The sequence below is a fragment of the Malus domestica genome, chromosome 11, assembly GCF_042453785.1.
Source record: "Malus domestica chromosome 11, GDT2T_hap1".
Lineage (NCBI taxonomy): Eukaryota > Viridiplantae > Streptophyta > Magnoliopsida > Rosales > Rosaceae > Malus > Malus domestica.
Window position 1 is genome coordinate 38,381,301 of NC_091671.1, and position 68,731 is coordinate 38,450,031.

At 39.4% G+C, this 68,731-nt stretch overlaps 9 protein-coding genes across 12 annotated transcripts; 5 read left to right on the plus strand and 4 right to left on the minus strand.

Annotated features, from left to right (window-relative positions):
* Positions 1–4,232: 4,232 nt before the first annotated feature.
* On the minus strand, positions 4,233–6,106 carry LOC103448986 (small ribosomal subunit protein uS13z/uS13y/uS13x-like). The gene is made up of 4 exons (XM_008388259.4): positions 5,944–6,106; positions 5,654–5,814; positions 4,760–4,948; positions 4,233–4,570 (listed from the first exon to the last, which is right to left on the minus strand). Exons 1-4 carry the CDS (start codon positions 5,944–5,946, stop codon positions 4,465–4,467), a joined length of 459 nt encoding a protein of 152 aa, XP_008386481.1. The 5' UTR covers positions 5,947–6,106; the 3' UTR covers positions 4,233–4,464.
* A 1,005-nt stretch (positions 6,107–7,111) lies between these two features.
* On the minus strand, positions 7,112–15,139 carry LOC103449050 (uncharacterized). Its single transcript, XM_008388325.4, has 9 exons — positions 14,862–15,139; positions 12,276–14,746; positions 11,859–12,012; positions 11,641–11,723; positions 10,970–11,226; positions 10,432–10,518; positions 9,301–9,400; positions 8,932–9,142; positions 7,112–8,832 (listed from the first exon to the last, which is right to left on the minus strand). The coding sequence occupies exons 2-9, from the start codon at positions 14,643–14,645 to the stop codon at positions 7,643–7,645; spliced, it is 4,452 nt and encodes a 1,483-aa protein (XP_008386547.2). The 5' UTR covers positions 14,646–14,746; positions 14,862–15,139; the 3' UTR covers positions 7,112–7,642.
* Positions 15,140–17,959: 2,820 nt separating this feature from the next.
* LOC103448988 (small ribosomal subunit protein eS24z-like) lies at positions 17,960–20,283 on the minus strand. Its single transcript, XM_008388260.4, has 5 exons — positions 20,069–20,283; positions 19,899–19,940; positions 19,337–19,507; positions 18,397–18,483; positions 17,960–18,196 (listed from the first exon to the last, which is right to left on the minus strand). Exons 1-5 carry the CDS (start codon positions 20,141–20,143, stop codon positions 18,158–18,160), a joined length of 414 nt encoding a protein of 137 aa, XP_008386482.1. The 5' UTR covers positions 20,144–20,283; the 3' UTR covers positions 17,960–18,157.
* A 1,051-nt stretch (positions 20,284–21,334) lies between these two features.
* Positions 21,335–26,144, plus strand: LOC103448989 (uncharacterized). 2 transcript variants are annotated; one of them, XM_029089180.2, is made up of 2 exons: positions 21,335–22,990; positions 25,630–26,144. In XM_029089180.2, the coding sequence occupies exon 1, from the start codon at positions 21,389–21,391 to the stop codon at positions 22,982–22,984; it is 1,596 nt and encodes a 531-aa protein (XP_028945013.1). In that variant the 5' UTR covers positions 21,335–21,388; the 3' UTR covers positions 22,985–22,990; positions 25,630–26,144. The 2 variants fall into 2 exon arrangements, with proteins under 2 accessions (XP_028945013.1, XP_008386484.3); XM_008388262.4 differs by lacking the exon at positions 25,630–26,144 and adding an exon at positions 23,151–23,563.
* A 2,968-nt stretch (positions 26,145–29,112) lies between these two features.
* On the plus strand, positions 29,113–31,202 carry LOC103448992 (uncharacterized). 2 transcript variants are annotated; one of them, XM_008388265.4, is made up of 3 exons: positions 29,113–29,402; positions 29,692–30,460; positions 30,634–31,202. In XM_008388265.4, exons 2-3 carry the CDS (start codon positions 29,786–29,788, stop codon positions 30,928–30,930), a joined length of 972 nt encoding a protein of 323 aa, XP_008386487.1. In that variant the 5' UTR covers positions 29,113–29,402; positions 29,692–29,785; the 3' UTR covers positions 30,931–31,202. The 2 variants fall into 2 exon arrangements, with proteins under 2 accessions (XP_008386487.1, XP_017191011.1); XM_017335522.3 differs by having other exon boundaries at positions 29,174–29,374.
* Positions 31,203–35,481: 4,279 nt separating this feature from the next.
* Positions 35,482–39,694, plus strand: LOC103448991 (F-box protein SKIP17-like). 2 transcript variants are annotated; one of them, XM_008388264.4, is made up of 13 exons: positions 35,482–35,861; positions 36,520–36,695; positions 36,906–37,100; positions 37,183–37,293; positions 37,371–37,456; positions 37,532–37,653; positions 37,800–37,864; positions 37,941–38,013; positions 38,115–38,177; positions 38,276–38,340; positions 38,465–38,539; positions 38,683–38,948; positions 39,315–39,694. In XM_008388264.4, the coding sequence occupies exons 1-12, from the start codon at positions 35,565–35,567 to the stop codon at positions 38,894–38,896; spliced, it is 1,542 nt and encodes a 513-aa protein (XP_008386486.1). In that variant the 5' UTR covers positions 35,482–35,564; the 3' UTR covers positions 38,897–38,948; positions 39,315–39,694. The 2 variants fall into 2 exon arrangements, with proteins under 2 accessions (XP_008386486.1, XP_070663994.1); XM_070807893.1 differs by having other exon boundaries at positions 39,338–39,694.
* Positions 39,695–41,193: 1,499 nt separating this feature from the next.
* LOC103448990 (uncharacterized) lies at positions 41,194–42,423 on the plus strand. The gene is made up of 3 exons (XM_008388263.4): positions 41,194–41,568; positions 41,942–42,083; positions 42,214–42,423. The coding sequence occupies exons 1-3, from the start codon at positions 41,279–41,281 to the stop codon at positions 42,295–42,297; spliced, it is 516 nt and encodes a 171-aa protein (XP_008386485.1). The 5' UTR covers positions 41,194–41,278; the 3' UTR covers positions 42,298–42,423.
* LOC103448994 (uncharacterized) lies at positions 42,397–44,508 on the minus strand. Its single transcript, XM_008388266.4, has 2 exons — positions 43,542–44,508; positions 42,397–42,916 (listed from the first exon to the last, which is right to left on the minus strand). The coding sequence occupies exons 1-2, from the start codon at positions 44,379–44,381 to the stop codon at positions 42,506–42,508; spliced, it is 1,251 nt and encodes a 416-aa protein (XP_008386488.2). The 5' UTR covers positions 44,382–44,508; the 3' UTR covers positions 42,397–42,505.
* A 20,508-nt stretch (positions 44,509–65,016) lies between these two features.
* On the plus strand, positions 65,017–67,408 carry LOC103448996 (N-terminal acetyltransferase B complex catalytic subunit NAA20-like). Its single transcript, XM_008388268.4, has 6 exons — positions 65,017–65,212; positions 65,295–65,385; positions 66,056–66,188; positions 66,586–66,655; positions 66,997–67,057; positions 67,152–67,408. The coding sequence occupies exons 1-6, from the start codon at positions 65,135–65,137 to the stop codon at positions 67,241–67,243; spliced, it is 525 nt and encodes a 174-aa protein (XP_008386490.1). The 5' UTR covers positions 65,017–65,134; the 3' UTR covers positions 67,244–67,408.
* The last annotated feature ends 1,323 nt before the right edge of the window (positions 67,409–68,731 follow it).

The following is a 68,731-nucleotide window of genomic DNA, read 5'->3' on the forward strand; positions in this document are numbered from 1 at the left end:
TTCATCGAGTTTGTAAGGGTCATCTAACCCCCTTGCATCTAAGTCAGTCCGCCCCTAGAGCTGTGACTCTAATTACAATAAGCTATATATCAATAATTTACTATCGCTTGTTCACAATAAGTGGCTCAGTGGAAAAGTGCAAACAACATCTTTCTAAAGAAAAAATAGAAGGTTTTGGGTTTGATACTTTGTAAGTTGTTAATGTGTTTGATCATAGCTATGGATAGGGTGCAATTTCCAATTACTCTCTTCCAGGCCCGAAAAAAGGTGATGGCCGTAGTTCACCGTTAATTGTCTCCCTTTTGAGAAAAAAAAAATAATAACAATTTACTATCCTCTAAAGTGTGTAGTAATTAAGTTATTGTGGTTAGCACATTGGTGAAGGCTCCTGTAGTTACAACTTATAATAAATTGTTCAACTTTTAATTGTATCAATGTTTTTTTTTTTAATAAAACTTCATGGATATTAAATTTTACATATTCAGTTGGGATAGTTGGTGTGATGTAACAAAAAAATTTGTATATTTCCATTTAAAGTTTGAAACTAGTTTGTTGCATCTGTATACTTTCCTAGTTGGGAAAGTGAGTTTTGATCATTGCCTAACTTTCTCACCAAAAATACAAACGAAAGACCAGCAGCTGATTACTATATAGTATATAGGTACCTCCTCTTGCTTAGTTAGAAGTGTACAAATATACTGGGAAATTATTCGACGACATACATTTTCGTAACACTTAATGTTACATACTATTGAAAATTTGCATTCCATACGCTAATGGTTATTTACTCTTTTTTTTTTTTTTTTTTTTTTTTTTTGCGAAAATCACATTTCATATGTGTGGTTTAATTATACTAGTACAACCGTATTATTACTACATCCAATTATTGTTCATGATAAAGTTCAACTTCTTGGGAAATGTGGATCATGGTCTAACTTAAACATGTGAACTTGGGTACTTTTACTCCTGTATACAGAATTACAGTGGTACTCTCTACTCACCAAATTAAACATCTTACACACTTCGGGTAATTGATAACGAGAGTTCAAGTGTTCAACCTAAAAAGCCTGCTAGCCTACTTTACCTCTTGGCTAGCTATGGCTATTAGGTTAAAATTTCTCTCTGTGTATGTAGGAGCAAGTTAATAGAAAATAGCAATGCACTTAACTTGGATAGATAGAAAAGCATGTGCTGAGGGGGCCGACTGCTCTTTTCACCTTTTGTGATATGCATAGCTACAACCATGCATGTTCACGTTCAACTACTTGTTACTCCATGCTACATCCTTGTCATTGGATTTTTGTTTATTGAATCCTTAACCGCTCGTCTAACTATGTGTTGTCCTGGTGTAATGTCATACATTGAAGTATATTACTTTCGTACTAATGTCCTTAAGCGTGAGTTGTACTACAAAACATTGTATGCGCTCACTTGTACTTAAAGTTTGATAAAAAACAGTTCTAGACAAAGCAGTTTCGGAATTGTCTATCAATCCAAAGCATAACTTGTATTATTCATACGCTTCAAGTTCGCCTACAGTTCGCTCCAAAAAATAGAGTCATCCCTACCCTCACATCCCTTTCTTGACTTGGCCTGCATGCATTATACCTACACCCCTTAGAAAGAATTTCATTTCAATTTCAACAAAGCAAAGAAACGAAAACATAACTCTTTGCTTATTGTCCTCTTACTCTTTTAGCCTGCCTTGTGGGGATAGCTGGGTGTCTACGGCGGATTAGATCGGTTAGTGGTGAAGAGAAATCTTTTCCGATCTTCCACTAAGAAATAAGAAAGGTATCGTCACAACAACTACATTTGCTCACGAAACTACTCTGTGGATCCCCGTGGAAGGAGGGGAGATTTTATCTTCATTGGGGGGTCATTTCGAAACATTTTGTGAAAAGACAAACAAACATGTTAATGCTATAATATATGCCTGTTTGGGACAAGCATGTGGTAGTTAATTACTTAATTTTGAAGGAAAAGCAACTGTATTATAAAATGTATAAACATTTGTCGACTGGTTGAAGGTTCCCGAGTAGAGAGTAGAGACAAGTGTGATCCAAGTTTTAGTCCCCATCACCTTATGTAACTGCTGGGTAACATTTCTTGATCATGATATGCTTTGATGTCGACTCACACACTTCAGTTTTAAGCAACATGAGGATGATCCTTTTCTTCTTTTTTTTGTTCTCATGAATTCATTAATTAATTCCACAAAATAAAATAACAAGAGATGATTTCCGCATTCTTCTTTTCATAGACACTTTTCCTTATACACTAATGTTTTTAATGTTTGAATTGAACAAATAATGAAAAATCAGGAGACAAAAGCAAGAGAAAAAGTGTGAGAAGAGAAAACAAATTTAAAAAACACTACTTAATTCAATGATAGAAACTGACAAGTGATTTAGCAAATGAGAAATGCTAAGAGGACTTTTTTGAAAGTGGAACTCTCTGACACCTCACAGTTTAATGTCAATTTTAGCGCCAACATTATAAAACATTTTCCAAAAACATAAGGTGATAAAAGTTCATAAAGAGTCTCAATTTTAAAAGTCTTCTTAGCATTTCTCTTAACCAATTCATCCAACACTTCCCTTTTAGCTTCCTTAATTAAGAATCCAACACAAACCACAAAAGGAGGTCCGTTCTTGAACTTATAAACTTACAACGAGCAAATCCTCTGTGCGCCCTTTGTTTCACACTCAATCACAAGGAACATTATAGAACTCTAATTACGAAGTCTAGCTAATTGGCAGTAAATGATGCTAGTTTTTTTTTTTTTTTTTTTTTTGGGGGGGGGATAAATTCATTAATTAAACAATGCATCTCGAGACAAATTATGAACTCGTTTAGATATGCTTTTAAAATGATCAAAAGCGTTTTTAGTGAAATTGGTTTTGGGTTCCAAAAACATTTACAGGAAACACTTCCAAGTGCATTTTTAGGATTCACTTGCATTGTGCTTATTGCAGAAAGCACTTCAAGTTTTTTTTTTTTTTTTTAATTCAGGATTCACTTGCATTTTGTTAAGAATTGTTTTCAAAAACATATTCATAAAAAATATTTTCAATCATTTTAAAAACACTTACCAACAAATTAAAAAAAAAATTAAAAACATATTCATAAAGAATAGATAGGGTGCAGACTCAGAGGTGGGTCTGGATGATTGGCAAAGTCTTTGCATTAAAAAAAAAAAACAAATTATATAGGTAAAAATCAGTACCTCTAACTCTAAGCACAGAAAAAAAAAATAGGGAATCTTGTTTTCGTCTCTGCCTTTATTTATTTATTTTACCTCAATGTTTCTGCCCAATATGTTTGTCTATGCTTCAACTTGAACCTGATGAAGGGCAGACTGGAGGTCCAATGTATTTTATTATACTTGTATAAACATGGAATCTTGTTCTCTTGGTTACCAGGCAATAACGATTTTATGATAATTTATCGTTGGGTTTGATCTTAAGGGTTGAGATTAAGGGAGTATGGTTATCTTTCATCCTATTACCATCACATTCTCTCTCTTCCTCTCACACTTTTCTTTTTGTATTTATAAAAAAATCAATATAAGATTTTAACATGGCATAATCGTAATCGTTCAAATAGGAGGAGAGAGAAGATATAAGTGATTAGGAGGCAATAGAATCTCCCCCATGATTAAGACATTACATCCATTTACTCTTCACCTTTGATATCTAATCAAAAGGTGAGTGACCAGCATTCCCCAATCATATCGTCTTCCACCGTTGCACTTACCACCCCCTTCCTAAAATATAATTGTTCTTAACCCACGGAGTTTGTAGCTCAGTTGGTCAGGAGCAATTAATCTCCTATAACCGATGTCTCGAGTTTTCCATCACCAATATTGCTCGTGTAAGAAAAAAAAAATATCTACCGACCAACCATCGAACAAAACGCAGCTTACAGGTCCCAATTCTGTATGGGAGGGAACTCTATAGGATTGGATTGGAGAATACTCCATTCTGGACGGGAGGCTACTCTATCGGATTCGCCTGGATAACCCACTCTCAATTCCGTCTAGAAGAAAAGGGTGGAGCACTTTTCAAATACGTGACAAACATCTATTGAGCAGGTAACGACATTAGAACTACATCTTAGTTTACGCGACCAGCAAGGGAGACACATGACTAGTCACGTGATCAAAGAGCCATCAGAGAATGAAAGGCAGATAAGAAAAGGTTATACTTTAAAGACAAGAAACAGAGCACTTAGCAATACTGAAATATGCTGGAACACCTTCACTTTGGAAAATTAGTGCACTTACAATTAACGAAAATATGCCTCGGGTTAAAAAACAAGAAACTAAATCCCTGAAACAATCTAAAAACGTGTATTTCAGCATTCAAAAACATTCTCAGATATACTAAAGAAGCAAAATTTCTCAAGCTAACATGTAAACATCCAGCAACGAGCTCAAGAAACGGAAAATGCGAAAGCAGACTATCGCTTCTTGGAGACACCAACAGTCTTTCCTCTGCGACCGGTGGTCTTGGTGTGCTGCCCACGCACCCGGAGACCCCAGTAGTGACGGAGACCACGGTGGTTCCTGTCGCATTACACACACTTATCAACTCAATCATACATAATAAATGGCTAAAGAAAGCTAACGGTATCACAAAAACAAGAAAACCCAATCACACTGGATTGTGAAATCCATGTTAAGAAGGCATTGTCAAATGCAGCACACAAATGACACGTATCTCAAAGGAACAATTACTAATAGTAGATAGCAAACCTGATCTTCTTCAAGCGTTCGAGGTCGTCCCTCAGCTTCATGTCCAATGCATTGGAAACAACTTGAGAGTACCTCCCGTCCTTGTAATCTTTCTTCCTGTTTAAAAACCAGTCTGGAATTTTGAACTGGCGAGGATTCGCAACAATTGTCATGAGGGTATCAAGCTCCGCGGCAGACAGTTCACCAGCCCTACAATGAATCATCCACATCAAACCCAAAATTTCCGACAACAAACAGGTTTCTCTTTATGCAATATCACTACTACAATTAACTCAGCCAGCACAACATATACAATGTATTCAAAATGAATCATTAAAAGAGAATATTTAAGCATAGACTGTGCCAGAAGATAACAATCAAGCAAAAATGAAACAAACCCGAACGAGTATGGTGATATGATCACAATTCAACCGCAAACATATGCATAATCAAACTTTCTCTTCATCTAAAAGTCTGTTTTAAGAGGACTAACATGGAACGGGTTCACAGTCATGTGGCCTCCCTTGTCCAATAATGAATTGCCATGTGCAAGTTTTTCTTCACATGGCAATGTATTATTGGGTTGGGACACCACAAGGCAGTGATCCCGTTCCATGAAAGTTGCTCTCCTGTTTGCAACTTCTGTCCAAAAAGTGGTTTCTGACAGAAAAGGAGATTCTACCTATGTTCTTCAAGAATCACTTCTCGTGCTTCTCGAGGAAGCACTTCTATGTGCTTCCTATTTTTAATAAAAATTCATGTGTGTTACAATAAAATCACTTCTAACAGAAGTGCTCAAGACTTTACAAACAGAAGTGCTTCCTACAGATGCAGTCCTAAGCAAAAGCAATTGGATTTCAAATATTCATACAAAATCAGATAAATTGGAAAGGTGGAGTCGAAGAGAAAGGGCACCTCTTGTTCATGTCGACGTCAGCCTTCTTGCAGACAATGTTGGCGAAACGACGTCCGATACCTTTGATGGAGGTTAGGGCAAACATAATCTTCTGCTTCCCGTCCACATTGGTGTTCAGCACACGCAGAATGTGCTGAAACTCTTCGTTCGCTACCAGAGACTGCAGCAGATTCCAATTCACACACACATAAATTAACTTCATATATTAACAGAGATTTGACATATATATTAGTACGCAAGGAGATAGAAAGTATAGAGAGAGAGAGAGAGAGAGAGAGAGAGAGATGACCATGGCTTGCTAGGGTTTTGGATCTTGAAGCTTTTGGAGCAGTTCTGCGCCTGTGTGTGCCGTGAAGACGTAAGTGAAGCAAAGAGAAACCCTAGAAATGGCAGCCGCGGCCTTTGTGAATGATTTTATACACCCACCCAATGGGGTATGGCCTAATATAACTGTAATAGCCCAACATTTATTTTCTTTTCAAGCCCGGTTGATAAAATGACCAACAACATCAACTATGGCTCGGGCTCGAAGCGGACGTGAGTTACGTTAGTTAGTTAGTTAAGGTGTTGTGTCTATCATTTTGATTATGAGAGAAACTTAGATAGATTCATAGATTGGGTACACAGTCACGGTGCTTCCCAGCCTATTAACACAAAGTCACATGTTAATCTCACTTTACATGGCTTTGTGTTAATAGACAAAAATGACATCGTGATGGTGATCGTTCGATTAAGTCTTTCTCCTTGATCACAAGTCCAAATTTCATTTCCAAGTTAAAGTAGTTTAAAATACTGCTTTGTTTAAAATATAGCTTGTTCTATAAGGCATTTTACAATAGTTTAAGTGACTATGATATATATATATATATATATATATATATATATATATATATATAAGAATCAGGCAACTTGAATTTGATACTTATAACACTACTACTACACTAGCATGGGTTTAATATTGGCATCACATTCAAATTTTCGGCCTACTGTAGGAGTGTTATTCCTGTACGAGTTCAATATATTGGTATCACACTTACTTTTTCCGAGCTACTATGGAAGGCCTAAGGGGTTTTATTAATGAAGTTTTTTTTTCTTCTTCAGTATATTTCATAAACTAACCTTGATTATAAGAGCAGAGATTCAAACTCAGATGTATGAGAGACATCAACTTTGGCTATTCTACTCCACGTGATTTTTAGTTAATATGAGGTTTTAGAATGCCAATAAAACCTTCTTAAATAAAAAGGTAAATGATGAAACGTATTACGAAGAAAATTTTACCTTATCACATATTGAACACAATCATGTGTCTCATTGCATGAACAGTCTATATACAAAAAATAGCCGCATTCTACCGGTGATGCTTAAGAATCTCTCTTCACTACGAGTTTTTAGTGATACCTCTGTCACAGTGAACAAAAAAAAAAAACTTTCAAAAACGAATAGCAAGAGATCTATACAAAAATGATAGGCTTTTTTTTTCATGGTTGAAGCAAATGAATCGTTTGATAATACAATGAACACCAGGAGGCCAAAACTTATACGAACCCACCAAAGCCATAAAATCCTAAAAAGTCCGGTAATTCTAACTTCTGTACTTTGCGACCCCGAAAATGGGAGTGATTTACGCACACCCTTTTCAGCTTCTGCACACTCCTCTTAAATTGGGCCATTTGATTTTCCATTGATTTGTTCAATCCGGCGGCTAGAAAAATAGAGGCGTGCGGAAGGCGAAAAAAATAGCATGCACGAAATCATTCCCCGGAAAATAAAACTATATATTTACTCCCCAGTTTCCAACAATGGGAGAAGCATGGCTTGAAGCTCTAAGTCTTAAGGAACCAAAAACTGTATTGCTTTCTAACAAGCGATAAGATCGGTTTTCAACCCTTTGCCAAAATACTTCTACTACTCTTTCGCCGTTGGAGACTCTGCTGTTACGGAAAAGCCTCCTGCTTTTACTTCTGTCAGTATATCGAAATACGACATCACCTAGCCTGGTTTGATAGAATAACCACCTCTGAAGTACCCCCAACGGATGCGCAGTGAAGAGCCACAGCAGGGGTATTGCTCGAGTTGCACTGTGTGGGACTTGTATTATCAACCTGAGAATTGAGTTCTGATTGCTTTACGGATATTGTGTTCTGAGACTCCTCCGGGGTTAAGTTCAAATCAGTAACCTCCAGGGAGTCGGCACGTCCACATGTAAGATGAGAATCTCTGTCAGCTGGAGCGGATTCAACTTTATAAGTGTTGCTCCGGTTGCCTTCAAACCCATGTGCAACTTTATGAGTGTCGAGCCTATTGCCTTCAAACTCATCTGCTTTCTGGTGAGACAACAGGGGAGTCGGGTTTAGTACATCTCTGGCAACCTTGCTAGGTTCGGTCACAATTTCAGAGCCATAACACTTGATAGATTCTGGATGCACGTCAACAATCACTGCAGGTGTATGCTGAGCACCAGGATGGTTATATTCCGGTGCACAAGTTTCAGGCATCTTTCCATCTGGGCAGGAAATAGATCCTGAAACCTGCAAATTTTGAGAATCCTGATGCTTAAGGTCGCTTGCCTCTTGAGATGCCTGAGTTGTAGTCTCTGAATCATGGCAGACAGTAGTTTCATCAGGAACTTTTGCTTCATGGACCATGCTCTGCAACTTAGTGGCATTTTCAGTAGAGCAGCAAATAGATCCTTCGTCATGAGCAACGTGATTCTCAAACGCGTCATCTTCTATTCTGACCTCGCAATCAATTTTTTCAGTGACCTCCCTGGAAGCAGAAAGAATCTTTACACGAGAGTCAGCGGCATCAGAATCACTATGAAGTGATGTCAAAGATTTGCTTTCGACTTCAGGCATGATATGCTGGCCTTGTTGGGTGTCCTCTTCCACTGTGGCTACATCAGGAACTGAAGCAGAACTCTGATATTCTTTGACCTCCTCAGTCTGTTCATGAACGTCACAAGTTGATTGAGGAGGAATGCTTTTCTCCTCCAGATTATCCTGAGAAACACCACAGATATGCTGTGTATTGGATTCAAAATCAGCAAGTTCATCAGTTGCCTCGTTTCCACGGGGTGCTGATGCTTCACTTCCAGACGCAGCCAAACGTTTGTCATTAGTATCACATAAAACGTCTTGCTCGAGTTGCTGATCCTCAAGTTTGGTGGACCTCACACCTACAAGAGCAAATACAGCGTAAGTCAGCAGGAAGATACAATTGACAGAAACAGTGTGCCAAACCCACACATGCTCATTTCTGCTGATTTCCTAAATACCTTCAGCGAGAATCATATTTGCTTCTGGTAAGTGCTTCGACACTGGCTTCTCTAATATATCTACACCAGGGAAAACCAATACATTCATGTTCTTCATCCTCTGCTTGCTTGAACCTTCAAGGGGCTTAAAACCAAAAACAGAAGTCCATATTTCTCTGAGTTCCAAGATTGCTGGTATAACCAATCTTTCAACATTCAACGAGCCGAGAGCCTAATCGTGGATCAGAAAAACGGCACAAAAGAAATAGAAAGTTAGGGATCAGTACACAGTGAGGACACAAAAAGATTCTTCTTAAAGTTATGAAAGTGTAAGGATAAGAAGAAGAAAAAAAAAAGCAAAGGCGTCTTTGAACTGAACAATGAACATACAGATTCGATTCCAGTTAGAAGCCGACGGCACATTCCTTGACGCCTATACATATAGCGCGTCCCAATAAATGGCATCTCTGCTAAATAGTTCCCATGGATCCTGATCGACCAAGCAGTAACGTAGTGTCAGAACATAATTGCATAAAACACAAACTCATAAAAGTCATTCTACTTGCTTAGAATTACAACTACGTATAACCCAATCCAAGAGAGGATTTACGAATCTCTACTAATTAATAAAACACTCATTGTCAACCAAAATCCTTTGAAATTATCAGTTTAACCCTCTAATTAAAACAGAACATGAAAAAGAAATATGGAGCATAAATGTAATTTCACACAACCAAATTTTGCTGTTTTTTTTTTCAAAACCTCACCTACATGTAATCCTAACATATCTCTAATTTTTTAAAAAAAAAAATTTTTAAAAATCCTACTCCCATATTATCTATCACTCTCTTCCTCTCTCCTATTTCAAAAACAAAAAAAAAAGGTCGTACCCAGTGCACAAGGCTCCCGCTTTACGCAGGGTCTGGGAGAGATGAATGTCGGCTAGCCTTACCCCCATTTATGGAGAGGCTGCTCCCAAGTCTCGAACCTGAGACCTACCGCTCATGGGCGAAGGCACTTGCCATCGTACCAAGTGCGACCTCTACTCCTATTTCAAAAACAAAAATAAAAAATTTTCTCACACACTTTGTGTGTGCCAATATGCTAGTAAATAATAAAGAAAGCAAGGGGAGCGGGTTTTAAAGAATGATCACAACCATTATTTTAACAGTAAATCTTCTAGCCATGAGAAGATGAAAGGAAAGTTTGACTTCTTCTGATTTTTTGCTTCCAAGTTAATTGGGTAGGGAGAGATGGAGCAGCAGAAAATAAATTCCAATCAAACTCCAATGGTCCCAGAATTTCCTTTATTCAACAATAGAAGTCCCTATCAGCATTGAGCAAATAGAATTCTGAACCGGGCTAAACTGCTACTTGCTAAAGTTATGGTTGGAAAGAAAGACTCGAAGAGACATCCCAAGTTTTGGCATCAATTACAAGAAATATAGCTACAAAATCGATACATGGCAATTCAGAAACTGATACTTGCATTGATTAACTGTGATGTAGGCAGTAACATACCGGATGGATGCTGCTGATATGATCTCATCACCTCTCTCTAGAATTGCAGTTAAGAAACCACTATAATTCAGTCTGCTAAAATTTGACCTGGATAATTGAAAATTATAAAATCATTAATAAAAGTATATATTTCTACACGTTAAAAGTGGTGAAGAGACAATTTGCAATATATGGAATGAAAGATTCTTTCAAACTTGTTTGAATGCAAAATATACCCACATAGAAGATAAAAGGACGAAGTAAATTATGTAGAGCTCTCTACATAAAATTAGAAAAACATGATTAGAAACACAAATTGATTTTCATATGGTCAAGCACCAAAACTTTACCTAGGTACATAATTCTAACATCCACCACCTTGAACTCGAAACATATTTATATTATTATGACCATCAAACATGTTTGCAGTGAGATACTGCACACCGTCGTACTTATTCCAAGACAAAGACATTATACTAAGTCCAAACCAATTAAAAGTAGTTTGGTATCCACATAGACATACACACACACACAAAACTGCAGATTAAAGTATGCTTACCCACGATTATACAGAATATTATGAATTAAATTGACTCCACTTCTGTGGTCAACCATAGGCAAAAAACACTCATCCATTATTAAAAATGCAACAGCCAGCTTGGAGTTGCATTCAATTAGCTTTGAATCACAACCATCCGTCTGTGGTGTGTCACAAATAGAAATTGAGCTGATATCAGATCGGCGAATCAGAGTCAATGAAAATCCTTCTTCAATTTCTTGCCTCACTCCAAGAAGCATCTGAAGACTCGCAAATAACTGCCATGACAAAAACATTATGAATTACATACAAATGGCGACAATAGAAAATGGATAGAGAAATTGATCAAAAGAATTTCTCTGGGATCTACTTAGAATTAAAACTGAAAAGAGAAAACAACTCAAATTCATAAAACATTAAATCTGCATGCATTGTTAATAATTCCTATACATGTAGATGACGCTTTGTAAGCATCTCTTTAAAACTAGTGTAAGCAATCTTCCTACAACTGAAGCATTAAGAAAAACTGTCAAATCTTTTAGCCCCTGTTGCATGCAGATCCCGAATGCATGCAGCACAATATCATTTTACTACTATAAATAGTTCATGAAACTACAGATGCATGCACCAAAGCCCACACAAATATTGCAATCCCAAGCTAATGTTACAACAATAGATCACAAATGTAGTACCTCTTGACAATTCTTCCCACAGAAGGATGGACCATTGAAATCATCATTTACAGCATCCTTTGCCTGAATACAGGATTGGTGAACTAAAAAGAAAAGTTTTTTTATCAGATTTTGCCAAATGTACTGAATTTGGGTAACACAGATCAAATACTAATAACATTAAGGGAAAACCAAATCTAGCATGGAAAACGAAAAAGGATAGAATGTAGAGTTAATACATTTTTCCTCACACACATGGCAGGTAACTAATGCTGACGCTGCTAAATTGTCAGTGTCAGTGTCAATGCCATTGCTTTCGCATATATTACCGCCAAACATCCCACAAAATTTGCATGAACAATATACACAATGCCAATCACCTGAGGGGAACTTCTGCAAAATATAAGAATAGAGTTCTCATCTGCTTCAAAACAAACCAGAGGTATAAACGATCTCCAGTTTCTAGGCATATCAAAATGCTTCCAGTTAATTCTCAGGACATCCCAGATTCCCACTATGCAATTAGTTAATGTGATACCCCAAGGGCACTGTATATTTACAACAGTCTTAGAAGGCAGAATGGGCAATGATAAAATGGCGATATAAATGTTTATTCATGTAGTTAGAACAATTTATAATTGGCTCTACAAACGTACCTTTATCTCTAAACAATTTTGGTGGAATGTTGATGGACAGCCATCACAACAAATCAAGTCCCCACCATCTCCACAGATTCCACACGTATCATCGTTTGGGTCTTCCCTGTTAACACCCACAAAATGAAATCCCCGACGTTCATATTCATCCTGTTTATTCCATGAGTCAAGCAGGCATTGCAAAAGTGTAGACCCTGAGTCTACATATATATGTTTAAACGGCTCAGAGTAATCACTTTTGGCGTGGGTTACAAACTTCGAAATTGAGATTGTTTCTCCACAGCAACCACAATGAATTCCATCTCTTGTAATGTTACCCTCAAGAAGCACCTGTGTCTTTCTCTTGTTCATGTACTTCACCTTTGAATTAAGTGATAGTGTTCCCAAATCAATCATCCAGGCAAGTACTGTTCTTTTCCCATCATATGGTACATGGCCATCATTATCTGAATCCGCATTATCAGAGTTCCGAACCAACAGACCACATCGCTTTCTATATTTTGTCTTATGTAAACTTCGCCTTCCCTTGCACGCTGCACGTGCTGAATCATCCTTCTCAATAAGTAAACGTTTCCACTTGAATGGCCTACCCAATTTCTTTTTCTTTTTCTCTCCAATAACTCCATCCACTGCATACCCGCCCTTTTTCTTCTTTTTCTTTTCACTAATCCCGCCCTCCATTCCATTTTTTCCCTTCTTCCCTTTCTTTTTCCCCACCCTTTTCACAATTTGTATCCTTGCTAGCATGTCAATTTCCTCCGGTGGAATCGGAGTAAATTTGAAGCTAGGCTTACAAAATTCGGAATTATTTTCACCATTTTCACAACGCATTTTTAGGGTTGTGTAAGCCTTGGTGACTGACCAGTGAGTCTGTCCTGCTGGAGTTACATACACTGCATCCTTGTAATCTCTGCCATTCCTAGGCCTATATTGAATGGTCCAACCTGCACGCATAATTAGATCCACTATTTTATCTCTCACCAACTGTTTTTGCTTACTTCTGGCGCAATCTCGATCCTGACCCTTGTGCTTTATTTTCCGTTCTTTATTTCCCTTCTGTTTCTGTTTCCGTTCATTATTTCCTTCTCCATCCTCACTGTCCTCATTCTCCAAATCATTTCCTTTTTTATCCCTTTTAGCTGGAGAAAAGGCCTTCACATCAAACTCTTTCCCAATATTCCTCCTTACCAGATATGAACTGTTAGTTGTCATATTCACTTTAATTCTTTCTCGTGATCTCAAAACCATATTGCCTTCATTAGCAAGCTTTCCTTTCAAACCCACATTAGTCTTTTGCACATTAAATGGTCTCTTGTGCTCCAATTTTGACTTCTTTCTCAACGGACCCACCGACAGATCACTCTCTTCCGTTTGTACCTTCTTAGGTCTCCCACGCTTACGTTTCAGTAGCACGGCACCTGAACCATCACTTTCATTCTTTTCCACCTTGAGTAGGCCCCCTCTCTTTCCTTCCAACTTCTTTGCAAACCGTTCAACCAACTGATCACCCCCTTCGTTTTTAACCTTGGAAGATTTCTTGCAAGACCCATCACTCCCTGCCTTATCACACACCCCATTCACCACAACTCGTGACCGCAGAACCCTAACTGTAGTTAGCACTTTACTATCCACCTCATCTTCCTTGACCCTTTTCTTCTCAAGAGCATCATTATCAATTTCTTCGCCATTATCAACCCGCCTCCTTTTCTTCCCAGTCTCACCTACTCCCACATTTTCACTCTGGCCCAACAGAACAACCCCTTCATCTTTTACCTCACTACATTGCTTGTCAGACCCATCACTTTCTCTACTTTCGGCATCCAGAACACTATCACTCACAACCTTACCACACCCTCCATTCACCGCTGACTGTGACCACAGAACTCGACCAACAACTTGCACTTTACCATCCACCTCCATTTCCTTCCTCCTTTCATTGTTTCCCTCACTACATTGTTTCTGAGACCCGTCATTTTCTCTACTTTCCGCAACCAGTTCCCCATTGCTCACCTCCTTATCGCCCCCTCCATCCGCCGCTGACTGTGATCGGAAAACCCGCCCAAAAATTCGCACTTCACCATCGGCCTCTTTTTCCTTCACCCACTTTTTCTCAACACCCTCATCACCAATTTCTTCACCATTACCAACACACCTCTTCTTCCCACTCTTAGCGGCTCCACCATTTTCACTCCCACCCTCCTCGCCACCCTCCCCCACAAATTCTTTCTCGGGTTCCTCTGCCCCGCCCGAAACCAAATGCCGGGTTTTCTCCCCGCCGGAATCCAAACCGCCCCGCTTCAACTCATCCCCTTTCTTTTGAACACCAATTTGCTTATCCCTCTCACCCCTTACCTTCCCAGATCTCAACATCTCTCACGATACACCCTAATCACAGAAAACCCACTTCAGTTTTGAACTTGATTACACAAACCCAACAGCTAGAAAGCTCTTCTCTCAAGAATTAACCCTACCTGTAACCAAAAAATTAAAGAAAATATTTACATAAAAATATATGCATACAAATATATATATATATATATATATATATGGAAATCAGTGAAATGTTTTGAGCGTGTACGGACTGACCAGATCACCAGCCGCGACAATGGGTTGACGAAGGTCCCAGTCAATGCAAAGTCACGGGGGGAAATTCTGATGCCTCTCTCACGAGCACGTGCGCGGCACGTGACCCAAAAGCTTCAGTGGTTCAGCCATGGCGCTTTGTGAAATTGGGGAAGAAATTAAAGGAGAGAGATTCTTGATAGAGACACGGAAGCCTTAGGGGACTTGCAAGCTTTCCCTTTGCTTTTTTATTTTTTTATTTTTTTATTTTTTCAGGGGTGGTTTTGTGGTTTTCCCTCCATAAATTACAACAAATTGGAAATTTCTGTTTTTATTTAAATATTTTGTTTTTTGGGTGGGTGGATGGTATTTTTTTGTCACATGGGGCATAAGTCCTTTTCTCACAGGACCTTTTTCTATTGATTAATTGATATCTTGTTTTGCACCGTTAATTAATAGGAAAACTAATAAAAATAGTCTGAAAACTTTGAGTTTTAACGATAATAATAAAATAAATGGTAAGATGAATAATATCAAGATTGACTTTTTAATGTAAAAATGTGGTTTTTATTTAAAACAAACAGTACATGAAGATTTTCATTAAAATTTCCTTAATTAATTGATATCTAAATTGTACAGATTTGTTTATTTTAACATTCGACTCTTCAACTTACCATATTATCTCAATTTACAATGTTAATCTTTCTTTTGTTGTTAATAAAAGTTTACAATAGTCACTTAGTATTATGATTTATTGGTATTCATCTTTGAGTGAGAGATTTTAGATTTAATTATCGCTAAAGGTGAATTTTATGGAGGTTCATTGAGGCCTACCCTAACTTCTCTTAGTGTAAATAATAACGTTTATTAAAAAAAAATTACAATGCTTAATTAGTTTTGATAATTATCTTTATTTTGGGTTTTACTCCATTTATTGAAGATTTGAAGTAACGTCTGGGATCTTATTAATTGGTGAAATTATATTAAATAGATTTTGATTTGTTATTAACGTAGGAATCGTTTAAATTTGCTTTTAAAATGACTAAAAACATTTTTTGTGAGGTAGAGTAAGGACTCGTTTGGATGTGCTTCTAAAATAACTAAAAGCACTTTTAGATAAAATATTTTTTGGTTCCAAAAGCATTTAAAGTGTTTTTTGCAATAAACACAAATTATGTGCTTCTTCCAAGAAACACTTTAAGTGGGTTTTCAAGATTACTTGCATCTTTGCTAAATATTTATTCTAAAAATATTTTCACCAAAAACGCTTTCAATTATTATAAATGTACATCCAAACGAACTGTAAGTCATTCTAAGTCCGAACGAAGTCAAGGACATTGAAAACTTGTGTTCCTAACTTGACCGAAAGACTTGTGAGTTTGTTTGTTTATGATTGGGTCGACAATGAGTCGCAAAAAACAGTTGGATCCTGTCTTGTAATATGCGACCAATGGATTCTGTCACCCACCAACCAACAAGCCTAATAGGGGCAAAGCTTAATTAGCAAAGTAATCCTACAAGCTTTGTGTAAAACTTTCCTTTCTCTCGCCGTGAGAGACCTTCCTTCTGTGTGAGAGTTAATCTCACTGATCTGTATGAGTGGTTCTCAATCTAGTCCAATTCCGGTGCCGTCAATCCTAGCTTCGACTAGGATTGGTGGGTTTTCTTTTGTTTCTTTCTCCTCTTCCATCCGCTGTTTTATTCTCTGGTTTTATTGGCTGATTTGCCTTCTTCTCTCCCTTTTGTCGCCTCTCATCCAATTTCCAAGCTTCAGCCACCCTTTGCCATGATTTGTTGCTGTGTTTCGAGTTGGTGTGCTTTGATCTGATGCTTGCACTGGGTCGGGTGCTCCTTGCATCCCCCACCTTATCTTTGTTATCTGCCTTTGTTGGCAATATTGCTCGTGGACTACCATGAGCTTCTTTCACTTGGTTGTAGGTTCTCTGGTGTCTGTAGCTGGGAATTGGCTGCTGGTATCGATGAGGTGAGGCTTTGTTTGGGGATCGAATTTGGTTGGATCGACATGCACGTCTGCTGTTTTGGTAGTTGCAGCGACAGTTATGGCGGAAGACGCAGCGGCTCCGGTTGTTTCTGTGTTTTCTTTGTTTTGGTCTCAACTTTGGTTGCGCCTCTGTTGTTTGTTTGTGTTTTTATTTTTGGGCCTCTGTGTTGTAATGTTTGTTGTTGGTAATGCATGTTACCTTTGCTCCAAAAATTAAAAAAATTAAAGACGTTGACATCATGGTTAAGGTAAGTAATCCGTTTTGTTTGGCCGGATATGGTAAGTAATCTTAAGATAAAATGGTAAGTGGTTCAATGCAATAATCATGCCTTTAAGGACATAGCAAAATGAATAACCGAATGGACTATGGATAGAAAAATGGGAACTTTAACGAAAAGCACCCGGTACTGTTCACTTTAACGAAAAACCACATTTTTACACTAAAAAATCAATCCTGGTACTATTCACTTTACCCTTTATTTTGTCCTGATCATTAAAACTCAAAGTTTTCAAGCCCTTTTCATTAGTTTTCCTTAGAAAAATAGCAACATATTGACATTTTTACTTACTTGAAAACAAAACGTTGAAAATGAAAATGAAAAATATAATAATTGAGAATGCAATTGACTACTCCTTATTCAATCGAATTCATCATGGTTCATGCATGCAATACGAATTGCATTTTGAGACTTAACAAATTTTCTTTATTTCATTCCTCGGGGAGTGCTTGACCATCGAGCTGATCATGCACTCTCCGAAAGAAACAAGCCCCATTGTATTTGAGTATCATTTAAGCTTGTGTGAGCACAACTTTCAATAACCGGTTTGGCGCTCTCACAAAGAAGCAATGCCCAACTGGTTGGTTAGACACTCTCACAAGGAAGCATGCCCAAGAGTTGCAAAGGAAAGGAAATCTCGGATGTTTAGGTAACATCCGAGATTTCATTTTCTTTGCAAGGTTGGTTAGGTAAGTGCGTAGGAATTGGCTATTCTAAATTCCAGACTTCCCCCATGTTACTAACACATGGTACTAGAAATGAAAACATGCAAGTTCATTTCCCTCCCGTATTCTGAACATCTCAAACTCATTTCCCTCGTTCCAAGTAAATAAACATGCGAATTGATGGTTTAAATTTCGTTACTGAATAATTAGAACATACATAACATTCCGCAACTCATAAAACATCATAACGTTTTTTATGAAATTAAAACATCCCAAAATTTCATGCTCGCTAACAAAAGAAAATAACAAGATGCAGCTAGGCTGATGACACAGAACCCTACTGCGAACACATACGATCCCAAAACATGCAGAAGCTCATTTCTTCTTCGCCTTGGCAGCATCACCGGCCTTTGTCTGCACATATAACATTTGAAAATGTTAAACCAACTCAAGAAAACATCAGGGTAAAACTTTTAGCTGAAAACGTTGAAAAGGTTTGATAACCAGTGTTTCCAATTCCAGGGCGTACCAACTGCTTAAGGTAATACATTCCCTGACTGTACGGTCACATTTTACTAGCACTAACCAGGACAAAACAATAACAATATTCTTACCTTCTTAACTCCACGAATCTTCTTGGCTCTGTTCTTCCTTTCCTTGAGTTGTTTCCTTGATTTTTCAACCTTTGTATCCAGTCCATTCTGCACAAGTAGCCAAGTTTGAGAGATAACAACAGACAAATATATGTGTGTGTGTGTGTGTGTGTGTACAAAGTATATATGAGTATGTTGAGAGAGATCTCAAAATTTATAAGGTCAAAGAGACAAGCTTTGAGAGCCATATGCATTTCATGCCAAACAAACGACAGATTCTTTGACCGAAAGATGCCTATAGACTGAAACTACACAGTATCACAAATCAGCAAAAGGAATACCAAAACCCGCTTTTGTAACATTGCAAGCAATTGTTTAAATCAGCACCCCAATTATGGAACAATATAAATATACGGAGAGTGGCGAAAAGAAACATTATACTCAACGATATTAAGTAAGAACCCACTCTAAAACCATGAATCAAATACTGACTAAATCAGTGAACTTAAATAGACAGATGAACCTCCTCCAACAGTTAATGAACAACCTCAGAGAAATTTTGTATCAAGCTCATTCCAGAGAACTGCTATTTTTAAGATCCTGTTTCTCTCTCTTAGTCTCATTTCTGCCAGTTCCAACCCCAATACGTATTGGATTTGTTCAAATCCAACACCATACAATGGAACCGGCCATACCAGATAAGTATAAAGGGAAGTCTTTAAGGGAAGGGATCCCCATTTTTCAAAAAAAAAATGGGGATATCCTCAGGACCGTTAGATTTGGCTTTAATGAAATCCTGTGGTTGAGATTATGTGGCCTGTGATTTAATCACTTCCCTTAAAGGGCCTGAAGTATAAAGATACATTTAATGCACATTTTGAATGACTACAGAGGTTAAAAACAGATATTTGCCAATATGCAAGCACCACATAATGGGATGGGAGCGAATAAGATAAGTTACCCTGATCAGCCTGTACTTGGGCTCGTACTTCTTGGCATTCTCTACGGAATCATAGATCAAACCGAAACCAGTAGACTTCCCCCCTCCAAAATGGGTGCGGAACTTGAATACGAAGATGGCATTTGGGTCCCTCACCTCGTACAACCTCGCAAGTTTCTCCTTCAACTCCGCCTTCATTACGAAAAGAAACAGAAACCCATTTCAATCAACACTTCTTTGCCCCATTATTACAATTGTACTTCTCCCACCCCTCTAACAAAACCATAAAATCCATAAAATAAATAGATCTAGCAGCAAAACAGTCCTAAAAGAATTGACACAGAACCAAGCGCAATGACGTTCTAAGATTCATAAAGCTGACCCCACTTAGTGGGAAAACGCTTTGTTGTTGTTGTAGTAAAACAGTCCTAAAAAATTGGACAAACCCATGATTTCAAATTATATATTTTCAAAACCAATATCGAAACCGTACGCATTTCCTATTAGCGAGTACAACAGCATCAAATATACAGAAACAATTCCCCATTGAAAGAAACAACAAGCTCGAAGAAAGAAACCAAACCTTTGAGACATTGGGTCGGCCAGGATGCAGAACATCGATGACCTACACATCAAACCCAATAAATCACACAGTAAAATCAGCCGACCAGGTAAAAAACACACATCTGGGTAATTTTCTATGTCCTTTTTCCTGCATTTTCTAGTTGACCAAACAGGGAAAGTAGTACTCACGAATTGCTTTCTGGAGAGAAGGCGATTGGTCATGAACTTCCTCGTACGGATCGTCACTGCCTTGGTATCCGCCATGGCTCTCTCTCTCTTCTCTCTCTCTGCGCCTCCGCTCTGTGTTCGGCTGGAGACTGTCTGTGTGAGAGGTTTGCGCGTTTGAGGAGGAGGGGGCGATAGGAGGTTTTTAGGGTTCCGGAATTGGACTATGCATCTTTTATATAGCGGTAAAGCCCATCTTCTGAAATGTTTGGGCCGATCCAAACCGTAATGGTATCTCCGGCCCAACCGTTTTTTTGGACTTTTTTCTTTTCTTTTTGCAAACATAATCTCAAAGATATTTTTTTTTTTGGTAAAGAACATAATCTCCAAGATAAGACTTCATCTAATCGAAATTGTTTTTTTTTTAATTATTTAAAAAGAGGACCAGCTGGTGGTTTCGTCCACGACAGTCCACCTTTTTGGATGTCAAGAAAACTCGCAGAGACATTTCAACATCTCTTGACCACCATCATGCGATTCACCATCATAAGGAATCAAACCCAAGATGTGTCATGTGGAAAACATACCTGGAATTTGTTCTCAACCACTAACCACTAACCACCCCGTGATGGTTATCTAATCAAAATGGTTGGATCATAACAAGAGTGATGAAAATTGTTGATGTTGCAAACTTTGAAGAAAATAAATTTTGAGATGTTTATATTGTGCATAAGCTATTGATCGAGATTCGAAAATTACTTTTGAGACAGTTATATTTTTCAAATAGGGATGAATATGGATTATCGGTCTTAAGAAATGTTTACCAACATTACAGAAATGAGAAAATCATATATGGTTGAATATGCGTTTGGGCTCATGTCCACACACATCGGCCGATAACCTCTAGCTTGCTCGTGGACAATTATGTAGACACCCATTTTACAATCTGTATGCATCCCATGTTAAAGGCGCTCTAAGAGAATATGAACTTAAATCTCATATACGACAATTGTTGAAGAAATAATAATTTTTCGTTGAGTTTATCAAACAGGGAAAAGGATCCTGTGATCGTGACGTTCATCGTATATCGTGCGGCTAGAAATCATTTCAAAATTTAAATTTTAAAGTTCAATATAAATAGTACCTAACGAAAAATTACTGTAATATATACGATGATGTGGAAAGTACTTGTTGGGCCAGAGCATTTTTTAGGCCCATAAACTTTGGAAGACAAAGAAAAGCCCAGCCCAAGTATTTTTACTAATATTAGACTTTGGTACCAGAAGTTAGTTTTTGGTGTCCAAAACAGAAATTTCATTACCGACCCTCTTCCAATTTTCTCTGATGGGGAGGCCATCATCCACCATCCACATACCGGAGAGACGACACCGTTCCGATCACGAGAACGGCCGGTACCCACCGCACTCCGACTCATCCGGCGACAACCGCTACCAGCGTCGCAGCCCCAGCTACGAAAACTACGACCGCTACGATAACCGCCGCCACCGAAACCCCTCTGGAACGCCCCCTAGACGAAGCCCTAGGAGCAACGGAGGAGGCCCGGAATCCTTGGCTCGGCGTCGCAGCCCCAGCTATGAGGACTACGAGCGGCACGACAACCGCCGCCACCGAAATCGCTCGGGCTCGCCTGATTACCCGAACCCTAGACGAAGCCCTAGGGCTAATGGGGGGCCAGACTCTCTGCCGAAGAAATTCGGGCGTGGCGGGAACCGTATGGACCGGAATGGAGGACGGGAGGAGTCGGAGGACTCCGACGAGGAGCTGAAGGGGCTGAGTTTCGAGGAGTACAGGAGGCTCAAGAGGCAGAAGCTGAGGAAATCGGGGAAGTTTTGTATTTGGGAATTGACGCCCAGCCCGCCTAGGGTTGAGAACGATGAGTTCGAATTGGTGGGTAAGGCTGATGTGATTTCGGAGCGGTATGGCGAGGAGGAGAATATTGAATCGCAGGACAAGAAGAAAGAGAAGGAGAAGTCCGAGTCTGAATCCGAATCCGATTCTGAATCGGAGGATTTGAGGTCGAGGAAAAGGAAGAAGAGTTCGGGTTCGAAGCGCAGGAGTAGGAAATCGAGGTATAGTGACAGTGAATCGGAGAGTGAGAGCGTAAGTGATGATGAATCGGATGAAGAGGAGGATCGTAGAACGAGAAAGAAATCGAAAAGTAGGAGTAAGAGAAGCAGGAGCAGAAGAGAAAGGAGAAGAAAGAGGAAGAGCAGGCGTAGTAGCAGTAGCGAGTTGGATGAGAGCGAAGACAGTGAAAGTGAGGTTTCAGATTCAAAGAAGAAGAAGAAACAGCGAAAGTCTCGCAGTCGGAGTAAGAAGAAAGAGTCGGAAACTGAAATGGAGAGTGAGATATCGGACTCGGAGAAGGGTTTGGATTCTGAGGTTGATGCCAAGGCTGCTACTTTAGTGGAAGAGGAGATGATGAAGGATGAGAGTAATGCGGAGGCATTGAAGTTTAAGGAGATTTTCGAGGCCCAGAAGAAGTTGTCATTGGACGATGAACCAGTGGTTGGGCCAATGCCGTTGCCTAGAGCTGAAGGGCATATTAGTTATGGTGGAGCTCTGAGGCCTGGTGAAGGTGATGCCATTGCACAATATGTTCAGCAAGGGAAGCGTATTCCGCGGAGAGGAGAAGTGGGTCTTTCGGCTGATGAGATTCAGAAGTTTGAGAACCTTGGGTATGTAATGAGTGGTAGTAGGCACCAGAGAATGAATGCCATTCGTATTAGGAAGGAAAACCAGGTTTACAGTGCTGAGGATAAGCGGGCTTTGGCCATGTTCAACTACGAGGAGAAAGCTAAGCGCGAGCACAAGGTCATGGCAGATTTGCAGCGGCTGGTTCAGCGGCATATTGGGCAGGATGTCGGACCTACTCATGACCCTTTTTCCGGGAAGGAAAAAGAGATTGCTGATGCTTAGTTTCATGTATGTTTACTTTTATCTGAAATTTTGATTTCTTTTCTCTCTTTCATGAATTATGTCATGTATGTTACTAGTTGATTTTGAGCAGTATTGAATTGGATGCTTTGGTCTGTTAACATCTAGTATTGCGGTGCTTAAAGAAATTCGCTTTTTATCATGGTAGATATCAAATTGTGGAAACAACAAAGCTAGTGATTGCATTCTCAGTTCTCAATTCATGCAATCTCCGGTGTTCACTACTGCAAGAAGTTGATTCTCAAGATTCTAGCAGTCACTTTTGTGGTTGATGTTTTTGAGCTTCGGAATGTTTATTCGTTTTCTTTCCCTTCATCTTGTTGGAGTTTAATAAGTCTAATGTATATAGAAACTGATGACTACTTGCCACATCTTGTTGGAGTTCCGTATAGATTTTCGTGTGATGGCAGAGACTTTAAATGTTTAGGAAGGAGCTTGTACTTATTTTGAATTTGACAAGTCATGCATGAGGAAGAACTGAACTGGGGGGATTTCAGTACTAAATATGTAATGGCTGAACTATGAGTAGATATCTGTTTAAATTTTTGTTTCCTTGGTGAATGAGACAGAGGCAACCTAAAAAGCTGAAAATATCAGGCATAGATAGGTACTTACAATTACGGACATGTAATTGGTGTATCGAATGTATGTGGTTGATGTAGGACAGAGTCGGGCAGCAGAATTTAATGGCTCAGCAGAAATGAAAACACTGACAACATAAACTAAAGCAATAATAAAGGATAACTGGAATCACTCCAGGGGCCTCTCACCAAGAATTTTGGCATCTCTCAAATAATTCCATCGCAGGATAAGAATTCCAATCTTTGGAAAACCAAACTTTTCTATTCATCAACTCTTCATTCCTTTTGAATACTTAAACCTAAAGAACCCAGGAAAGTAAACTTATTATAGGATCTAATCCAAGATAGAATAGGAAATCTGAAGACTAAAACCCTAAATATTAGAATACTAAAACACCCATTGATTTAGGAAAGCCACCGCTTCTGTTCCGCATCAGTAGTCGGTCATATGTAAAAGTACCTCCGATTAGAAGCCAAGTACGGGTACTTTCAATTATGGACATTTTTTAGGTATATCAGAATATATGTAGCCGGTCATACAATCACTTATTCACAACCTCCTGTGGGGCATAGTTTGAGTAAACTGTCGGTTTACCCCCTGAACTTTCACCTCACTTTCGATTTCCCCCCTGAACTTTTCCATTGGAAAATTAAGGACTCAAACTAATTTTTTTAGCCAATTTGCCCCTTACCGTTAGTTTTTCATATATTCCATCCATATTTCCGTTAAGTGAGACCATGTGCACAACATGTGAGGGTAGTTAAGTTATTTCACTCTTAAAAATAATTTAAAAACTAAAAATAATAAAAAAAACAAAACTTTCCCTCTATTTTTTCCCGCTAATTCCTATCCTCGATTTTATTTTTCCCTCTCATTCCTATACATGAGAAATGACATATGGTGTTATTGTCTACCATTTTTATTTTCTCTAACAAATTAATAATTTGACAAATGCTAATGGTGCTATTGTCTCCAAAGCAGTGCATTAATATAAGAAACCCTAGTCTTTTTTATGGACATGTTTATTATATTAATGCACTGCTTTGGAGACAATAACACCATGAGCATTTGTCAAATTATTAATTTGTTAGAGAAAATAAAAATGGTAGTACATGCTTCAAAAAAAAGATTCACTTAGCTACTTATGAAGACAATAACACCATATGTTATTTCTCATGCATAGGAATGAGAGGGAAAATTAAAATTGAGGATATGAATTAGCGGGAAAAAATAGAGGGAAAATTATTATTATTATTTATTTTCAGTTTTTAATCATTTTTAAATTGAAATGACTTAACTATTCTCACATGTTATGCACATGGTCTCACTTAACGGAAATATGGATGGAATATATGAAAAACTAACGGTAGGGGGCAAATTGGCTAAAAAAATTAGTTTGAGTCCTTAATTTTCCAATAGAAAAGTTCAGGGGGGAAATCGAAAGTGAGGTGAAAGTTCAGGGGGTAAACCGACAGTTTACCCGGCATAGTTTTCATTTCCCATCTCATGGAAAACTGTATAGACTTCTAATTCGGGACATGTAATAGTAATAGTGTTTAAGTACTTTGTCTATGAGTTTTTGTTTTTTGTGTGTCTTTCTGCTCGAGTATACACAAGTTGCTATGACAGTTTGGTTTAGGTCAAAAAACTCTTTTAAGTTTTTTGCAGCATGGTCTGTGGTGTATTGGTGTTTTGGAGTTCATATTTTCATGGAGCTTACTATGGTTTCTGTGCTTTTCTTTCATATAACTTTGACTTTCCGGTCTTTGAATAGTTGAGGCGGAAAGGTAGGTTGGTTTTGACGTTTACGCTGTTTACCTCATGTCTTTATTTATGTACTTTGTTCAAATGAAAAAAAATCATATCATATCATATCAGGGTTCTCCTTGAAATTTCTCGCTCTATCAAGAAATCATGTTGATATGAACTCTTGTTTCAAAGAATACTCCAGAACCAGAATTCTTGACATATTTTTACATCCGATGCTATCTTTTTCTTGACCAATATGTAATATGTATTCACTTGTATATCTCAATTGTATGCAGTTGGAAGTTATGGTCTGCTTATGATACTGGAAGGTCTGGCCAATACCAAACCTATCTGAAGTTGGGAACGCCCGCAGAATACGAAAGCCGGAAGCATACTATCGGATCACAAGTTTCTTGCGCAACAAGCACCACCCCAATAGCGTGGGGCAAGGTGAGTTCGAGCATGCTAACTGGGACTTCGATGATAGGACAAAACAAACACTTTGGTGGAGATTATGAATTGAAGCTTTCAATCTTATCGCACAATACGAGTAATCACCGTTCCTCGATAGCAATTAAAGCTTAATGTAAGAATCTCGTCTCGAAGTGAGCAAATTCGGAAACATCACCGCTGTATTTGACGACGGTGGAGACTTTTGAGAATACAGAGGAGATGGAGTCGGATTTCTGAGTCGAAGGTGACTAAGAGTTTCATGTGTGTAATTTTGCTTGGATGCTCATCATGTATGTAACGATGCTTACTTGGTATCATGACACAACTTGAATAGTAGGATATTGTCTCGGTTACTTTACTTTTTTCGCACAGGAGGTTTTCGAACTCTGAACCTAGCCTATTCTTATCCGTCATTTAACCCACCGTCACCGTTGGGGTTACATTTCTTCTCCTTCCCTCCCGCGTTCACCTACTCTACATCACCACCCATGCATCAGATTCTAATCGCAGAATGCGATGCCTGGGATTTCAGAACCCGGCCGATTGTTCTTCCGGTTTGATTCCGAAACCCTCCGACCTGAAACCAGCTCGCCGGCGTCCACTTCCCTAGTCCCGAAACATCAAATCCGGCTACCCGTCTCGAGCGTTGGAACTCGATGCACACGGGAACTCGATGCACGGAGCTGGGACCTCGGAAGTGGATGCACATTCATCGTACCGGTAAAGGTAGAAAAAGGGTCGTAAATTGCCTTTGATTACATACAGTAAATCGTTAATCCCTTTTCATCGCGCATGCTCTATAGAAAGAAAACGAGGAGAGAGACACAGAGAGAGAGGGAATGATTAACTTTTTTTCATAAAAATTGCTGCTCTCTTAAGTAAGATGGAAAAATGATTGCAGACAACATCTTAATTAATTTTCTGGTAGATTGAAATGGTCTCTCATTTTTTTATCAACTTTTTTGTAGGTCCATCCCTTAATCTAGCATATCTTGACTAGGTTAGTTCAGTAGGTTTGTTCAAGGTGGGGCAAACCCTTCACCAAGTCGTCAAGAAACCCTCTCATTTTCATATTTATGACCCAAAAAAACGACATTTCAATATCGTCATCACCTCAGTATAAGTTGAATATGACATCTTCTTACTGAATGTCTTTAGAGTTTAGACATATTGGTCAAGTGACGCGTTATGGACACCATATCAATATCATGTTATCGGCCCATCTTTTAATAGAACATGTGTCATGTCTAAAGAAAGAGAGTCGAGCCTAAAATATCAAGGGTATGAGTATATACTTTAACCGCTTAAGCTATAATCTGTTGTGTTAAACACAAATTAATCATTTCCCCAACATCCATAATTATGATGATAATGGATTGTTCTGTTCCTACCAACCAAAATGCCTACAAAAAGATGAACATATAGTGGAGTGGAGTATGTAATCCTTGGCTTAAATTTCTACCCAAAAAGCAAGAGAAAAGTATGGGTCTAAATTAAAATAGGCAGTTTTGGCACAACATTAGGGAAGGCTTAGGTCTCCTACGACAGCTGACAAGTGGTTTTCGTAAAGGAGGCAGATTGTCTGCCCTTCTCTTATAATGTCCTTCCCATCTCCTCCTATTTGTGCGGTTACGGTTAAGTCACGTTAATATTTTATATTCATATTATTTTTTATCTTATTATCTCTATAAAAAAAATCAATATAAAATGTTGACGTAGCTTAACCGTGACCGCACAAATAAAAAACGATGAAAAAGACATTTTAACAGGAGGGCAAACAATTTGCCTCTGATCAAGGGCAATCTTGCCTACAAGTTCATTTTCATGCCCCATCCTAGACCCTTCATTTTCCTCTCCCTTAGGGCTAGACCCTTCATTTTCCTCTCCCTATGACTGCTCTTAAGTAGGCATTAAGTATTATTATTAATGGCTTGTTACGAACTGCTTTTAAAATGATTGAATGCATTTTTTTTGAAAATATTTTTAAAACCAATCTTTAGTAGAAATGTAAGTGAATCATAGAAAAATACTTTAAGCGCTTTAGGAGCCTATAAACATTTTCTTTAAAAGTAATGTTAATCATTTTAAAAACAATTTCAAACGAACCCTAAGAGATTTTTACATAGCACATTGTTGTCTTCTTATAAGTGCTACAAAAAGGGGATATATTGCATTTAAGTTTATACACGAGGTATGAAAAGAATCTTACACACAATCGTAAATAAAAATAGATTGTAAAAACTAAATAAAATAGTATATGATTATGTTTTTTGCTGTTGGAAATAATGGATGGCGACAACAAATTGAAACCAAAGAATTAAAATGTTGGCATAACAAATGGATCACATCGATTAAATGCGCATTGCCATAAGCATGTAAATTTAGCATTATGTTGTCTCTTCCTTTTTTTTTTTTTCACTTTAACAGAACAACTTTTGATTTTTGTTGTATTTGCTAAAGAAACATTCTTTGTCTCACTTGACAAGGTGAGCAGGTGACAACAAATTATGGAAAAAGTTCAGAAAAAGGGGGGAAATTCTCGCAAATGCCCTTTTGAACTTTCAATTTGGTAATTGAGTTCCACCAATCTTTTGAAAATGTCGTCAAATGACTCAAATCTGTTAACTTTTTTCGTCAAATTAAGGGTTATTTTCATCTGTTTAAGTGGAGAAAGAAGAAAAAGTGTGATGTTTCTTATTATAAACGGCAGGTTGACACATTTTGGAAAATTAATGAAAAGAGTTTGAAAATTTTGAGTTTTTACGATAAGACAAAATAAAGGGTAAAGTGAATAGTACCATGATTGACTTTCCGTTAAAATTCCCCTCTTTTAAAGATTATGAAACTCGTAACCAAATCGAAAGTTGTGAAGGCAAACTAAAACAAAATCATAAGTTGTGAGGCATTGATGAAACAAAATCATTAAGTTAGTGAGGAAAATTCAATTGTTGGTGTGTTTTTTATTTAAGCTTGAATACACCGAAATGATTACATTGCTCTAGTCAAGTTAGAGTTATGAATATCTGTTGTTTGTATTTTCACCTCAAAAAATGCAATGCATGTGTAATATCAATTATGAGATTTTTATTGTATCCGAAACACGATTCGGTATGTCTTATGTTATTATACAAGTGGAATGAAATTTTTTTTTAGCATTTCTCTACTTATACAATAACATATGATAATACGAGCACACTAAAAAAATCTCTCGTTGGTTAAAAGGGAAGAGGGGAGGGTCCCATTTATGATTCTTTCAGTTATGGACAAAGAACGAAAGAGTGCCCCAATTGGCCATGAATGAGGGAGGACTTTTTTGTTTTTTGGTCATTTGTGTAACGTAATATGTAAACCCAAACTTTTTCCCAGCAAAATCCAAACCCTTTTGCAATTTTAAGCACCCCCTTTCTTTTTCACTTTATTCTCTCTCGAATCTCTCCCCATGTGACTTCATCTCTCTCTGTCAATTCAGTTTTTCAATTTCTTATCAAAATTCTGGTTCTTTTTCTGGACCTCAAAAGGCAAAATCCCGGATAAAGAATGAACAACTTTGAAGCTGCAGCTTGGAAAATCTGAATGATGGGCGCTTAGGTTCGTATCAAATTTTGAATTTTTGAAGGTAGGTGTTCTTTTCTCTTTGGAACCCATTTTTCTGCTGCCTGCATTCTTTCATTTCACCTCAAATTGCATGCATTCGGACTGGCGGACACACTGTTCTAGCTAACTAGCGTAATTTGTCATCCATGTTGATTGGTGGAGTCATTTTCTCTGTGTAACCCATTTTTCTGCTGCCTGCATTCTTTCTTTGTCACCTCGAGTTCTTGGCAAAACTCGAAACGACCTGATAGAAATTAGCCATCTTTGTTTTCTTAATAAATGGCGATATTCTAAACAGCTCTAGTCCACAGGGAGGGAATTCATACTTCGGTGCAAGAGGACGGACACGCTACCTGGTCAACTGGCATAACTCACGTCTGCAAGTTGTTATCTTTTCGTTGAGTGATGCTTATGATGAGGGACTTCCCTTCTTGTTTTGGTGAAAATGGTGTTCAAGTTGCAGATTTTTCATCATCATCTTCTTCCTCAAGAGCCACAAAAGCTGCCCAGAACTTGGTTTCCTGCGTCTACCAGTGCAAATTAAAGGGCAGATTGTGTTTGATCACTGTGACATGGACCAAGAATCTGATGGGGCAAGGCCTCGCCATTGAAATCGACGATGCAGCCAGTCATTGCCTCTGCAGAGTTGAGATTAAGCCATGGATTTTCTCCAAGAGAAAAGGGTTGAAGAATTTGGAGGTGGACTCTACGAAAATTGACATCTTTTGGGATTTAACAAATGCCAAGTTTGGTTCAGGACCTGAGCCATTGGAGAAGTTTTATCTAGCTCTTATGTTTGATCAAGAAATTGTTCTGTTTCTTGGGGACTTGAAGAAGGAGGATTTCAAAAGCCCTGCTGGGTCCAATTCCAAGTCCAAACACAAATTCAAATCCAAATCCAAAACCACAGCCGAATTCGTTGCAAAAAGAGAGCACATTTGTGGGAAAAAAATTTATGGAGCAAAGGCACAGTTTTGTGATTTGGGCAAAACCCATGATGTGAAAATTGAGTGTGAAACTGCAGGTGGCCTCCATGAGGCATATCTTGTGATCTGCATTGACAGCAAGATTGTATTGCAGGTACATTTTCGAAATTAGGATTCAGTCAATCAATATTTTGTGCGTTACAAATAAGTTAATGGGTGCCTGCCTAAGTCGTAAGTGGGCATTGACCTAAGTTGAAAAACAAAGTATCCACTCACGAAACCAGAAATATAAAATTATTTTATTGACCTAAACATTTCGTGATGCAGGTGAAGAGGTTGAATTGGAAGTTCAGAGGCAACCACACAATTGTGGTAGATGGGATGAGAGTTGAAGTGTTTTGGGATGTGCACAACTGGCTGTTTGGGAATTCAATGGGAGACGCAGTTTTCATGTTCCAAACTTGCCTTGATGTTGCTGCAGATGAAAGCAAGAAGTTATGGACTGGTTTGCCAGTTCTGGATCCTTCTGTGTTCACTTGGTCTTCTTCCTCTGAGCAGTTGAGAGAGAACCAGTTGCAGGATTTTGGGTTCTCACTGGTTTTGCATGCTTGGAAGAATGAATAGAAGTAGAAAAGCAAGAAGTTATGTTTTCAATTTTTGGGGTTTTACAAATACTTGGCGCCAAAACCTAGCGTAGTAGCGTTCTAGGATTCATACAGTCGACCTCACTTAGTAGAGTAAGGTTTTGTTGTTGTTGTTGTTGTTGGGGTTTTACAAATACTTGAAATGAAGCCTATGTTTGTGGTTTGGCAAATAACCTTATATATACAAAGTATGAGTCTTTACTCTCTTCTTGTTTTATATCAACATAATTGAAGGACATTGAATTTCGCTTCCGACTCTCTTTTTCTCAACTCTTTTCTTTATTTTCGTTATTGATTCTCCTTTAGCAATTTCATATCGATGGTATAAACAAAGAGATAATGCAAGGGGAGAAAAGGTGAGTGTGGGAACTCACTTTCCTTGTACGCAAATTTGGTTGAATGTGAATGACAAGCTATTACCACTTTTATACCATTTTTTATCATTGTTCACGCTCCATTGAAAAAGAAAAGAGAGTGCAAATACAACATGTAGCTAGAGTTGTTAAAATTTTTGTGTATATATATGCATTCTTCATTGGTTAGGACAAATTCTAGAGTTTAACTGTCGAATCACGTAGTTATGCAGTTACACACATAGAAAGATGTCACATATATTGCCCTTTCTCCCGTCTCCACCCATGATCCCACCAAATTCTCTTTAAATCGGTCTGCGGAGAAAAAGAGTAATTGGTTTGGTTCAGTCTCTTAGTTTAATCATGAAACTTGACTTTGATGGATAAAACTTGAATGGTTTGCGTGTTTGATGTGTTCTATGAACATTGAACAATTACGGTTTCTAGTAACATGTTATGTTTGTGTTAAATTTAATATTTAAGACCATCTCCGGTCCATTTAGAGTAAAATATAGATGTATAAAAGTAATCAGTACTATTTTAGATCAAATTAAAACATTTTTTTTTAGTACATCGATATTTTTACATTATAGAAAAAGTGAGTTTGGCTAAGTCACACATTGGATAGCCTAATTTGCTATCAAATTCGCCATCCACGAGATTCAAGCCTAAGAACTCTCACTTTCAAATAAAAATGAATACCACAAGACCGCATTACTGAATAGCAATTAAAACATATTTAATTCTGTAATATTATGAATTGAGATAGTGAAGCTTACTCATGTTGCAATTGCTCCTTTTAATTATTTTGGGCCTTATGGCATGTGATATCCTCTAAACCTTGGGCCTGTAGCTCACATATAAATTGTAAGTTTAAACTAAAAAATTTGTCTCTCTGATTAAAATACTAATAGCATGCTTATTTAATAAAATGTGTATCAAAATTATTTAGAGTTTTTCCTTCTATTCTTTTAGTATTGTTGAAAGTTGGTGAGTTGTCCTGATGATCAAGACTTTTAATTCACTATGTTCTGTATTTAAACCCTTTTTTTTTTCTTTAACGTAAATTAATATAGAATATCGTTTATAATAAAAAAAATTCATGAGTGTTTAAATATAAACTTTTATTAGCATTTAAAAAAAATTCAGTTTACACTTCTCACACGTTTATTTTTCTTTACATATTGGAGTGCAAATTGAGAATTTTTTAGTGCCAATAACAATTCTCGTTTCAATTACTACAATTCTTACTTCAAGAGTTTAGTTTATCCTATTCTGCTTCGTTCACATCTTTTTTTATGTTCCAAACTTGCCTTAATGTTGCTGCAGATGAAAGCAAGAAGTTATGGACTGGTTTGCCAGTTCTGGATCCTTATGTGTTCACTTGGTCTTCTTCCTCTCAGCAGTTGAGAGATAAACAGTTGCAGGAGTTTGGGTTCTCATTGGTTTTGCATGCTTGGAAGAATGAATAGAAGTAGAAAAGCAAGAAGTTATATTTTCAATTTTTGGGGTTTTACAAATACTTAGGCGCCAAAATCGAGCATAATAGCGTTTTATGATTTATACAGCCAACCTCACTTAGTGGAGTAAGGTTTTGTTGTTGTTGTTGTTGCTGCTGTTGCTGTTATTATTGAGCTTTTACAAATACTTGAAATGAAATTTATGTTTTTGGTTTGGAAATAACCTTATATATACACAAAGTATGAGTTTGTACTCTCTTCTTGTTTTATATCAACATAATTGAAGGATATTGAATTTCACTTTCGATTCTCTTTTTCTCGACTCCTCTCTTTATTTTTGTTATTGATTCTCCTTCAGCAATTTCATATCAACGGTATAAACAAAGAGAGAATGCAATTGGAGAAAATATGAGTACGGGAACTCACTTTCCTTTAAAGGTGCACACAAATTTGGTCGAGTGTGAATGACAAGCTATCACCACTTTTATATCATTCTTTATCATTGTTCACGCTCCATCGAAAAAGAAAAGAGAGTGCAATACAACATGTAGCTAGAATTGTTACAAATTATGTATAGATATATGCATTCTTCATTGGTTAGGATAAATTATAGAGTTTGATTGTCGGATCACGTGATTATACAACTACACACATAGAAAAAGGTCACATATATTGCCTTTTCTCCCGTCTCCACCCATGATCCCACCAAATTCTCTTTAAATCGGTCTGCGGCTGAAGAAAAAGAGTATTTGGTTTGGTTCAGTCTCTTAGTTTAATAATGAAACTTGACTATGATGGAGAAAACTTGAATGGTTTGCATGTTTGATGTGTTCTTCAAGTATGACCATTGACCAACTATTACGGTATCTAGTAACGTGTTATGTTTGTGTTAAATTTAATATTTAAGACCATCTCTAGTCCATTTAGAGTAAAATATCGATGTATACAAGTAATCAGTACTATTTTATATCAAATTAATTTTTTTTTTAGTACATCGATATTTTTACACTATGGGGATGAGGGAGTTCGGCTAAGCCACATAATGGGCAACCTAATTTGGTATCGAATTCACCATCTACGAGATTCAAACATAAAATATCTCACTTTCAAAAGAAAATGAATACTACTAGACCGTAGTACTGATTACTGAGTGATAATTAAAATATATTTAATTTTGTAATATTATGAATTGAGAGTGAAGTTGGGCTTACTCATGTTGCAATTGCCCCCTTTAATTGTTTTGGGCCTTTTGGCATGCAATATCCTCTAAACCTTGGGCCTCTAGCTCACATAAATTGTAAGTTTAAACTAAAAAATTTGTCTTTGTGATTAAAATACTAATAGCATGCTTATTTACATTAAATTAAATGTGTATCAAAACTATTTAGATTTTTTCACTTCTATGCTTTTAGTATTATTGCAAGTTAGTGAATTGTCTTGATGGTCAAAATTTTTAATTCACTATATTATGTATTTAAACTCTCATCTTTCCTTTAGCGTAAATTAATGTAGAATATCGCTTGTAATAAAAAAAATTCATGAGTGTTTAAATGTGAAATGTTATTAGCACTTTAAAATTTCCTCATAAGTGTATTTTTCTTTTTACATATTGGAGTGCAAATTGAAATTTTTTTAATGCTAATAATAATTTCCGTTTCAATTACTACAATTCTTACTTCACGAGCTTAGTTCATCTTATTCTCCTTCGTTCGTATCTTTTTATTTTATTCAAAAATTTTCACCATTCAAAAAATGCAAACATGCCGTGAATAATTTTTACCTATTATGGTAGATGCATTAAGACAAGAAGGGAAATGCTAAAGGGATTCTCTTAGGGATGACAACAGTTCGGTTTGAGGACAGAAATGCTTTTTTTATCCCCATAACCACGAAAATTAACCATATCCATAACCGCAAATTAACCATAAGGTATTATCCATAACCACATCCACCGGGTAACAGATTCTCATCGGTTAACAGTTATATCCATCTTCGTCAATACAAAAAATATATTCGTTCAATTGATGCATGATAATTTAGTAAATATTAATGTTGTCATTAAATATTTGATGTATAAAATAATTTAATGAAAGGATCTTGTGGAGCATAAAAATTGAAACTAAACATTGATAATATTGGCTGATCTTTGATATCTTTCATAAGTATTATTGGTCTGGATTCTCATAGATTTTTATTCATATCAAATCTTTTTAACTTGCCCACAAAATGCAACTCACATAGCGTAACTTTTGTATTCTCAAGGTAATGGATTCAGTGAATAATATATATTATTAATTATATATAATTCGGTTCGGATTCGGGGACGATACGGATTGGGAACCCCTATAACCATATCCAAAACTATAACCGAATATTATTCATGGTTTTTCTCTATATCCAAAATATACCCAAATTTTCATACCCAAATCCAATCCATTCGGGCAGTTATCCACGGTTATCGGTTTTAACGGTTAGAATTATCATCCTTATATTCTCTCAAAAGTGATACTCTTTATGAACTCTTTGTCACTTCACATTTTTAGCATATAATGTTGACACAAAAATCAACATTAAATTGAGAGAGTTCTTTTAATATTTTTCATGACAACAATATCTTAAATCAATTATGCATTCGTATATACTTTCACATTTTTTGTATGACAATGTGACGTAAAATGATGACGTTAGAATGATTGATGTTATGGAATCTAGTGATGGTTGGAAGCAGAAAAGTAAAAGAAGAAGAGCATTTGATGCAGTTATAACGGGGCTCCGATACCCTGCTGCACAGCCCGGCATCCATGGCGAAGCGACCCTGCCCCTCCCAAAACCCTAGAGCCCCGAACCTCAACCAGCTCGACCGCGACCACCTCCTCGACACATTTCTCGAGTTCTCCGACTCGCCGCCCTTCGCCATCGACCTCTCCTTCGAGCGCCTCCTCGAGTCCCGGGCCTCCGACGCCGATCAGACCAAGCTCATCGATCGCGCCCTCCAGTTGGGCTCCGTCCTCCTCGAGGCCGCCAAGCGCTCCGCCAGGAAGCGCGCCTCCAAGCACAACTCCCTCGCCTGGGCTCTCCCTCCCGACCTCACTATCAAGGTACGCAGAATCGAAATAGAACTGAATTGAATGCGAATCCGGCGGTTGATTGCGTAATTGTTCGGATTTTGGGGATCGATTTGAATAGAAATGTTGATTGTCGATTTTGGGGCATGTGAAACTGAAGATTTGATAGTTGCATTTTTGTTGATTTGTGTTTGTGGGTTGTGTTTAATTGCCTGATCACTGATCTTTCTGCTGCGTAATGATTTGATTCTGCAATTCATATGCGATTCTTTGTGATTACTGATTAGTGTACCCCATCAAATCGAAACCGAATTTGAGGCTGGTATTTTCTCATGTATTCTGTGGATATATCAATCCGTGGGTAATGTTCGGGCGAGGGGTTTGCAAATACCATGGATTTAAGCTCATTTAGTTAGAAATGCACTACGAAATATTAGAAATGCACTATGAAAGAGACATTTTCAAATCCCTTCTTTATGTATTTGTAATGATCATGTAAAGCATTTCAAATCCGCTATCTAATGTTTTCTAGTTCATTTCTAACTGATTTGGCCCAAGTACAGCGGCACTTGCTAAACCCTCATCCAAAACTAGTTTTAGTTTCAACTTTTTTGCATGCCAGAAGTACTTTATTTGTCGGAATTTAGATAGGAAATGCATACATTATCTGTGTACATCTGCTGATATGCAGGTCTTTTCCATGCTTGATACACAAAGCCTATGCTATGCTGCAGCTACTTGTTCAATGTTTTATAAATGTGCCATGGATCCCTCTTGCTATGCCAATATTGACTTGACAACAGTTGTCCCAAAAGTTAACAATGCGGTAGTTTCTACAATGATTCACCGAGCCGGGAAATCTCTCCAGTAAGAGTTTTCAACCCAACAAAAACTTCAATTTTAACAGTCTGCTCACGCATTTGTGTCAAGTGAAAGCTTTGATGCATCTCTGTAGTTTACAGTTCTAATCTCATACTTTATGCTTCCTTATTTTAACGCTAATTTGATGTTGCATTAGCATATGATAGTCTCATTTTCATAACATTTTCCCCTCTATGTGTCCGTCTTAATATTCAGGTCTCTTAAGCTTGGGGTAGTTCCAGGCCCAACTACGCCAATTGGATCTTGCCAACCGTTAGTTTATACCATCAGGAATTCTGTAGACGTGTCCAACTTTTCATGGAATGATAAGAGATCTCGACAAGGGAAGGAGTCATCCATTCTTTCTAGATCCTGTTTAAGCCCTTTATGTGGGAACATTGATGCTCCAGGGTATGCTTGAATTGTAAGACTTTGAAAATTTTGTTTTTGCTACTTACTTGTTTACCTTATACTTTCTTTTGCTTGTTGTAAGGACTCTTCTGAGGAGGTTGCACCTTTACAATATTGAAAGAATGGATACTGTGTCACTTTGTGGAGCACTAATGGCTTGCCCATTTCTCATTGATTTGGAGATTGTTGGCCTGTAAGTTCAGTTCTTAATATTTGTAATCTTGTTTGTCGGATTACACTATGAGATTTTTGATTTTTTGCAATCTTCAGTCATGTTGAATTGAGGCAAACATTGCTGTCAGTGAGTGCAAACTGTCAATCAATAGAGCGTCTGTTCTTTGAATCTTCAAAATCAGGTATTGCACTTCTTCATGAGGAACCCCACCTTATGTTCTCAGAATTTATTCTTACACATGTTTGACAAATCCCAGGTAGAGATGACAGTTTGAAATCACCAACTTGTGTTGATCTGGTGAACAATTGCCCTCATCTAACATCATTGGCCTTCAGAGGGTTTAAGTTGCATGATTATAAAGTTCGTATACTTCTTAAGGTATGTCTTGGGAAATTCAAGAAACATTACCCCCGAGTCTTATATTATTCATTTTGTGTTATAGTAGAATACATTTGACAACAATTTTTCGGTGAAATGACTGCGTTTTGTCATACTGGAAATCTAATGTCTGGGTACTTGTTCAGGGACTTAAGAAATTAAAGTACGTTGATTTTTCAACTTCCTACTCGATCACTGGATCATTTTTAAGGTCAGTTATCTTTGATAGAGGAGACTTTTTATTAAGTTTCTGTATCATAGACTTAGTGAAGCATCATATTTTTCAGGAACCTTGGAAGCAGCACAGGTGGGAATCTGCTGGAAGTCTTGATTCTACGGGATTGCATGCATTTCAAAATGGTGAGCATTTTTTTTTATCAATTGTTTTTTAACAAGGTGAGCATTTCGGACTGTGCCTCTCCTCTCTTTCTCTCTCTGAAACCTAAATTGTAATTTTGAAGGTGGAGGCAACTCGGTTGTTGACAGCTATTCTTGCTGGGGATTTCAAGTTCCTTAGACATCTTGTAGGTGTTTAAAATATCATCATATTTTTGTTGTGTAAGCGTGCATATAAAGTTCTAGGACTCAAAGTGATGCTTACTTTTCCTATTGCCTCAAACAGGATATATCTAACAGAGAAGGCTTGGCGTCTGAGGATGACTGGATTCAGAGATGCCACACCTTAAGGTAATGGAATAGAGCTTTCCCATCTCTTAAACCACCACCTTACTGAAGGTGGGATTTGATCTTAGGTTCCTATTGTGTCACACAGAGATTTTAATAGTGAATTGTTTTGTCAATTTTATCGCAGCACCATTCCCTCGAAGCGGGTGTTAGAAGAAAGGCCTAATCTCTGTATGCTGGCTGATTTTCCACCAGAAGGAAGGTTTGCTTACTCTTCAACTGTTGTATTTCAATGGAACTTCAGCTTTGTTGTTCTATTTTAATTTTCTTTTTCCAAATATAGAATTAATAGGTCGTTGAAAATTGGATTATCATAGTTGTCTCTGGTTCTGAATGTGTTTGCAGTTACCCCGACATGGACCCAATGTTTGACAGTGAGCCATATAGTGATCTCAGTCTGCCTTCGGCATCACAGATGAGCAGTCCTTTATCTGATGGTTCGATGTTCGTGAGTTTTTCTGAAAGCAGTTACAATAGTGATCATGGTAGTGGCAACGAGGATGCTCGTTATGTAATTTATGATGAAAGCTCAGACGAGGTAGACTATGTGGCCGTGTAGTAGAAAACCAAGCATGGCAGGGATTGAAATCTGTGGCCGCCAAATGGATCATGTACCTCTCTCTCTCACACACACACATGCAAATTAATAAGTTGCAGAGTGATCTTTTTGGTGATTATTTTACATATTATTGCATGAGCTCATGCACTCATACAAGACGAAAGTTCTGCAAATTAGAGTAGGCTAACATGCTCGAGGTGTGCATATCACACATGCATACATCTTGTAACAATGTCGGTGGTTCATACGTTGTTTTGAACTATCTCATCTCCCAATGATGCGTGGGATTTTAAATGATTCGTAGCGATAAATTAATCATCAGCTCTATTTATCTTGCACTTAATATTATCTGCATTGCACGACAATCTGTTAGTGATTTGCATTACTGATGGTTCTTTCTTTGTGATTCCTCTAACAGAGTGCCTTTTTGTGCCTACAAAGTGTATGATTTGAAGCCCTATACGAGATGTAGCTTCAACTATGATCGAAAAATAGGACTCGTGGACACTAGGTGTACTGCCATCACCATCCTTGTCCATCTAACAACCTTATGTGGCCGAACCTAGGCAATCTCAATTTCGTATGGGAAGCTTCCTGGTGGGCTTGTTCTTTTCTCGTCCGCGTATCTTCCAGTATACAGAGTAAAGTGTCCCTTGAAGTATGCTGTTTCTATCATTTCTTTGATGTCAACATATATATTAGCCTATCCGTTGAGCATGAGTTCGTTTTGTACGGTAATTATTAAGATCTCTTAACTATTCACCAAAAGAAAAATCTCTTGAAACTGGTTTTATTGTATCTCATGAATTTAGTTATCTTTCTTCATGCTCGCATTTACTGTTTACCAGAAATGTATCTCGGTCACCCCATGATCAAGACATTCATGGTCACTCGCTCTTTGATTTGATATCAACTTTTGAAGTCAAAATCATCGACGGGCGGCCAAAAAAGCAGGACCATGAGAGTTTTTTACACACAGGTGAAATTGTGCCAAAATTACCAATTACCCAATATTCTGGTGTGGGGACGAATTTCAAATGGCATGTCTTGAGTTTGATTTTTGGCATTGGTGAATCACACAATGGTAGCCAGGAGAGACCGAAATGACTCCGTAAGTCTTTCCGGCCCCCAAAAGATTAGACTATTGACGGAGCCAATAGCTGGATTCTATTTTTTCGGAAAAAAAAAAATTAGTTTGGTGTTGGGTGCATCCGCGGGAAGAATTTAGTGGGTGAAATTATCGTACCAAATAACGTAGTGTGTGTTTAGTGTGAATGTAAAGCAGAGCAGAGAAGCGATGGCAAGTAGTGGCAGTGGCTAAGCATCGCTGCCCTACAGGCCGTACCGCCACCTCAGGATCCTCCCCGAAAGCGCCATGTCGTGCGTCAAATTCTCCAGCGACGGCGGCCTTCTGGCCTCGGCGTCGCTCGACAAGACCGTCATCCTCTAGTCCGCCTCCTCCCTAACCCTCCTTCGTCGCCTCTTCGGCCACCCCGAAGGCATCTCCAACCTCGCCTGGTCATCCGATGACCGCACCCTTCACATCTGGGACGCCCGTTCCCCCGTCGGCGAGTGCGTTAAGACCCTCCGTAGCCATTCCGACTGCATCTTCTGCGTCAATTTCAACCCCATTATCGAGTGCATAATAGAATTTTCGTAGTCTTTTGCCTACTAAAGGACAAAAATCCATCCATCCCTTGGAGAAAATGCATCCTATTCACCGGTGCATTGTAGAATTTTCGTAGCCTTTTCGCTACCAAATTTCGGACTCACTATCGAACTAAGCAAAGGACTGCATGTGCGAGTTAGGCTAGTTTACCATTGCATGTTCGGCCCCTTGTATCCAGATTCGAATTTCATTTTTTTTAAATATCAAAATAGTAAAAAAAAAGAACAATACTTGACTACTCAAAGATGAGTACGAACTCCTACTCAAAACTTTTAGTGTTTTAATTACAGAGCTTTGTGCTTATGATCAAAACCGTTCATATTATGAATCACACTGTAAATATCATCTCTGCAAAAAAATAAATTAAAACTAAGGTCGTTTAGTTAATCTATTATAGCAAATACATCGATAGTTCGTAATGCTTTTACCAATACCGTTAATTTGTTTTTAAACAATTTGATGACTAAACGACCTTAGTTTTAATTGATATTTTTGCAGAGACGATCTTTATAGGATGATTTATAATATGAACGGTTTTGATTATAAACATTAAGTTTTATAAATTGACAACGAATAATTTTGAGAAATTTAAGTATAAGTTACTACTCATTTTTCAGTCGTCCAGTTCAAAAAGAAAAGGGGAAAATAGAGTAACAAGCAAAGCATTATTATATAGCAAACAGATATTTTGCTTACGATGACATTATGACAAAATGGGAACTCTATCTCTCTCCCCTCTTCTCTCCCTCCATTCTCCACCACGACCCCGTCTCACCTCTGCACAAACCCATCTCTGCAACCCCGTCTCCGGCCCACACATCTCCGTAACTTATCCGAAGCCGACGAGATTTCGCAGCGAAAATGTCGTCGTCTTTGGCAGCAATTCAATCGACCCGAAAGAGTCGCAGTTCTTGGACGAAGACGGAGTTGTGGATGACATGGATGGCTACATGAACTACCTTTCTCTTGAATACGACTCCGTTTGGGACACCAAGCCATCCTGGTGAGCCCTTCACCCTCTCCCCGCTCTTCCCTATTTTCCTGTTGCTTGTTCTAAATAAGGTTTTTCGTTTTGTTTTGGACCGGTTCTGTTCGGTTCGGTTTTTATTGTGTTCGTCTTAGCTTGGGGACGTTGTTGGAATTGAATTTCAGGTTACCCAGTTAAGGGTCTGTTCGGGAATGCTAATCTAGAAAGCACTTTTGCTCATAAGAGCATTTGTTAAAAGCACGTCACTTCTTCGGAAAAACACTACTTCCAAAGTGCTTTTATACAAGAGACGCGCTTTTGGTTATTTGAAAAACACTTATAAGTCATTTTAAAATTACTTCCAAACAAACCCGAAAGAGAAATAACAAGGTTCTCTGGTTAATCTCAGGTGTCAGCCATGGACAATTACGCTGACTGGAGTGGTAGTGATTGGTGGTAGCTGGTTGATTCTGCACTCAGTAGTCGTGACAATCTTGGCAACCTTACTAATTAGCACTTGGTGGTACATCTTTCTCTATTCTTACCCTAAGGTATGTTGGCATCACTCCCTCTATTCTTTGTTTTCTTGTTTTCTCCTCGGTGCGACGGGCAAATACGCTACCCTAGTCAACTGGCATAACCCACGCATGCGTCTAAATTTACTGTCTTTTTCGTTTCCAGGCGTATGCGGATATGATTGCCGAGCGGCGGAGCAAGGTGAACAATGGCGTTGAAGACACTTTTGGTTTTGGGAAGAGCCAATGATCTTTGTTCTCTCTATATCTCTCTCCATGCTTCACAATGTTTGTAAAACAATCTTAATTTTAAGGAATATAACTACGAGATGTTAAATCCAGATGAATATGGATTAACGATTTCAATTGAATTAAAGATGCGAGCTAACTACATAACAAAGTTTCAGTTTGATTGTGCACTGAAAAAATTCACACGAATATATACATGACTAGATTTTCTATGGAGCCGGCATTATCAGAAACCTTTCCTCCAAAACCTGATTTCCGCTAGAGGCCGCCCTCTCCTCCGATGCTAGCAGAGACTGCAAGTCGCTACCATTAGCCAAGCTGTTGAACTCCACAGCTTTTGAAGGCATGGCTGGGTAGCGTCGTTGGCAAAAGGTCATCAATCTCTTGATTGACTGCAAGTATTTCCGAGTTGTCTCATCATTCATGATATGAGCCACACTGTTGGTGTAAATCTTCTCACGGGCAGAACGTTCGTGGATACCAACCATAGTGACACCAATTGGCCACGGGGCGTTCCCAATAGCCAGCTTGATGTACTGATCCATTGCAGCTAGGTAGTCTCGCTTCATGCAGCACCGAACCACCACCATCAACGCTATGCGAATATCATCTTGAAGGATCTGCAAATCGAATACAACAATTCAATGCTCCATATCCAAAAATCAAATGAACTAAAGGGTGGTTTGGGAGTGAGGTGCTTAAAAAAAAAAAGCACCCATGAAAAAAAGCTGTGAAGGTTTTAGGGGCTTAGTAAACTGAAAAAAAAAAAGCTTATTTTGGAAGCTGCTGTAAGAATAAGCTGAAATCAAAAGAAAAAGCTGAAATTGCTATTTGCAGCTTTGGAAAACTGCCTTTTTTTCAAAGCACACGGAGTTACAGCGCTTCTTTAATGAAAATACCCCCTATTAGATTGTTTTTTTTCCAAAAGCACTTTTACAAAAAAGTTTACCATATAGATTTATTTCACAGCCGTTTATTCTCACAGCAAGTTTTTTTTCAAAGCATAGCAATACCAAACCTGCCCTAAAACTATACAATCCAAAGAGAACTACAACACTTAAAAAGCACAGGGTTTTGACATTCTAAGCTCAATTGTGAGAAAAATGTACACCTAAGAGCATACCTTCGAGTTCTATTTCCGAGTTCTTTTCGCGGAATGTATATAAGTTGAGCACGATGCGATTGGTCACTGAGCTAAATATAATCGAAAGAGAATGAAAACACATAAAGCAGTAATCAATTTACCTTCTTCCTGCAGAACTTGAACAGAGGATGCAAGTAGCGGGCACATTGCTTGAATGTAGCAACCATGGACTTCCCCTTAGCAGTTCTCCTCTCCGCATCCGGCATCTCGCGCAGCTCCTGGTTCCATTCATTCAACAGCTTCTTGAAGAACACCAAGATCTTATCTTCATCACACAGCTCCTCGAAATTCGTCTTCATTCGCTTCAAATCCTTATCAGCATCGACGCCGCTCGAGCACCCATCTGCGCTCAAATCGTCTTCCCGGACCCCGCCCTCACCATCTTCCACGCCACCATCAACCTCCGTCTTCTGCCGCTTGCTCACAAGCCCCGACTTCTGCCGCTTCCTCAGCTCCGCAATGTCGCGAAGGAAATCGTTCGTCTGCCCCTCCGTCATGTCGCTGTCGACCTCGAACAGACCAGCCTTCAACACGTACTTAAGCCGGTCGAGCCGGGCGTCATCATCCTCGCCGAAGAGAGTGATCGGCTGCTTGAGGAACCGGAGCCGGCGGACGACCTCCTGTTTCGGAAGGTTCATATTGTCGATGTTCTGCTCATCGGTTAAAGACTTCGACGCGGTGGCATTGGAGGATGCGTTGGCGGAGGAAGAGGCTGCGGCGGAATTGGAATTCGAATTAGCGGCGGAAGAGTCGTTTGCGGAGGCGGTGTTGGAGGCGGCGGCTTGGCGCTGGGCTTTGGCTTCTAATTCGCGCTTCTCTTGCTCCCGAAGCTTCTGGATTTGCTTCTGCTCGATCTCGGAGCGCTTGAAGAATCGTTTGCCGCCGGTGTCTTCTTTGAGCCTCTGCCGTTTCTTGGCGATTTCTTCCTTCAGCAGGTCCATCTAGGGTTTTGAATGGGATTTCGAATTTAGGGAAGAAGACGATGATTTGATTTTCCTGAATTAAATAGATCGATAAAAAGATAAATACTTTTTGGTGTGGGTTAACGGAGCGCAATTTAGGTTTTCGGTTCGGGTCTAAAATAACCCAATGAGAAAATTGCATGAATGGCACTTGAACAAAATCCTTTTATGAATGAACCACCCAAATTTCACATTGTTTCACAATTGGCACCCATACTTAAGGGCATTCTCATCATTTTGTACAACTGGGTCACTCGAAGTTGGATCTATTTACGAAATGTTCTTCATCTACTAAGTATGATAGGTGAAATGTTCTTCATCTACAACCACGAGCTAGTGATTCAGTGGTAAATGACAGATTGCGAGAGTTCTTTCGAATTAAAAATTGGTGGTCTTGGGTTCGAAACACACTGCTAGTGTGGAAGCCAAACTTGTGACCAGGGGGAGGCTGAAATATCTCTGTGAGTCTTCTCGACCCAAAAAATAGTGGATAATTGTGGCTTGCCACCAGTTGTTCCCCTTTTAGAAAAAAAAAATGTTCTTCATTTACATAGATTTTAATGTAAAACAACACCATTTTAATTTTTATATATATACAAGCCCTTTATGCAAAGAGATCCCCATTTTTTGAAAAAAAAATAAGGATTAAGTGTGGGGCTCACTCCACATCGAATTTCAACGATCCAAACCGTTTAATTTGTTAGTCTCAATTCATAGATCATAGGGGAGGCTGAAATGTCTTTGTGAGTCTTCCCGACCATCAAAAGGGGTAGATAACTGTGGCTTGTCACCAGTTGTTCACCTTTTAAAAAACAAATGTTCTTCATTTACATAGATTTTAATGTAAAACAACACCATTTTAATTTATATATATACAACCCCTTTATGCAAAGGGATACCCATTTTTTGAAAAAAAAAAATAGGGATTAAGTGTGGGGCTCACTTCACATCGAATTTTAATGATCCGAATCATCTGTTTTATTAGTCTCGATTTATAGATCATCTTTGCAAAAATTCAATTTAATCTGAAACCATTTGCCTATTTAATTATTAAAATCAAATTTCATTGTTTCTTATATAACAAAGTATTCATTCATTTCTTTGAACCCAATTAGATGTGTTAAATATTTCTGATTTGACTAATATTTTGTAAGGATGATCTATGAGGTACAACTTAAAAAATAGACGATTCAGATCGTTAAAGTTCGATGTGGTGACCTCACAACTAATCTCCATTTTTATAAAAAAAAAAGGTAAATTACATAGTAGCCCCTCAAGTTTGAAGTCTATTTGCAATCTTATACAACATCTTTAAAACATTTCACTTTCATACCTCAAGTACTATTTTATTTCAATTACATACAACCGTTACATTTTCCATCCATGGATCTGTTAAATGCTGACGTGGCTGCCACATATATGCCATGTGGTTGCCAAATGTTTGCCATGTGGCAAATAAAATAATTTTTTAAAAAAAAACCTGAATATGGAAGGAAAAAAAAAAAAAAGGGACCGAACCCTTGCAACCCAGAAGAAGAAGGAGGAAGAAGAAGAAGAGAAGAAGAAAGAGGAGGAGGAGGAAGAAGAAGAAGAAGAAGAAAAAAAAAGAAAAAAAAAAGAAAGGGACCGAACCCAGAAGAAGAAGGAGGAAGAAGAAGAAGAGAAGAAGAAAGATGAGGAGGGGGAAGAAGAAGAAGAAGAAGAAAAAAAAAAGAAAAAGAAAAAAAGAAAGGGACCGAACCCAGAAGAAGAAGGAGGAAGAAGAAGAAGAAGAAGAAGAAGAAGAAGAAGAAAAAAAAAAAGGGATCGAACCCAGAAGAAGAAGAAGAAGAAAGAGAAAAAAAAAAGTACTGGCACACATGTTTTAAAAAAAATAAATAAAAAATTATTTTATTTGCCACGTGGCAGACATTTGGCAGCCACGTGGCATATATGTGGTAGCCACATCAGAAGAAGAAGAACAAAAAAAAAAGGGATCGAACCCAGAAGAAGAAGAAGAAGAAAGAGAAAAAAAAAAGTAGTGGCAGACATGTTTTAAAAAAAATAAATAAAAATTATTTTATTTGCCACGTGGCATATATGTGGTAGCCACATCAGCATTTAACAGATCCATGGATGGAAAATGTAACGGTTGTATGAAATTGAAATAAAATAGTACTTGAGGTATGAAAGTGAAATGTTTTAAAGATGTTGTATAAGATTATAATAGACCTCAAACCTGAGGGGCTACTATGTAATTTACCAAAAAAAAATGAAGATCTCTTCCTTTAAAGGCTTCATATATATATATATATATAAAACACATGAAAAATTAGTAACTAAAATACAGAACTTTAATTCTCATAATTTATTAATTCATGAAAATAAAAAATAAATATAATTTCAAAGTAATAAAATCAAAACTCAGAATATTTTACCTCTATGTTGTGCCTTGTTTAACAACGAAAATGACGAGAATGCTTTATGAAAAAGGCACACATTCATGACACGTACCGATGTTTAACAGAAAAGTGGATTTAATTGCATGAAGGTGGCAAATTGTAAACAGCATGAAAAATGAGCACTTAAGTGTTAAGAGTAAACAATCATTTAACCCCCTAAACTATCATGTGAGTATCAATTTCCCCCTGAACTATTTTTTCAGCCAATTGACCCCCTAAACTATGTTAAAGTGGCCAATTCACCCCCTACCGTTAAGTATCTTTAACTCCATCTAATTTTCTGTTAGAAAGTGTCATGTGCTTGGCACATGACCACCTTTTTACATTTTTTGTCTAAATCTTTACAAAGAAAATATATAAAACAAATATTAAAAAAAAAACATACAAACCCTAAACTTAATCATTCAAAATAATAGAAAAAGTACGGCTTTTTATATTAACACCTTACAAAATGTTGAATGCACCATATATTAAAATTTAATATTAAATGACTTATTTACTCCACTATGCAATGACAATTTTGACCTTATTAGGTTTTAAAAAAAATAAAATTTTATAAATACACCCAAAATCACTTTTAACGTATTATTTATTTTCTCAACTATCAAAACCCTCTCATCCTCCATTGTTGGACAAAACCCTAACCAATGAAACTACAAACATGTTGATTGAGACAAATTGTTTTGACAAATGAAACACGAAATCGATGTTTCTGAAGCTTCACATGAGATAAGTGTAGACATCGAAATTTTGGTAAATAAATGTTGACCGATAAATCAAAGTTTCAACGCTCATATATTACATAAATTTTACACGTAGCATATGACTCGATGAAAAATTGAAATGAGTCGGAAAAGCCATCAAACAGGACACGTGTCAACACCTGGCAGAAACGACTTATTTCATCTGGAATATTATATTCAAAATTAGGCCTTGGAAAATTCTATAAATAGAAGCCAATTTCATTCATTTTAGGACAAATTCATATTACACCTTGAAGCTCTGAAGCTCTGAAACTCCGAAGCTCTCAAGCATCCAGGTTCCCGAAGAATCAAGAAAGCCTTCTTCGTTCTTCGTTCCTTGAAGATCTGCTCAAATCCACATTCAAGATCAAGCTCAACGGCCCTTGAAGAACGTTCATCCTTAGATCAAGCCCAAATGCCCTTTGGATCAATCACACATCCACAAATCAACACTTTACGGAGATCGAATCAGAGGATCAAATTTGAAAGAGATTGTAACTCAAAATCATCAAATACAAATATTATTTTGTGCACGTTGTTCTTGTCTCTTTCGTTTCAGGAAAATTTCGTGTTCACAAATTTGGCACGCCCGGTGGGACAATCTCTACCTCTCATCTTTTTCTCCGTTCAACAAATTCAAGCCCACTTCCAAAATCAATGGCATCAAGCAAAGGACAAGCCGTTCTCGCAAAGGGAAGAAACCTGAGCACTTCTGCCATGAACGGAGCATCCATTGGCACCACAACTACTCTTCAACAAACCACCTCAAAGTCGATGCCGCTAAGGGAGCAAGTGGAGCATCAAAGACGCAAGCCCGTCATCAACCTAACCTCGTTGGGGGCATCGAAGCATACCGTTGATGCACATCAGATGACATCCCTAAACGGCCAACGGGGTTCTTCATCAACACCCTGGATGCTTGTAGAGTTGCGTATGATGGTTGCACAAGTAATGACCATCAGCGTTACCTCAATTGAAGAACAGCTGGCTCAAATGAATGAAGCAATTGCAAGGCTAACACGGATTGTTGAAGAAAAAGACTTGCAAATCGTTGCACTCGTCAGCTGACTGGAGCCACATGACGGCGAGAACCCCGACCTAGAGGATGATCCACTAAAGAGAACAACTGGCGAAGAAGAGGAGCCTCTAGTGGAGAAAATCGATATGAAGCCGGAGCCAGACCAAGCAGCGACACTCATGGGATCTCTTTCTATCCAGCAGCTGCAGGAGATGATCACCAACACCATCAAGGCACAGTAGGAAGAGAGCTCACATACCTCTTTGTTCTACTCGAAGCCATACTCCAAGAAGATTGATGCCCTGAAGATGCCAATGGGTTATCAACCACCAAAATTCATGCAGTTTGATGGAAAAGGAAACCCACAGCAGCACGTTGCACATTTCGTCGAAACTTGCAACAACGCGGGGACAGAGGGAGACTACCTCGCCAAGCAGTTTGTGCGCTCGCTGAAAGGAAACGCCTTTGAGTGGTACACGGACCTAGAGCTTGAGTCCATCAACAACTGGGAGCAATTGGAAAGAGAATTCTTTAACCGCTTCTACAGCACCCGCCGCACTGTAAGCATGCTGGAGCTCACAAGTACGAAGCAATGGAAAGATGAGCCGGTCATTGACTACATCAACAGATGGCGCACTCTAAGCCTCGACTGCAAAGACAGACTCTCGTAGACCTCTTCAATCGAGATGTGCATCCAAGGCATGCAATGGGGTTTGCAATACATCCTTCAAGGCATCAAACCACGAACCTTCGAAGAGCTAGCCACCCGCGCCCATGACATAGAGTTAAGCATCGCCCATCATGGGAAGAAGAAACCGATCACCGACTACAAGAACGATAAAGTTCTTGAGACAAAGGTAGAGAAGGCTGCGTGGAAATCCACCAATGAAGCAATGACAGTCAACACAGCTCCCGTCAAAATCTCTACACGAGGTTAGGCGATTCAAGCCGAAGCTTTTCGTAATCAAGAGATGCGTAGTCGTACTTTGAAGGAGCTCGAGGAGAAGACTTATCTATTCCCCGACTCTGATGTGGTTGCCATGTTAGAAGACTTGCTGGAAAAGAAGGTGATCAGCTTGCCTGAGTGCAGACGGCCAGAAGAGATGAATCGCACCGACAGTCCAAGGTACTGTAAATTCCACCGCTTCATCAATCATTCAACAGAAAAGTGCTTCGTACTGAAAGATCTCATCATAAAGCTGGCTCAGAAAGGAATCATCGAGCTAGATCTTGACGATGTAGTGAAGTCAAACTATACCACCATCACTTCTGGCTCTTCCGACTCAAAGTTTTTACCTCAACCTCCGGGGGCATCCTCCAAGACAAGCAAAGTTGAAGGATGGACTCAAGTCACTCCTAAGAAATTGCACAAGAAGCATACGTCTCCTCCACAAGTCCGCCAATCGGAAAGGGGGCAAAACAACTCTTGTCAACCTTTAAAGCAACGTGAACGTGTTGAAGATGATGAAATTGCGACACAAAGATCGTCTGTTGCCATCACGATGTGCGACTTCATACTCGAAGACTTCTTCAATCACACGGTCAAAGCTCTTTGCTATGAAGATTGCGAGGAACGACTCTCTCGGATCGTTTGACGAACCACCAAGGCTCATCGCCTGCATAAGCCTAAACTGCATGGCACAAAGCTCCTGGTCTGCACGAGCATAAAAGGCAACACCAATGCTCCTTGTTCGCACAAGCCTAAACTGCACGAACCAATGCTCCTTGTTCGCACGAGCCTAAACTGCACAAACCAAAGCTTTGTTGACCAATAAATCAAAGTTTCGACGCTCATGTATTACATAAATTTTACACGTAGCGTATGTCTAAACAAAAAATCAAAATAAGTTAGAAATGTCATCAAATAGGACACGTGTCAACACCTGGCAGAAATGACTTATTTCATCTGGAATATTATATTCAAAATTAGGCCTTGGATCAACAATCATCCACCTTCAAGATCAAGCCCCGACAGCCCTTGAAGAAAACGTTCTTCGTTCATCGTTCTTCCAAGATCAAGCCCCGACGGCCCTTGGATCAACAATCATCCATATTCAAGATCAAGCCCAAAAGCCCTTGAAGATCTGTTCATCACTGTTCTTCGAGATCAATCCCAAAAGCCCTTGAAGATCCGTTCATCACCGTTATTCAAGATCAAGCCTCAACAGCCCTTAAAGAAACGCTCTTCAAGGGGCTTTTGGGCTTGATCTTGAAGAACAGTGATGAATGGATCTTCAAGGGGCTTTGGGCTGATCTTGAATAACGGTGATGAACGGACCTTCAAGGGCTTTTGGGCTTTGATTTTGAAGGACGGTTGGATGTGTGGATTTGTTGACGTTGTTGATCCAAATGGCCGTTGGGGCTTGATCTTAGGATGAACGGATGATGAACGATGATGAACGATGAACACTTTCTTCAAGGGCCGTCGGGGCTTGATCTTGAATTGGTTGAAGTTCTTCAAGGGCCTTTGGGGCTTGATCTTGAAGGTGGATAATTGTTGATCCAAGGACCGTTGGGGCTTGATCTTGGAAGAACGATGAACGAAGAACGAAAAAGGTTTTCTTGATTCTTCGGGAACCTGGATGCTTGAGAGCTTCGGAGTTTCAGAGCTTCAGAGCTTCAAGGTGTAATATGAATTCGTCCTAAAATGAATGAAATTGGCTTCTATTTATAGAATTTTCCAAGGCCTAATTTTGAATATAATATTCCAGATGAAATAAGTCGTTTCTGCCAGGTGTTGACACGTGTCCTGTTTGATGACTTTTCTGACTCATTTCAATTTTTCGTCCAGTCATATGCTACGTGTAAAATTTATGTAATACATGAGCGTTGAAACTTTGATTTTTCGGTCAACATTTATTTACCAAAATTTCGATGTCTACAAATGCCCCCAATTCAAGGCGCATCGTATACATGTGCTTGTCACGTGTAGGAGATGCGTTTTGAAGTCCCTTAATGTAGATGTCGATCCAAGGGCCGTTGGGGCTTGATCTTGAATTGGGCTGGAAATTTCTTCAAGGGCCGTTGAGGCTTGTTCTTGGACTTTGTTTGAAATTTCTTTAAGGGCCGTCGAGGCTTGATCTTGAAGGTTGAAATTGGACCACAAGGAGCTTTATGTAGATGATCTTTGGCTTTGGTAGTGGATGAATCATCACGTATTTGTTTTTGCGCTTTGTTGACTTTCCACAGCTTTGATCTTGAACTGGGTTGGAGGCTTTTCTGGATTCCTGCAATTGTTGATTTTCCGCAGCTTATTCTTGAACTGGATTTGATTCAAATATGGTGGACGCTTGATCTTGAATCGGACTTGTGATTTCCTCAAGGGCCGTCGAGGCTTGATCTTGAATTTGGCTGGAAGCTTCTTCAAGGGCCGTTAAGGTTTGATTCTTGAAGGTTGACTAGAACACATGGCAAACAGGCATGAGGTGAAGGTGACGACTTGTTGCTTTGTTCAATCTTTCTAATTCACACCTGAGCAGTTTGGTCAATGGTATGATCTTAAAGATTGATGGGCTCTTCTTCCAGTTGGTGACTTGATCTTTAAAGATTTGATTCAAGGGTGGTGAATTGGCACGTGCAGCCCACAACGCCTAGCGAGTCGACCCAAGAATTTGAGGGTCAAAACGAGTCCTCCACCCAGAATGATTGCAACCCTGATGATATGAGATACTTTTGATTTTGAAGAAGTAGCGGATGAATCGGCACGTGCTTTGTTGTGCTTGTTTCCACATGCTTCAATGTATCATTTTCCCTTGCCTTATCTGTTCTTCTGGCAGATTTGGTATCTTTTCTGGAAGCATAAGATGTTGAGATAATGGGTACTTCGAGAGCAGTGCTAGGTAAGCAATCAGGGAAGGGTTCCAAGTAGTCGGTTCCAGATCAGAAGATTGATAACAAGTGCTGGCTGATTGCTTTCTTTCTCCTTGTCCCACAGGTAAGAACAAGGACAAAGAAAAGGACATGGAGAAAGCATGATATGAAATACTCTTGGTTTCGAAAAAGTGGTGGCAATTTGACAGCGTTGCATAGCGAGGCTTTGCTCTTCGGCGATGGTGCCGTCAATATGTTGTTGAAGCTTCTCGAGCTCTCGGATTCAACTCGGACCCCTTATTCTCTCTAATTCTTCAACTCGGATTCCTTCTGTTGAGTTGATTGTGCATGCTGCATTTCCTTATTTGTTCTCTAGGCAGATGTGGCAGCTTCTTGAGTTCTTCAGCTCAGACTCCTTCTGCTGAGTTGGCTGTGCATGCTGCATTCTTCTCTACTTGTTTGTTTTGCACGTGGTCTCCACATGCTGTAAGGTATCATTTTCACTTGCCTTATCTGTTCTCTAGGCAGATGTGGCAACTTCTTTGGAAGTACAGCAGTAGTGGAAGACGAGTACTCGAGAGCAGTGCTAGGTAGGCAATTAGGGAAGGGTTCCAAGCAGTCGGTTCCTTACCCGAGTTTGAGTGGAGGTTCCGGCATATTGCTTTCTTTATCCTTGTCTTTGCAGGTAAGAACAAAGATAAAGGAAAGGACAGGAAGAACGCATGATATGAGATACTCTTGCTTTCTACCCTGGTGATATGAAATACTTTTGCTTTGGTGTCATTTGTTTGCAGAGGTACCCCAAGGAATAAGGAACACTGAGTGACTTGAGAGGCTTCGCTGGGAAGGCATTCTCGGAGATGAAGAAAGGTTTTGTATATCTGCCTTGCTATGGAGGGTGAAGGTGGATTGTTATAGGAAGTTTTTTAATACCTGTAGAGGTACTATTCTTTCACTCGTGTCGGCAACCATTGAGTGATTGATCAGTATGGCTTCACGTGCTTTCTTCTTTATCAGAAATATTCGACAAATTGTCTTTAATTTCCGCCAAGCTGAGTGTGCATATGACAGGTGTTGACGAGGCTGAAAAAGACTGGCGCCTCTTCGATATCTGGGATCGGCGTTTCGACAAATTACTCATGATTTCCGCAAAGCTGAGTTTGCGTGTGATGGGTGTTGACGTGTCTGGAAAAGCAAGATGCTTCTTCGATTTCTGAGCTTGCCTCTTCGATTTTTGAATTGGCCTCTTCGAATTCTGAGCTTGCCTCTTCGATCTCTGAAATCCCGTTGAGTGCTGATTTTTATAGAGGCACGCAGTTTGTTTCAAAGCACACTTGAATTTTCGCTTGTAGAAACTCCCTTCTTGCACTTCTAAGATCTTGATTTGTCTGACCTCTTCTTTCTTCAACACCTTTGAAAATGTCTGGACCCTCCGACCGTCGTTTTGACTTGAACCTTGGTGAAAAGGTAGTCCCGCCTTTTCCAGACAACATATGGCGCCCATCCTTCATATCCCATACTGGTCCTCTTACCGTTGGGGATTCGATGATGAAGAATGATATGACCGCTGCGGTGGTGGCCCGGAACCTTGTCACTCCCAATGATAACATACTACTTTCCAAACGGTCTGATGAGTTGGCTGTTAAAGATTCTCTGGCTCTCAGTGTGCAGTGTGTAGGTTCTGTGTCTAATATGGCCCAACGCCTATTTGCTCGAACCCGTCAAGTTGAATCATTGGCGGCTGAGATGATGAGTCTCAAACAGGAGATTAGATGGCTCAAGCATGAGAATAAACAGTTGCACAGGCTTGCACATAACTATACTACAAACATGAAGAGGAAGATTGACCATATGCAGGAATCTGATGGTCAGATTTTACTTGATCATTAGAGGTTTATGGGTTTGTTCCAACAGCATTTGCCTTCGTCTTCTGGGGCTGTAGCGCGTAATGAATCTCCAAATGATCAACCTTCAGTGCCTCCTCCTCCTAGGGTTCCGCCGAGTGATGAGGCTTCACACGAGCAACCTTCGTGAAAGCTCCCTATTGTTTGCTACTTGCACATATGTAAAATTTTTTTTTTCGTTTACATGTAGAATGCAATTTTATGTAATCTTTCCAGAGAAATAAATAAAATGGATTTTATTTCTCTCAATGCAATTTTTTTTTAGAGAAATAAATAAACTGGGCTTTATTTTTTCTCAATGCAATTATTATATATATTTTTTATACATATTACATTATATATATGCACACACCGCACCATCATGATCCTTTTTTTTTTCGGTGCTAGCCACCACCACTTTCTTTTGCATGCACCATTCCACATCTTTTCATCATTTATATATATATATATATATATATATATATATATATATATATATATATATTTTTTTTTTTCTCTCTTCTTTCATGGTGCTGAGGCACCACCTTTGCTTTTCCTTTTTTTCTTTCTTTCCTTTCGTGATACTTACATCCACCATCACTAATGAAATGATGGCTCTCATACTCATACCGCACCATGATATATATATATATATTATATTTTTTTTCTTTTTTCTTTTTTATATGATGCCCATGTCGACACCACCAATGGCTGTCATTTTTTATTATTTATTATTATTATTATTATTATTTTTCTTTTTAAAGGGGAGTGATTGCCAGGGAATTTGCAGGGATGGACGAAGAGCAGCGGAGGGCATGAAGAGGTCATTTCTCTGCATGTACTGACGAGCATGAGGAGCTAGTGACGACGATGCAATTTCTGCGCTCGAGGAGTTCTCCGTGAAGCGGCTCCGCGTTGTCCACGACGGCTCATGCAGGTTTGGTGCTAAAGCCATGAACGCCGTTTTCAAGCACTGCCTGGTCATCGAGGATCTCTCCGTGAAGCGTGTGAGGTCCCTGTAATGAATAAGAACCAAAACGTCGTCGTCCTTGAACAACATCGTGATGTGTTGTATTTGGCTGGTAGTAACCGGCTTGGGGAAGTCGTGGGCGATGAGCAGAGCAAGGTAAGTACAACCATTTGAGGTTGTCATTTTCGTGCCACCTTGTTGACGAGGATCGCGAGCTGTTGCTGCCTCGCTTGGAGTTGGTGGGAGTGACGGGGGATAGAACCCAAGCCCATGACATCAACCCTCGAACACTTTCGGAGCTGAGGACCTCAACCAGGAGACTATTGAAGATCTGACAGTGATTTGAAGGAGGAGATGACGCCTGGTGGAAGAGCTGTTGAGGTGGAGGAGTCGCAGCGGAGGTGTGGCCTTGGGGGTGTTGGAGTTGAGGCATAGCTCTTTGCACACCGGCAGCCATGACTTGTAGACCAGCATCGGCCCTATCTATCGTTGCTCCGGGGTGAGCCGTCCCAAGATATTGATCAGGCGCTCCTAGGTCAAATCAGCCCAGTCCGAGACATACTCAGTCACTGTTTCTTCACTGTTCGTTGTCTTCATTTCGATGGTTGCGCGAAAGCAAGAGAGTTTGGTGGCTGGTCGAGTTGGGCGACGAGGAAGTTAGCCTGGTGGGTGCGGGCGTTGCAGCGGCAGGTCTGTGGAGCTTATGGTAGAGGTTGCTGCTGAGCTGCAGTTGCGTTGCGGGGGAAGATGAGAGCTGACGAAAGAAGACGAGAGTAGATCTACCATTTCATCTGAAGCTTTGCAAATCTATATGATCCCAGCATCTTTGAACCCTAATCCTGAACCATTTCATCTGAAGGCTTTGTGGAGCTCCGACCGAGAGAAGGCGAGAGTAGGCGGTGAAACAGTGGAGAAGGAAGAACGATCGTCGAGACCATCGATTCGCTCGGTTTCACATTCCCCGCAGCTATTTCAGCAGAGAGTGTAAGACTTGTGAAGATGGGCTTTGAGAGCTGGGCCCGGATTTGTAATTGGTGGACAAGGAAGGAGATGGGCCTGGATTTGGTCTATGGTTTTGAAGGGCCTGGGCTGTATCTAATGGCATCAACTGGTTCTGGGCTTTTGGGCCTGTGCTCGATGACGAACCTGTTGTTCGTCTGTGTGTCCTTCTGCTGCTGGGCCGAGACATACATATACACATTTTTTTGGTATTTTCTTTTTTGTGCCGTTTGCAGTTTCAACTCGTGCAGGCAATGAGCGTTTGTTGCCGTGTGCAGTTTAGGCTCGTGCAGGCAATGAGCGTTTGTTGCCGTGTGCAGTTTTAGGCTCGTGCAGACAATGAGCGTTTTGGTGTCGCCTTTTATGCTTGTGCGGACAATGACCTTTGGTTGTCGCCTTTTAGGCTTGTGCGAACGAGGAGCATTGGTTCGTGCAGTTTAGGCTCGTGCGAATAAGGAGCTTCGTGTCCTACAGTTTATGCTTGTGCAGACAATGAACTTTGGTTGTCGCTTTTTAGGCTCGTGCGAACGAGGAGCATTGGTTCGTGCAGTTTAGGCTCGTGCGAACAAGGAGCATTGGTGTTGCCTACATTTTAGGCTCGTGTGGACAAGGAGCTTTGGTTGTCGCCTTTTAAGCACGTGCGAACGAGGAGCATTGGTTCGTGCAATTTAGGCTTGTGCGAACAAGGGGCTTGGTGTCCTACGGTTTAGGCTCGTGTGGACAAGGAGCTTTGGTTTGTGCAATTTAGGCTTGTGCGAACAATGAGCATTGGTTCGTGCAGTTTAGGCTCATGCGAACAAGGAGCATTGGTGTTGCCTTTTATGCTCATGCAGACCAGGAGCTTTGTGCCATGCAGTTTAGGCTCATGCAGGCGAGGAGACTCGATGGTTCCAAACGATCCAGGAGAGTCGTTCCTCGCAATCTTCATAGCAAGGAGCTTTGATCGTGTGATTGAAGAAGTCTTCGGGTAAGAAGTCGCGCATCGTGATGGCAATGGACGATCTTTGTGTCACAATTTCATCATCTTCAACACGTTCACGTTGCTTTGAAGGTTGACAAGAGCTGTTTTACCCCCTTTCCGATTGGCGGACTTGTGGAGGAGATGTATGCTTTTTGTGCAATTTCTTAGGAGTGACTTGAGTCTATCCTTCAACTTTGCTTGTCTTGGAGGATGCCCTCGGAGGTTGAGGTAAAAACTTTGAGTCGGAAGAGCCAAAAGTGATGGTGGTATAGTTTGACTTCACCACATCGTCAAGATCTAGCTCGATGATTCCTTTTTGAGCCAGCTTCATGATGAGATCTTTCAGCACGAAGCACTTTTCTGTCGGATGATTGATGAAGCGGTGGAATTTACAGTACCTTGGACTATTGGTGTGATTCATCTCTTCTGGCCGTTTGCACTCAGGCAAGCTGATCACTTTCTTTTCCAGCAAGTCTTCTAACATGGCAACCACATCAGAGTCAGGGAATGGATAAGTCTTCTCCTCGAGCTCCTTCAAAGTACGTTTACGCATCTCTTGATTACGAAAAGCTTCGGCTTGAATCACCTTGCCTCGTGTAGAGATTTTGACAGGAGATGTGTTGACCATCATTGCTTCCTTGGTGGATTTCCACGCAGCCTTCTCTACCTTTGTCTCAAGAACTTTGTCGTTCTTGTAGTCGGCGATCGATTCCTTCTTCCCATGATAGGCGATGCTTAACTTCATGTTATGGGCGCGAGTGGCTAGCTGTTCGAAGGTTCGTGGTTTGATGCCTTGAAGGATGTATTGCAAACTCCATTGCATGCCTTGGACGCACATCTCGATTGAAGAGGTCTCCGAGAGCCCGTCTTTGCAGTCGAGGAGAAGACTTATCCATTCCCCGACTCTGATGTGGTTGCCATGTTAGAAGACTTGCTGGAAAAGAAGGTGATCAACTTGCCTGAGTGCAGACGGCAAAAAGAGATGAATCGCACCGACAGTCCAAGGTACTGTAAATTCCACCGCTTCATCAGTCATCCGACAGAAAAGTGTTTCGTGCTGAAAGATCTCATCATGAAGCTGGCTCGAAAAGGAATCATCGAGTTAGATCTTGACGATGTGGTGAAGTCAAACTATACCACCATCTCTGACTCTTCCGACTCAAAGTTTTTACCTCAACCTCCGGGGGCATCCTCCAAGACAAGCAAAGTTGAATGATGGACTCAAGTCACTCCTAAGAAATTGCACAAGAAGCATACGTCTCCTCCACAAGTCCGCCAATCGGAAAGGGGGCAAAACAACTATTGTCAACCTTCAAAGCAACGTGAACGTGTTGAAGATGATGAAAGTGCGACACAAAGATCGTCCGTTGCCATCACGATGCGCGACTTCTTACCCGAAGACTTCTTCAATCACACGATCAAAGCTCCTTGCTATGAAGATTGCGAGGAACGACTCTCCCGGATCGTTTGACGAACCACCGAGGATCCTCGTTTGCATGAGCCTAAACTGCATGGCACAAAGCTCCTGGTCTGCACGAGCATAAAAGGCAACACCAATGCTCCTTGGTCGCACGAGCTTAAACTGCACGAACCAATGCTCCTTGTTCGCACGAGCCTAAACTGCACAAACCAAAGTTCATTGTCCACACGAGCCTAAATTGTAGGACATGAAGCTCCTTGTTCGCACGAGCCTAAACTGCACAAACCAATGGTCCTCGTTCGCATGAGCCTAAAAGGCGACAACCAAAGCTCATTGTCCACACGAGCCTAAACTGTAGGCAACACCAATGCTCCTTGTTTGCACGAGCCTAAACTGCATGAACCAATGCTCCTCGTTCGCACGAGCCTAAAAGGCGACAACCAAAGCTCATTGTCTGCACAAGCATAAACTGTAGGACACGAAGCTCCTTGTTCGCACGAGCCTAAACTGTATGAACCAATGCTCCTCGTTCGCATGAGCCTAAAAGGCGACAACCAAAGCTCATTGTCCGCACAAGCATAAAAGGCGACACCAAAACGCTCCTTGCCTACACGAGCCTAAAACTGCACACGACAACAAACGCTCATTGCCTGCATGAGCCTAAACTGCACACGGCAACAAACGCTCATTGCCTGCACGAGTTGAAACTGCAAACAGCACAAAAAAGAAAATACCAAAAAAATATGTATGTATTTGAACTACGTTACGACTTGATCTCTTCTTTTGAGGGGTACGTAGGCAGCTTCAATATTCAAAATTTCGAGTCCAGTCACATCAAAATATAAATAAATGTTTAAAAATAAAATAAAATAAAATAAAATGCAGTGGCTGTGCAGTAGCAGGCGGTGCAAGGCAACAAGAATGCAGTGGTGGTGCAATGGTTGTGTAGTGGCAATGGCAAACAACAACGGTGAAGAACTTCAATAACCGTCGTCAAACGACTAGCCGGTCATGAAGCCTCGACTGTAGCCTTCCATCCGTGGCAAACAACAATGGCGAAGATATATATATATATATATATATATATATATATATATATATATATATATCATGGTGCGGTATGAGTATGAGAGCCATCATTTCATTAGTGATGGTGGATGTAAGTATCACGAAAGGAAAGAAAGAAAAAAAGGAAAAGCAAAGGTGGTGCCTCAGCATCATGAAAGAAGAGAAAATATATATATATATATATATAAATGATGAAAAGATGTGGAATGGTGCATGCAAAAGAAAGTGGTGGTGGCTAGCACCGAAAAAAAAAAAAAAAGGGTCATGATGGTGCGGTGTGTGCATATATATAATGTAATATGTATAAAAAATATATATAATAATTGCATTGAGAGAAATAAAGCCCAGTTTATTTATTTCTCTAAAAAAAAAATTGCATTGAGAGAAATAAAATCCATTTTATTTATTTCTCTGGAAAGATTACATAAAATTGCATTCTACATGTAAACGAAATATTTTTTTTTTTTACAAATGTGCAAGTAGCAAACAATAGGGAGCCTTCACGAAGGTTGCTTGTGTGAAGCCTCATCACTCGGCGAAACCCTAGGAGGAGGAGGCACCGAAGATTGATCATTTGGAGCTTCATTACGCGCTACAGCCCCAGAAGACGAGGGCAAATGCTGTTGGAATAAACCCACAAACCTCTGATGATCAAGTAAAATCTGACCATCAGATTCCTGCATATGGTCAATCTTCCTCTTCATGTTTATAGCATAGTTATGTGCGAGCCTGTGCAACTGTTTATTCTCATGCTTGAGCCCTCTAATCTCCTGTTTGAGACTCATCACCTCAGCCGCCAATGATTCAACTTGACGGGTTCGAGCAAATAGGCATTGGGCCATATTAGACACAGAACCTGCACACTGCACACTGAGAGCCAGAGAATCTTTAACAGCCAACTCATCGGACCGTTTGGAAAGTAGTATGTTATCTTTGAGAGTGACAAGGTTCCAGGCCACCACCGCAGCGGTCATATCATTCTTCATTATCGAATCCCCAACGGTAAGAGGACCAGTAGGGGATATGAAGGATGGGCGCCATATGTTGTCTGGAGAAGGCGGGACTACCTTTTCACCAAGGTTCAAGTCAAAACGACGGTCGGAGGGTCCAGACATTTTCAAAGGTGTTGAAGAAAGAAGAGGTCAGACAAATCAAGATCTTAGAAGTGCAAGAAGGGAGTTTCTACAAGCGAAAATTCAAGTGTGCTTTGAAACGAACTGCGTGCCTCTATAAAAATCAACACTCGACGGGATTTCAGAGATCGAAGAGGTGAGCTCAGAATTTGAAGAGGCCAATTCAAAAATCGAAGAGGCAAGCTCAGAAATCGGAGAAGCATCTTGCTTTTCCAGACACGTCAGCACCCATCACATGCAAACTCAGCTTTGCGGAAATCACGGGTAATTTGTCGAAGTGCCGATCCCAGATATCGAAAAGGCGCCAGTCTTTTTCAGCCTCGTCAACACCTGTCACATGCACACTCAGCTTGTCGAAAATTATGAACAATTTGTCAAAGATTTCTGATAAAGAAGAAAACACGTGAAGCCATACTGATCAATCACTCAATGGTTGCTGACACGAGTGAAAGAATAATACCTCTACAGGTATTAAAAAACTTCCTATAACAATCCACCTTCACCCTCCATAGCAAGGCAGAAATACAGAACCTTTCTTCATCTTCGAGAATGCCTGCCCAACGAAGCCTCTCGAATCACTCAGTGTTCCTTATTCCTTGGGGTACTTCTGCAAACAAATGACACCAAAGCAAAAGTATCTCATATCACCAGGGTAGAAAGTAAGAGTATCTCATATCATGCGTTCTCCCTGTCCTTTCCTTTATCCTTGTTCTTACCTGAAAAGACAAGGATAAAGAAAGCAATATGCCGGAACCTCCACTCAAACTCGGGTAAGGAACCGACTGCTTGGAACCCTTCCCTGATTGCCTACCTAGCACTGCTCTCGAGTACTCATCTTCCACTGCTGATGTACTTCCAAAGAAGTTGCCACATCTGCCTGGAGAATAGATAAGGCAAGTGAAAATGATACCTTGCAGCATGTGGAGACAACGTGCAGAAGAAACAAGCAGAGAAGAATGCAGCCTGCACAACCAACTCAGCAGAAGGAGTCTGAGCTGAGAAACTCAAGAAGCTGCCACATCTGTCTGGAGAACAAATAAGGAAATGCGGCATGCACAATCAACTCAGCAGAAGGAATCTGAGTTGAAGAATTAGAGAGAATAAGGGGTCTGAGTTGAATCCGAAAGCTCGAGAAGCTTCAACAACATATTGACGGCACCATCGCCGAAGAGCAAAGCCTCGTTGTGCAATGCTGTCAAATCGCCACCATTTTTTCGAAAGCAAAAGTATTTCATATCATGCTTTCTCCCTATCCTTTTCTTTGTCCTTGTTCTTATCTGCGGGACAATGAGAAAGAAAGCAATCAACCAGCACTTGGTATCAATCTTCCGATCTGGAACCGACTGCTTGGAACCCTTCCCTGATTGCTTACCTAGCACTTGTATCGAAGTACCCATTATCTCAACATCTTATGCTTCCAGAGAAGATACCACATATGCCAGAAGAACAGATAAGGCAAGGGAAAATGATACATTGAAGCATCCACAAGCACAACAAAGCATGTGCCAATTCATCCGCTACTTCTTCAAAATCAAAAGTATCTCATATCATCAGGGTTGCAATCACTCTGGGTGGATGACTCGTTTTGACCCTCAAATTCTTGGGTCGACTCGCTAGGCGTTGTGGGCTGCACGTGCCGATTCACCACCCTTGAATCAAATCCTTAAAGATCAAGTCACCAACTAGAAGAAGAGCCCATCAATCTTGAAGATCATACCGTTGACCAAACTGCTCAGGTGTGAATTAGAAAGATTGAACAAAGCAACAAGTCGTCACCTTCACCTCGTGCTTGCTTGCCATGTGTTCGAGTCAACCTTCAAGAATCAAGCCTTAACGGCCTTTGAAGAAGCTTCGAGCCAAATTCAAGATCAAGCCTCGACGGCCCTTACGGAAATCACATGTCCGATTCAAGATCAAGCGTCCACCATATTTGAATAAAATCCAGTTCAAGAACAAGCTGTGGAAAATCAACAATTGGAGGAATCCAGAAAATCCTCCAACCCAGTTCAAGATCAAAGCTGTGGAAAGTCAACAAAGCGCAAAAACAAATACGTGCCGATTCATCCACTACCAAAGCCAAAGACCATCTACCACATGCAGCTCATTGTGGTCCAATTTCAACCTTCAAGATCAAGCCTCGACGGCCCTTGAAGAAATTTCAAACAAAGTCCAAGAACAAGCCTCAACGGCTCTTGAAGAAATTTCCAGCCCAATTCAAGATCAAGCCCCAACGGCCCTTGGATCGACATCTACATTAAGGGACTTCAAAACGCATCTCCTACACATGACAAGCACATGTATACGACGCGCCTTGAAGTGGGGGCATTTGTAGACATCGAAATTTTGGTAAATAAATGTTGACCGATAAATCAAAGTTTCAACGCTCATGTATTACATAAATTTTATACGTAGCATATGACTCGATGAAAAATTGAAATGAGTCAGAAAAGTCATCAAACAAGACATGTGTCAATACCTGGCAGAAACGACTTATTTCATCTGGAATATTATATTCAAAATTAGGCCTTGGAAAATTCTATAAATAGAAGCCAATTTCATTCATTTTAGGACAAATTCATATTACACCTTGAAGCTCTGAAGCTCTGAAACTCCGAAGCTCTCAAGCATCCAGGTTCACGAAGAATCAAGAAAGCCTTCTTCGTTCTTCGTTCATCGTTCTTCCAAGATCAAGCCCCAACGGCCCTTGGATCAACAATCATCCACCTTCAAGATCAAGCCCCGACGGCCTTTGAAGAAAGTGTTCATCGTTCATCATCCGTTCATCCTAAGATCAAGCCCCGACGGCCTTTGAAGAAAGTGTTCATCGTTCATCATCCGTTCATCCTAAGATCAAGCCCCAACGGCCCTTTGGATCAACAACGTCGACAAATCCACACATCCAACCGTCCTTCAAGATCAAAGCCCAAAAGCCCTTGAAGGTCCGTTCATCACCGTTATTCAAGATCAAGCCCAAAAGCCCCTTGAAGATCCGTTCATCACTGTTCTTCAAGATCAAGCCCAAAAGCCCCTTGAAGATCCGTTCATCACCGTTATTCAAGATCAAGCCTCAACGGCCCTTGAAGAAACGCTTATCCTCAAGATCAAGCCCTAACGGCTTCTTGAAGATTCGCTCAAATCCACCTTCAAGATCAAGCTCAACGGCCCTTGAAGAACGTTCATCCTTAGATCAAGCCCAAAGGCCCATTGGATCAATCGCACATCCACAAATCAACACTTTACGGAGATCGAATTAGAGGCTCAAATTTGAAAGAGATTGTAACCCAAAATCATCAAATACAAATATTATTTTGTGCACGTTGTTCTTGTCTCTTTCGTTTCAGGAAAATTTCGTGTTCACAGCAAGACTTCACATTTTTCATTGTTTTAGTGATTTCGATGACATCGATAATTATTTAATCTTGCGTTTGCTGCATTATTTAATCTTCTATATTCATATTCATCTTTTAGGGTTCATATTGAAAAATAATGCAGCAAACGCAAGATTAAATAATTATCGATGTCATCGAAATCACTAAAACAATGAAAAATGTGAAGGCTTACCTCATGTGAAGCTTCAGAAACATCGATTTCGTGTTTCATTCGTTAAACACAATTTTTCTCAATCAATATGTTTGTAGTTTCATTGGTTAGGGTTTTGTTTAATAATGAAGAATGAGATAGTTTTGATAGTTGAGAAGATAAATAATACGCTAAAAGTGATTTGGGATGTATTTATAAATTTAAAAAAAAAAAATCCTAATAAGGTCAAAATTGTCATTGCATAGTGGAGTAAATAAGTCATTTAATATTAAATTTTATTATGGGGTGCATTCAATATTTTGTGGGATGTTAATATAAAAAGCCTTACTTTTTCTATTATTTTGAATGATTAAGTTTAGGGTTTGTATGTTTTTTTTTTAATTTTAATATTTGTTTTATATGTTTTCTTTGTAAATATTTAGACAGAAAATGTAAAAATGTAGTCATGTGCCAAGCAGATGACACTTTCTAACAAAAAATTAGATGGAGTTAAAATACTTAATGGTAGGTGGTGAATTCACCACTTTAACATAGTTTAGGGATTAATTGGCTGAAAAAATAGTTCAGGGAGAAATTGACACTCGCTTGATAGTTTAAAGGGTTAAATGACAGTTTACTCAAGTGTTAATGACGGGGAAAATATTAAGGGGCCACTGATGCAAATTCCCCAAACCTCATTGTCCTATTTGTTCAGCGGTAAAACCGACCCGAAATACAGCCGGAGAGAGAGGGAGAGAGGGAGATAGATGACGACTATACGCAGATTCTGCTGCAATGATCTTCTTCGATTCAGCTCTGTGAATCTCGACCACCTCACTGAAACCGTAAAGTTCTCTCCTTTCCTTTTTCTTCTCCAATTTCCTGAAATTGTTGTGCAAATTTCTAATAAATCTGGTGATTTTGCAGTTCAATATGTCGTTTTACATGACGTATTTGGCGAGATGGCCCGACTACTTTCACGTTGCCGAAGCACCTGGACACCGAATCATGGGTTACAGTAAGCACCCCAAATCTCTCTCAAATTTGCTTTCGCCCCTGCAAATTTACATTTGTTTTATGTTTTCGTAATTACAAATTGTGTCTTGCAATCCCGTTTGTTTCTGGTCGAAAGGTTTGAATTTTAAGTATAAAAATGGAGGGTTAATGACTGAATAAGAAGTTGGGAACTTAGGAGTAAGCTTTTTCTTCTCTGCTAGATTTGGGTGAAAAGAACATTGTACTTTAATTAGCACTTTACTTGGTATACAAGTTCCGTTTCGTTTCTCTTTCGTAAAATTATTAAGTATGTTGTATCGATGTTGGTATAAAGTTGTTTACTTGGTTGGACCGACCAACTACCAAGGTTGTGGGAGGAGAGGTTTCAGATTAAGAAATGGGTCCTTGTTGTTTAGGATAGGGGGTGTGCTAAGAAAATCAAATTTGCGCAGAAGGTTATAGGTTTGTGTGACCTATTGTTCTCGAAAATGCGGTGTTAGTGAGGCATGTTTGTTTGCTAATTTATTCATTCTGGTTATGTAAGAATAGAGGTGGATGTTGCCAATGGGCGAACGCTTGTTGGCTTTCTTCTCGATGCTAATGTGATTGCTTCTCTTTCTCTTTTCCTTCCAAGCTTTGTTTTTAGTCTTGATAGGTGTATAAATAGCTATCTGATTTTGATTTGATTGCAGTTATGGGAAAGGTTGAGGGGCAAGGTGAGTCATGGCATGGTCATGTAACTGCAGTAACCGTTTCCCCAGAATATCGCAGGCAGCAACTGGCCAAGAAGCTCATGAACTTGCTTGAAGAATTCAGCGATAAGATGTAAGAGGGGCATACCTTGATTAAGATTAACTTTCAGTTCACATGTCAATTGTTTTCTTTGTATGAAGTAGAAACTTGGGCATCTTCTTGCACAAATCATTATTTTGCAAATTGCAATAATGGAAAACCTGATCATAGTTTTTCTTGACACGCTCAGACATGTTGATAGGTGAAATGATCCTATGACTATTCTGACGCCTTTTTTTTTGTCATGTTATTCTATCTTATCGAAGTGAGCATTGAATTCTCCACCATCTTTTGAGTCTCTTGTGAGTAGCATTTCGTCTTCTGAATCAGTTTTTAGGTTGAGAGCAATATGAAGTGTTACCGGGTTGTGTAATTTTTCAGTCTTTTTCATATATGCCTCAGCTCTTTAACGAGAAGTTTCTTTTGGCAGTGATAAGGGTTACTTTGTTGATCTTTTTGTGAGAGCATCTAACACCCCTGCCATAAAGATGTATGAAAAGGTAATGTTTCATTAACTGAAGAGATGGTTTGCATTGCATTGTCAACCAAAATTGAAATGAGCGGAAAGTAGGTTCCCTGTATTTCTAGCATATTTTCCTTTTTTACTATTTCGTTAGAAGGATCTTGTTTGTTGTATAGATTTGAAAATAATTCCTTGAACATCAATATAAGAATGGGAACCTTTTGAGAACTCCATGTGGAACATAAGTATATGATTCGGGGGTTCTATGTGAGTTTTGTGGGAGCCAGACATAGATTGACTTGGATATTTCTGGAATTTCCATTGGGACAAGCGATGCTCATTATCTATTTTGTTTTCTGCTTTTATTTTTTCCCACAGCTTGGTTATGTAATCTATAGACGAGTGCTACGGTACTATTCAGGGGATGAAGATGGGTTAGGTGAGTTGCCCCCATCCAAATTACAATGCTCGTAACTTCTTTATGTTAAACTGTGTGGCCTGTCACCTTTCTATTGTGGTTGTGCCTGTTTCAGATATGAGGAAAGCATTATCTCGAGACGTTGAAAAGAAGTCAATCATTCCCCTCAAACGCCCAGTTACTCCTGACGAATTAGAGTATGACTAAATCTGGTTTCTCCTGCTAAGTGTTATGATGATGATGCTGCATTACATTGTGCTTATGGTTTTTTGTGAAACTGAGGATCCCAGTGTGTGATTTGGATGAATATTACACTAAAGCGTAGCGGATTTGTTAATGGGGTAATTCTATTTAAAGGGCTTGTTCTCAGAATCCTCACATCCCAATGGCCCATTTCAGGTAGACGGGCCATGGGTCCACTCTAACAACACTGATACTATTCCTACTTGGCCACCTACTCAATCCATCCGGTGTGGAGTTTTTAATACAAAAGGCCTTGGTATTAGTTTGAGTGGGGTAATTCTATTTAAAGGGCTTGTTCTCAAGCTCTGTGGCTGATGTGGGACAGAGGAATTCTAACAGGGTGATTGCACAAGCATGACCATGTGGCCTCCCTACCGAAGATTATCTTGTGTATTAGCGGTTTCAAAACCTCTGAAGCATCTCATTTATAAAAAAAATTCTCCAAATTTAACTCAGAAAAGAGAAGGTAAAAAAATCTCCAAATTTGGGTTCGATGTATAGAAAATTGATTTCATTCGATTAGGCGGAAGTCCATCGAGATGATTGGGAAGTGGGCTGCTGCAACTGAAATGTTGAGATCCAGTCCAAATGAGTTGCCCGTAAATCTTGTTTACTTGGCACTTTTTACCTTTTAGGAAACCTCGCCTAAGCTAAATGGGTTAAATGTTAATATCTCCTACGGTCCTACCAAAACGCCTAAAATCCCTTTTCATTTGACTTTCGTGGAAGAAAAGTACCTTTACTTAATAGCTTTTATTTCATAACCTAGACTCATATTTATCCACTTTCGGCAATACGAATCGTAATCGATGGTGAGAAAAAGAAGATGAAATTGCTTGTGATCGAAAGCTAGGCAGGAACAAGTTGATAGGATCCCCAGAGAAATTCTTTTGTTTGGCAAGTGGAACATGTTATATGTCTGGCCATACACACGAGAAATTTTTAATTGTGACGGGAACACGAGTGGTACATCATAGTGTTTTTATACAAGTAGTGGGAAATTTAATTTTCTAAGTTATTAACTTTTCAACACACATATCCCACCATTTGTATAATGACACGTGATGTACCATCTCGTGTGCCGGTTACATTGAAAAATCTCTCCATACACACAAATAGAGAGCCCGCTTTATATTGAGAGAGATTTTTCAGTGTGACCGTCACACGAGAGGTACATCATGTGTCCTCATATAAATGATAGGATATGTGTGTTAAAAGGTTAATAACTTAAAAATTAAAATTTTTCATTACTTATATAAAAATACGTGGTATACCATCCGTATTTTCAGCATAACTAAAAATTTTACCTATATTGAGGTCCTAATAGCCTCTATGTTGGTCCCACTCTAGATGCAAGGGATATTGTAGAGTGGCCGGACAGGTCACGCGGTCCACGCGTCAGACCCATGAATACCATATCTCGCTCTTAGGGTGGGGGGCCTAAGAAAGGAA

Bases quoted from the DNA above. Each gene is read 5' to 3' on its own strand.
- LOC103448996 (XM_008388268.4), top strand. From the start codon at position 65,135: ATGACGACTATACGCAGATTCTGCTGCAATGATCTTCTTCGATTCAGC. The intron at 65,386-66,055 runs GTAAGCACCCCA...ATTTGATTGCAG, and splicing joins ACACCGAATCATGGGTTACA to TTATGGGAAAGGTTGAGGGG. The intron at 66,656-66,996 runs GTAATGTTTCAT...TTTTTCCCACAG, and splicing joins CCATAAAGATGTATGAAAAG to CTTGGTTATGTAATCTATAG.
- LOC103448991 (XM_008388264.4), top strand. From the start codon at position 35,565: ATGGCGAAGCGACCCTGCCCCTCCCAAAACCCTAGAGCCCCGAACCTC. The intron at 35,862-36,519 runs GTACGCAGAATC...GCTGATATGCAG, and splicing joins CTCCCGACCTCACTATCAAG to GTCTTTTCCATGCTTGATAC. The intron at 37,294-37,370 runs GTAAGTTCAGTT...TGCAATCTTCAG, and splicing joins GATTTGGAGATTGTTGGCCT to TCATGTTGAATTGAGGCAAA.
- LOC103448992 (XM_008388265.4), top strand. From the start codon at position 29,786: ATGCTTATGATGAGGGACTTCCCTTCTTGTTTTGGTGAAAATGGTGTT. The intron at 30,461-30,633 runs GTACATTTTCGA...TTCGTGATGCAG, and splicing joins ACAGCAAGATTGTATTGCAG to GTGAAGAGGTTGAATTGGAA.
- LOC103448986 (XM_008388259.4), bottom strand. The intron at 4,949-5,653 runs GTGCCCTTTCTC...GATTCATTGTAG, and splicing joins GACGTCGACATGAACAAGAG to GGCTGGTGAACTGTCTGCCG. The intron at 4,571-4,759 runs GTTTGCTATCTA...GTAATGCGACAG, and splicing joins GAACGCTTGAAGAAGATCAG to GAACCACCGTGGTCTCCGTC.
- LOC103448989 (XM_029089180.2), top strand. From the start codon at position 21,389: ATGGGGAGGCCATCATCCACCATCCACATACCGGAGAGACGACACCGT.
- LOC103448988 (XM_008388260.4), bottom strand. From the start codon at position 20,143: ATGGCGGATACCAAGGCAGTGACGATCCGTACGAGGAAGTTCATGACC. The intron at 19,941-20,068 runs GTGAGTACTACT...TTTGATGTGTAG, and splicing joins TTCTCTCCAGAAAGCAATTC to GTCATCGATGTTCTGCATCC. The intron at 18,197-18,396 runs GTAAGAATATTG...TTATATGTGCAG, and splicing joins AGATTCGTGGAGTTAAGAAG to ACAAAGGCCGGTGATGCTGC.
- LOC103448994 (XM_008388266.4), bottom strand. From the start codon at position 44,381: ATGGACCTGCTGAAGGAAGAAATCGCCAAGAAACGGCAGAGGCTCAAA. The intron at 42,917-43,541 runs GTAAATTGATTA...TTCGATTTGCAG, and splicing joins TCAAGTTCTGCAGGAAGAAG to ATCCTTCAAGATGATATTCG.
- LOC103449050 (XM_008388325.4), bottom strand. From the start codon at position 14,645: ATGTTGAGATCTGGGAAGGTAAGGGGTGAGAGGGATAAGCAAATTGGT. The intron at 10,519-10,969 runs GTAAGCATACTT...TCAATTATCCAG, and splicing joins AATATTCTGTATAATCGTGG to GTCAAATTTTAGCAGACTGA. The intron at 8,833-8,931 runs GTATTTAGGAAA...TTGCTCTTGTAG, and splicing joins AAATATGATTCTCGCTGAAG to GTGTGAGGTCCACCAAACTT.
- LOC103448990 (XM_008388263.4), top strand. From the start codon at position 41,279: ATGGGAACTCTATCTCTCTCCCCTCTTCTCTCCCTCCATTCTCCACCA. The intron at 41,569-41,941 runs GTGAGCCCTTCA...GGTTAATCTCAG, and splicing joins TGGGACACCAAGCCATCCTG to GTGTCAGCCATGGACAATTA. The intron at 42,084-42,213 runs GTATGTTGGCAT...TTTCGTTTCCAG, and splicing joins TTCTCTATTCTTACCCTAAG to GCGTATGCGGATATGATTGC.